This window comes from Aptenodytes patagonicus, chromosome 1, assembly GCF_965638725.1.
Source record: "Aptenodytes patagonicus chromosome 1, bAptPat1.pri.cur, whole genome shotgun sequence".
Classification (NCBI taxonomy): Eukaryota; Metazoa; Chordata; class Aves; order Sphenisciformes; family Spheniscidae; genus Aptenodytes; species Aptenodytes patagonicus.
In genome coordinates this window covers 49,162,991-49,235,079 of record NC_134949.1, presented here as the reverse complement: position 1 = coordinate 49,235,079, position 72,089 = coordinate 49,162,991, and the positions used below count along the sequence as shown (strand labels likewise).

General features: G+C 39.0%; 1 protein-coding gene across 2 annotated transcripts; it reads left to right on the top strand.

The window, feature by feature from the left end:
• Positions 1-11,866: 11,866 nt before the first annotated feature.
• Positions 11,867-69,851, top strand: KITLG (KIT ligand). 2 transcript variants are annotated; one of them, XM_076334157.1, is made up of 10 exons: positions 11,867-11,990; positions 39,430-39,543; positions 48,146-48,208; positions 52,858-53,037; positions 54,969-55,131; positions 56,029-56,124; positions 62,845-62,954; positions 63,451-63,527; positions 65,020-65,103; positions 66,324-69,851. In XM_076334157.1, exons 1-9 carry the CDS (start codon positions 11,976-11,978, stop codon positions 65,057-65,059), a joined length of 858 nt encoding a protein of 285 aa, XP_076190272.1. In that variant the 5' UTR covers positions 11,867-11,975; the 3' UTR covers positions 65,060-65,103; positions 66,324-69,851. The 2 variants fall into 2 exon arrangements, with proteins under 2 accessions (XP_076190272.1, XP_076190281.1); XM_076334166.1 differs by lacking the exon at positions 56,029-56,124.
• The last annotated feature ends 2,238 nt before the right edge of the window (positions 69,852-72,089 follow it).

Sequence of the window (72,089 nt, the reverse complement as noted above, 5' to 3'; positions counted from 1 at the left end):
TAAAGTTTTCCTGGGGAATAAAAGTCCCAGAAAAGAAACTGCATGTTTTGCAGTTTCTAATTCAGACAAACTCAAAGAGAGTTTCATGAGACAAAGGAAAACACGCTTTTCTAGGCTAAATTGTTGATTTGTAGCAGCCTTAGAGGAGATATTAGAACATTTAACACAGATACAAGAAAAATGTAAAATGAAAATGGAACATATTAGGCAACCAGGCTGTTTCCAGCTCCCTGTATAATTATTATAAACCTGTTTCCACTCATCCTGTAGATATTCTGTATGTCTGGAGACAGAGCGGAGCCTCCTTCCAGTACGCAAGTTCCCCTTGTATATAATTCCTTTTCTGCCAAGTAAGAAACCAAAAGACCTAAAGTGGTTACTGGACGCTTATGTGGGCCCAGAATTCCAGAAGTGAATGCTGCCATTTGTCTCTTCCTAATTACCATGAATTCTTCCTTTGTGCATTCAATGGAGATTGGATTAATGCAGCTAGTCTGTTTAAAAATCAAACCTCGGCATTGTCACTTGCAGTGCTCTAGTAGCTAAATTTATAGTATCTTATCTTGCTGAGGAATCTTTGCTGTGTTCCAGGACCATTTGTTAATGTCAGCACAGCCATTGAAATGGCACAAGTTCATTACATTGTTATTGTACATGCAGCATAACAAAAAACTAAACAGAAGGTCAAATTCTGATCATGTGACTATGTATATAAATCACGAATATTTCCACTGAGTAAAATGAAATTGTTGGAATAGCTGGCTAAAGACCTAATTTGTTATTGTGGCACCCACAGACATAGCAATTAGAAATAAATACACGGACACACATATAGTGAAGAATATATAATATTATATCTCTGTATATTTACATTTCTCTTAAAAAGCAAATGGGAAAAGATCAAGAATACAAAGGGATTTTCCATTAGTATACCAAACAACAAAATCCAATACGGAGCCTAAACTGCTTGAAATAAGAACTTCAGTTGGCTAAAGGAATTTTTCAATAGGCTGAATGTATTTTGTTTTAACCCATTTAGTTTTGCAGCCTTTTTTCACTACTCCACTTACCCCAGGAAAACTGGCAATTGTGAAAACAGATTTCTTAACATTGAGTGCAGTCCTTTTTAATCCCATGCTTTGGCCAACAGTTAGTGCAGGTTTTGTAAAACATTTCCCCCCTGGGTCAAAGATAGGATCAGTTTCCAAGACTGTTCTTAGTTCTTCTGTTTCTAGTACCCTTACACCCTCTCAGGCATTGAAATAGGCAGGCCTGCTTGAGGATATCTGAACATGTCTGAAACATCCAAAGCCTGACACGTCATATCTCCCCTAGACAAAAGGAAAGCACAGAGAGAAGGGTTTTAGACTGCTGAGGATCTAGCTTACGTCACAGCACCAGTAAAGGATCAGTCTCTCTTATTATAAATGTATGGACACATTCATACATGTTTTGAAAGATCACTTCTTGTCGGCATTATTGTCTTGTAAAAAGACAAGTTTAAGATATTCCCAACTCCTTCCAACATAATATATTCCATTTGTAGTTTACCTTTACTATGTAATGAGGTCTTTTTCCTGATTCACAGCATGGTAACATATGACTTATGAAGAACTTACAGCACCTACTGATCCTTAGAGTAATGAAGAGATGTGCCACTACCTTGTGCAGGCTAGGGAAAACTCTCTTTGTCCTTATCTCCTTTGTATCACCCAGTACATCCCACATAAAAATCACGTCAGGTGGTTCTATCACTGCAAGAACAAACAGGAGATTATAAAGGACATCAGTGACAATGCTCCACTGGAGTCCAAAGACTCCATGTAGGTATGATTTCTTCCCCCTGCTCCTTTCGGAAGGCCGATCCAGAATATCAGTCTTGCGTGGTTTGCTTGTTTCCAGGTTAAGCTGGCTATTGGCCAGTTTATATCTACACATCCTTGTGTGAATATTGCTACCTTATTGTTCCTGCTTTACCTCTTTATTTCCTTGACCTCCACAGAAAAGTATGTCTTAGCCTTTGGACTGCCAGACCAAGCAAACCAAGATCTTTTTATCCTTTTCCAAAAACAGACTCTCCATTCTCCAAAATAATCCTTCTTGACTGGTGTTCAAAATGAATAACCTTTTCTTAAGTCAGGGTTAACAGAACTCTTCATCCATTATTAAAGGTAAGAACTTAGGAGGGCCTCGTGCCTCGACACTTCTCTATTGCTGCAGGGTGCATGGTGGACCAACTACCATATCTACCTTTTCCACAGCTACAAGTGTCTCTGAAATATTAAAAAGCACAGCTGATCTTGCTTCATTTCATTTACAAAGCTTCTTTTCACTGAAAAGGTGTTATTTCAAACACTAAAGAAAACCACTGTTTTCCATGTTTGTGATTTCTGCCTTTTAGAACTGGATTTAATATTTCATTTTACAATGTTGAGAAAGTAAATGTGTGAGAGAAGATGAAACAGGCAGCTCAAAGCTGTCTATTTGTCACTAGCTGCAGCGTACAGCTGTAGAGCTCCAGGATCATGTGCTGCCAAGGGAACAGCAACCAATTTCAGGGCCAGGGCCAGGAGGCAAGAAGTTGGCAAGGATACACTCCTCCTCCTCCTCCTCCTCCTCCTCCTCCTCTACAGACAAACGGATGTACAGGGAAGAGGGGATGGCTAAGGCTCAGTCTAAGAGAGGAGGAAGAAGGGCCATTTGAGCACAGAGAACCAGAGCTCCTGGGCAAAGGCTGCCATTAGGGGCAGCAGAATTTGTTGATGGCAATTTTAGCAGCTGGCTCCTGTCAGATTTAACCACATAATTTCCAGTACCGGCCTGAAGTGTGCTGTCCGCATCACTACATAAGCTCGGCTCCTGTCCGTCAAACACGCCTTCTTTCAGACTCTTTTTAACAGGGCAAGCTATGATAAAAGATAGAGAATGGAATTTATGCAAGTCGTGATATAATTTTCCTATAAAAAGGCACTAAAAAGGTTAAATTATTAGTCTAGAGAAAAGATAAGCAGATATGTGTTACATATGTAGCAAATAATGAAGCACCAAAAATATACTAAGTGCTCTTCTGTAAATTCTACAATAATTAAAGAACACAAGGTAACTAAAGGATATTGAAAGGCAGTTTGTTTAAAATAAAAAAGTACTTATATTTTAGAAGATGCATAGTTAGCTTGTGAAATTGATAGTAATACAATAGTTGAGATATAACTTCAGAAAAAATAAATAAGACTAAAATTAAATGGATAACAAAAATATTTGCATTACATTTTCTCTCTCTCTCTCTCTCTCGTTTGCTTTCCTAATGCTTTCTGAAATAATCATTCACTAAATCTAGGACTAAGGGAGAAAATATCATCCTTCTGAAATAGCTGAGGATGATGACTGTTAGACAGTATTGCATGATGCAAAGAAAAAGAAAATGAAAGTCAATAAGCACAGTCCTCCAGAGCTGGAAACTGCGGAAAAAGTCGTCACATGAATCTGTCCTAAAAACAATACTTTGAATTCACATTACTTCATAAACAAAAGCAGACTGAACTACATTTCCTTTTTATAACTACTCTTTAAAATTAGTGAATGACTTAATAGATTGAATATATTAAATGAAAATTGCTACTGTTTACAAAATCTTAAGAAAAAAGAACAGGAAAATACATCATCCTTTCACCATACAGATGGCACTTTTTTCATGTCCACTAGAAGAGCAATGTAGTGGTTAACTCCACATGAAACCGGTCTGAGGAATGACTCAGGCTTATGCATGTGTCACAGCTCTCCATTTTGGATTATTTCCAAAACTGGGAAGTGGGGGGAAATCTCATATTCACATTTCTTGATTATCTATCCTGTCAGAGCTCAGGTCTTGTGCATGGATTAGTACTGCCATCTTAATGAAACTGAAAATCAAAGCAAAATAGTTTAATTCTGTATTTTCTTATGCAAGTAAACACAGAGTAAACTGAACAGTCGGTTTGGGGGATTTAAACTATCACACAAAACTAATTTCAAACAGTTATCAGCATTCTAACTGGGACTCCAGTTCTGAATAGGGCCTCTCTCTACAGCTGCACCAAAAACACCCTCATCACACCAAGTCCTTTTAAATGGGGAAAAATCATTAACTTTCTACCTTTCCTCTCTCTTTATCTTTAAAGGGATATCTAAAGCAAATCCATGGTCTCCTGCAAAAGGTCTGGACTCACTGCCTGGTCTCCCCATCTTCCCTTCTTTATCAGTTTACAAGCTTTAGCTGAGTGTTTCCTTGCAATAATACATAGGGATAACAAAAGCAGACATTTTCTCAGTGCCCCATAACCTCTTGTTGACACAGTGAGTTCTCACTCCCTCAGTGAGCTCCAACAGCAGAGGACCTTCTAGTCAAGGAGAGAATAGTTTAGCATGAGGTCATTTCTGCATTCTCGCTTTTTTTCATGTTAATAGAATGCTTTGATTGCATTTCCAAACCTCAAAAGGGAGGAAATTCCAGAATTAAGGTTGACTTTTACTGCACAGGTGCGCTGCAGTTGGACATTTCCTGAACACCTGTTTTATCAAACTTCTTTTTTCCCCAATATAAATTGCAAATATTATTTTTAGTGCATGTATTAAAAGAGGCAATCCAAACCACAGCTTTAGGCCTGGACCCATTCTCTGGCCCCAGGGTAAGTGGCAGAGGATGGCTTGCATCCATGCAGCTCAACTCTCTTCCTTCCCCAGAACAGGGGGGATCTGCCTGTTGGAAATGGATCCTGGCCTGTACTCTTCCTCTGGCTGAGCTCAGATCTGAAGAACACCAACTGGCTGGACCAAAACTGTGCCAAACCTAGTCCTAAAAATTAAACTCCAGAGACCACTGCATGCCAGTACCTGAGCCCATGCTTCATCTCTGTTTTGTTTATTAGTGTACGTATTGCCAGTAGGTTGGGCAGGAGGATCAAAAAGCAGTAGGGAAAGGAAAGAGCTATTTAAGGTAAAGGATAACTTTGCCCAAGAACAAACATGTACAAATTAACAATGAATATATTAAGTCATTTTATGCTGGAAATGGATAAACCTTTAAAAGGACTGAATGATACAGTTTCTCTTGATGGCAGGGGGTTCAGCCTGGGAAGTCCTTTTACTCCTACCTATGTTTTAGTCCTTCCTACACTCCTAATGCAATCAGACTTCATCAAACAAAGAGAAAAGTGATGACATAATATGGCTCTGAAGTCACTGTACCTGATACTGTACCTCTCCCTTTCTTCAGACTAAATGCACTATAAAAAAAAAAAAATCACAGTTTTTCATTGAACAGGAATAGTCTCAGTTTTCCCTGTAAACAGTGAATATTTATACCAAATTCCACTTACACAGCATTTTGTTTTCAAATGAACCCATTTCATCATGAAACTCCCTAGGGTTGTAATTACTGTGAATAGGATGCCATAGACTAATGCAAATCGAGAGATGTAGGCAACAAATCTGGGAACAGAGATATTTATTTCTCATACATTTATCACCTCTACATTACTGGAATCAAAATATTAACATAACAAGGAGCTACTTAAGTATGGTAAAAATGATAAACTATGTTATGTTCTTTGGAAATAGAATTGTACAAGCAAAATAACATGGGGTTTTTTTGAGCTTGTATAACTATAATTAATGCATTAGGCTACACAAACTGATCTCATGACAGGCAAACAACTGAATTTTAGACATAATAAGCAGTGGTTGTCTTGTCCTGTAATAAACATCTAGTTGCACTGTAGATGTCCAAGATGATGTATCAGCCTGAGTCTGCCTACCTCCAACACTGCCTGGCTTGGTGACTGTGTTGTATAATTGTCCCCTTTTTCTCCCAAAGTGGAAAACAGGGCAAAATGTGAGGAAAGTTAAAAATCATATGAATGTTGGGGAAATAATGATTATTTAATACAGTAACTATAATTCCTTGTAACGCTGTCGGCATTGTGTTTTACGCTGTCCGCGAATATGCTCCTTGGAAGCTCCAGTACTTTTGAATAGTCATGCCAGTGCCTCTGGTATTCCTGTTTAAGAAGTAATGACAAATCTCCCTGTTCCTTCATGACTGGAAGCCTATGGATACAGAAATATCCCCTAGTATAAACGTGGGGATAGAATTTCATCCCTAGAAGTCATATCAACTACAGCATCTTGAAGAAATTAGTATCAGTAGGATAAACGACTGCTCTTTTTTCATCCAACATGTCAGGGGGCACTCCACAGTAGATGGCTGGTGGGCTTCAGGAAGAAAGTATTCTTCAGAGTAAGGACTACTAACTGCATCTGCTGAACAGAGAGTTGAGCACTGCTCTCCAATCCTCCAACCAAACCCAGTACAGAAACCTCTGCAAATAAGAGCAAATTGTCCTCGTGGGCTGGGTATTCCATCATTTCAGAAACGGGACAAAGGTGTTGTTTGGACTGCAGTAAATTGAGCCACGCTGAACACTGTTGAACATGACCGCCAGCAACTACCACAGCACAGTGTACTATGGTTACATGCAAACTCGAGGCTTGGAAAACAGTCCCAATATATACTTTGGTCTCTTTCTGATCGAATGACAAGACCAGAGTTGGATGGGCACCATTCATCCCTGCAACCTCCCTCACCATAAAAGGAAACAGAGGCATGCCATCAGAGTAATCACAGTGCACTCCAGCAAGTCTCCCTGATCTGGACAACTGAATAACTTTCAAGATCACACATGTAACTAATTCCTTAAAAGCAGACGTAGTGTTTTTGAGTGTAATCCCAGATGAATCAGACCACTTTTAGCGCACATGTGAAAAAAAAAACGTGAGTTAAGACCAAAAAATATCTTTGAACTGCTGCTGTCCTCTGATCTTCTTGGAACCTTAGTGGCTGCAAAACTTTACAAGAGTTTCAAGGAGCCTCACATTTCTATTAACGTCTATTAACATCTGGAGGGTCATCAGAAGCCAAAGGGGGATTGCCAAGGATCACAGAACTCCAGCAACTTCAGTTTTTCCCAAGTTATGTTCTTCATCTACTAGTTTTTTCTAGCTGAGAATTCCCTCATGCCAGTGAGATCTTCAGATGCTCATTTTAGACTGCTTTAAAACTGTAGTGTATTGAAAGAATAGCAGAAAGAAGCTTTCATGTAAGTCAAGAAAAGGACATTTACTTTTTAGCAGCTATAACTATATTTTTACAGGCTCTGGTCGAGTTTTAACAGCATCAGTGCAACTTCCTATTTTGGGCTTGTCTTCCTTGCCAAAAACTTTTCTTAGTAAAACAGAGTATCTTTTGCATGGCAATTATCCTGCTGTAAAATCCTAATGGAAATAAAACTGCCATTTTACTGCAAAGTAAACCAGCAAAGACACTAATAGACAGAAGCAGTTTTAGGCTTTCAGTAAAAATCTGTCATTCCTTCTCTCCATCAGTATTTCAGACCAGGATGGTAGTCAGATGAACAAAGCCCACTTTCCTTTCAGTGAAAACAAAGACTACAGTCTAGCTTTGCCTACCTGTGTGTCTCCATAGCTCCTGGGCAAACAAATCTCACACACAACCATGTAACTCCAGCCTCCTTCGCTGGCACTTCTTGAACAGATTTCCAATAGTCTGAAGCCACCTGGCTCCACTCCTATGCTGCACTGCTTGCTGCTTCTTTCTCCTGTATCTAGATGGCTTTCGGAGTGCACAGTTTTTTTAAAGAAGCATCATAATGAGGTACTGAACTACTCATGCTGTCATTTCAATAAATAATTGAATTTCAATTCAATAATTCTTTTTTTTTTTTTTTCATTTGGAGATATCTCTATTTATCCAGAATATTGCATTTACCCCCAGCTGGTCTGCCAATCAGTCTGCCAAATGAACTGGCCAGTTAGTGATTTTACCATATAACATCATCATTATCCCTAAAATCCCAGTCTGTACTAATATATTATGCAGAATCAAAGAGTTACACGGAAGCTGCTTTTCGCAAATTAATATTTGGAGCCAGATCATGTGAATGAAAAAAATGCACCTGAATCCTGTGCTCTTATGGTGCTCAATGAAATAAAAGTGGCTCCATAGTGGTGTAGGTGTCCTCGTGGACCTAAGTCTTGATTGAGTCATTCACTTACTTGCTGATTAATAATATTGAATAACCACAAAAGTTCTCCCTGTCATTTGTATAAAGCACATGTAGAGGATGTATGGTGCTTAAAAGAAACCAACAGTCACTTTGGTAACTTAAGCATAAGAAGGCTCAATTAGAAATTCAAAATATGTACTTTGATCCAATGTTAAAGTATTACTACTCAGTTGTTGTTGTGCTCCAAGATTAGAATATGAGAGTTCTCAATCACAGAGTAACACCTAGTTCATTTTGTGGTATCGAAGATCGGGAAGGTCTCTTAAAGAGATAGTTATCTCAGTGTCAAAGTAATTCATATAATTTTCTGTAGATTTTGCAAGTTTGCAAGGCTTTTCTTTTTTGTAGAGAAGTGATTCCTCTATGATCAAGTACTTCTGTAAATAAAACCCAAAGAAGCTTGAGGGCACTTTTTGAGTTTCTTGGCTCTATATACCTCAATTTTAACTCTTATTTTTTATTTCTGTGTGCCTGAAGTAGGTTAAGAAAGCTTGTACCTATTACTCTATGTCCTTAAAAAAGATCGGGGGAGAGGAGTTGGCTGACCTAACGCTACAGACTGGGCCTCTGTGCCAGCAAAGGCCTCCACACACTCAGAGTCTGTAACAGCTTAGACGGGATTAGTGTATTATCTTTCTAATACGTACACACTGGTGTTTGCCTTCACAGCTTAGATGGATTCATAGGAGAAATTTTTCAATTTTCCAAGCTGGTACAGAGCACTTTTTAACCCGGCAGCCTCAGCGGCTGAGGCTGGATCTGATTCTGCATATTCCCGAATTCTGGCTGATCCAGCCAGCAGCCAAGCTATCGACACGCTGAGTGGGGTCATTCTTCTCAGGGCTGGAGCTATAGAAAGCACAGCAGGTATTCCATAAAATACCAGAATAAACAGCACTTAACAGCCATTTCTCACCTGCAGAAGATGGTGAGGCTCTTCCATTCACACTAGACTGGAAAGGCATCATTTATGCTTCAGTTGTTGCTATTTCCATATACACAGAACAGTATTCCTGGTGAAGGACAATCCTGCTGAGTGGGTGGAACCAAATCCTGTGAAGAGCTGGGATGACCAACACTATTTTCCACAGCTTCCCTGTGAAGAAACAGGTTTTCACAGAAGTATAACAGGAGCCTGTGTTCACCCTCAAGCATTTAGAAATGCAAATGAGGTAGGCCATAAAAGACTGAATGTGGTTTGCAGTTGTGCTTTGGAAACCTACCACTCAATGTACTAGCGGTCCATGGCTAACCAGTTCTCACGTGGTAAATCAAAAGTTGGTACTACGCTGGAAATGGGAAAGACTAATAAAAACATGCTTTCTTATGGGTTATGGACATAAGTTATTAATGAGTTTAAACTACTAAACTCTGAATTTCATAGAAAAGACTTCTCAAACCATACTGAGGTCAATGTCAGCAGCAATACACTTGCAAATTGCCAGTCTAAAGGAAGAGATGAAAAGGGCATTATTCCACTATAGCTGGGCTTGGTTAACCACAAGGGCAGGTTCAAGAACTCAGATCAGGGTGGAGAGAAAAGGTGCATGATGCCAGGGTGGTAAAGAAAATTAATTAGGCCCAAGGGTCTTATCCTCTCTGCACAACTATCAGTAAGGTAACTGGATGCAGGGCATCCACTAAAGCTTTCCTGTCGTGACTAACGGTGGACTGTGACGGAGCTCAAGGCGGAGAAAGACCAGAAGTGTTTTCCATAAGGTAGGTAACTGCTATGACAGACTGCTCTTTCACACTTTCCAGGGCTTCTCCCCAGGAGATTAAACCTGTCATCTGTTCTAAGGAGGAAATATGCCATAACATTTTAATTTCCCGGCCCTATTTGCTAAATGCATAGACTGTGGAAGCAGTATTGGTTGATCACCGCTAGGTGATACACAAAATATCCTTTCAGTGAGAGTGGTCCTTGATTTTTCTCTTGTCCCTTTCACTGCTTCTCTATTGCTTGAATCATAACCTTTTAGAGGAAGAGACTATTACAATATGCATATAAAACAGTCTGACAAAGCTCAGAGGGTAACACAAGAACTCCAAGGTAATTCAGCATGGCAATAATCAAGAAATGCAAAAAACTGTAATGAATTCATCAGCAGCGTCACGCTGTGAAAGAAAATTATCAGCCCATTTTTATGGATTGGATGCAGAGGCACAAAGAGATTAGATGTTTATCTGCCTTATACTGAAGCCCAAATACATAGTGGAGTTGGGGATGGGTTCAAAATCTTTCTGTACCTGAACAGCTCATCTTTACTTTGGCAGAAACCTAGTCTTTCAAAAACTTACCAATAATTCTAGGTTAAAACTAGACAAAGTTTTCTAATGAAATATCTTACTGTGTCCTCTGAGCATATCTAATCTCCCTTAGGAAATGACCATTGACTTGGGCAGACTATTCTTTCTTCATTCTGTGTTAACGTGCTTTTTAATCATCACCAAAGATTGCTGTCTCAGGAAATGCTAGTTCCATAAACCGCTCTTCTTTCCATTTAATGCACGCTCAATATTTAGTCTGTGTTAACCTGACAGCTGTATTCTCTGAAGAGGACTCAAATTCTGTCGCTACTGCTGGGATGGATTTGCCAGCAAGACTCCACGCAGTAAAAATCAAGTGTTGTTCTTCCACACCCAACACTAATACATTATTTACACAGTATGTGAATTGTAATAGCATGTTAAAAGACCTGCAGGATCACCTTTACACAAGCATTAGGAGGCACTGCTCAACAACTTTTCTGTGGCTGGAGCAGGTAAAAGGAGTGTTCAAGCTCTAGTTGAAATGCTTATTCCAGTGCCTAACTTGTATTTGCCGATTATGGAAAGGCAGCGCTGAAACAGAAATCGCAAATCCGGAGTTGCCTCCCGGCTGTGCACGCCGCTGCCGCAGCTAGGTGCTGCTCTGAAAATACCGGGCACTTGCTGGGAGCTCTGCCAGCCCTCCGAGCCCGCTGCCTTCCCCGCCGCGGGCCGAAGCGGCGCGCCGGCGGCGGGCACCGGTGGGAGGGACCCCCGCTTCTCACCGGCGTGGGTGGGGGGGACCCAACGCAAGGGCTTGGCTCAGCGCCGGCAGCCTAATTAACCTCGAGTGCCGCGGCGGCAGGAGGCTTCCCTGCCAGTTGCCAGAGCCCACCGCGGCGGAGGCCGGAGACCCCCGCCCCGCTCCGCCCCGCTCGGCTGGGGTCGCCTCTCTCGGTCACCGCCGAGCCCCCGGGCATCGGGCGGGAGAAGCCCTCTGCCACCCTCCCAACCCCGGGGGCCCGTACCGAGCGTCCCGTGACCCGCATCCCCCCCGCATCCCCCCGCATCGCCGCCTGCCGCTCTCCCGCGACGGCCAGCCCGCGGCCCCGTCGGCCCCGCGGCGGGCGCGCTTCCCTTCCGCGCTGGGAAGGGTCAGGCTCTGCTTGTTCCTGCCTCCAACTTCCCCTAAGTTTACTCGGGTTTCCCCCTCCCCGCGGGGTCTGCCTGGGCTCCCGGTCCTCCAGGAGGGAGGGAGGGAGGGAGGGAGGGAGAGAAGGCGGGAGGGAGGGAGGGGAAAGGCGTGTCTTGTCTGGGCTGCCGCCGCCGCCGCTGCTGGAGGCAGATCGGAGATATAAAAGACCTGGCCGGGTGCCGGCTGTGGCTCCAGTCAGTGCGGGCGCTCACGCCGTGTGGAGGGGGGCGCAGCGGGGCGCGCAGGGCGGCGGCGGCGGGGGAAGCGGGGCAGGCAGAGGCAGCGCGGGGCTCGCCGTGGGCAACCCCAATGCGTGGACTATCCGCTTCTGCATTATGCTGGAGCTACAGTTCCGCTGAAGGGAGTTTGCATGCGGCCGGCTGGGCTGGACTGCAGCGCTGCCGTTCCTTATGAAGAAGACACAAGTGAGTGAGGCCGGGCGGCGGGGGCGAGGGGCGGCCGGACCTACCTGCCGGGCAGGGCTGGGCCGCGGCTCCCCGGCGGAGAAGGTCCGCTGCGGACCGGGGGGTGCTGCTGGAGCGGAGGGGGGTGCGCGGGTCGGGGCAGCCGCAGGGCGGGGAGCGCGCACCCGCGTCCGTGGGGGTGTCCGCGGGGGGCGGCGGCTCCTAGGCGACCCGAGAGGTGAGGGGCGCCGGGGATGGGAACTGCTGCCGTTGATGAGCGATTTGGGGGAGCGGGGTGGGGGGAGAAAAAAATTACCGCCCGGTCTTGCCCTCGGCGCCCGGAGCCCGTGGAAAAGTTGCAGCAAGCGGCCGGATCGGCGGCTGAGAGGTGGGAGATCTCAGAAGGCGTTTGGAAAAATTGCCTTCATAAATCAATTGCCTGTGTTGCACTGACGAGCTGAGTGCGAAAACATTAAATAATCGGAGGCAGCAGTGCCGTGGCTGCCGTGCTCAGTGGCCCCATTCAAGCCGCTCCAGCGTCCGGCGCCGGGTCGGTGTTGCGGGTAGCCCCGGCATTCCGCCCCTCACCCTCCCTCACCCCGCCGTGAAGAGCCGCTCTGTACCGTTGTGGGGGTCCCTGCCTTTATTTCTCCAAGTTCTGTGGAGATTGCAGTCGCTGTGCTGTGCATTTTTTAAAAGGAAGGATGGGGACAGACACGAGTGGAAAAATCATCTCGTAACAAGAAGCAGCCCAGGGAAACTCTAAAGAGAAAAAGTTTAAGGCTTGACTTTGCCAGGTGCCGGTACCCTCCGTCCTGGCTGACCTCAGTGAGAGCGAGGGCTACTCAGTGCCGAGACTCAGCTCTGAGGGAGAACAATGCATAGACACGCAGACCGCTGGTCCTGCACCGGGGGCTTTTGCCTTTCCCTCCACTTCTTGGTTAGAAGCAAGATACTTTTTGCCTTCCCCTATTTCTTGGTGTTTGCTGGGTCACCCACGCACCAGTGGCCTGAAGACACTTCAGCATACAGTCATTGGAAAAGACATAAAATATATTTTTTTAAAAAAGGGAAGGACCTTACTAAAGTCTTTTGGGCAGTTAAATAGCTTTTAAAGAGATGACAGGAATTAGAAATACTCGCTTTGTGAAATACTTAAATCTCAGCTGGCCAAAGCACTGGAAGATGTACCCATGCTTAAGGAGTTATAACTTGGAGACTTAATTATTGTGATGCTGAAGTACAGTGAGGTATTATCTTAAATGATCAGTTCTGAATTCTAACAGCGTATATCCATTGCTGTTATTCCCTTTAGATGACTAAAGATGCCTTGCACCTCAAAGCTGCTGTTTCAGACCTTGTATACAAACTTGGTCAAATATGCTGAATAGATTATTAGTTGGGAAGTGCCTCTTAAAGTGTAAGAGCCATATTTATGTGTGCTTCGTTATATGCATTAATTTAATATCTGAGTGGATAGCAACAAAGTCACAAGATGTTATCCTAGCCCACGGAAGCGTACATGTAGGGCTGTTTCTTCAGAGAAGAAAAAACTGTTCAGCAAACAAATGAGGATTTATGGGTGCAAGCAGTCAAGCATTTTATTTCCTATGAACTGTAAACTTCTAAAACCAACAGAGTACTTTTGCAAATTCAGAGCAAAGCAGAAATAATCCCTCTCTCCCAATAAACTGTGAAAGACAGGCGGTCTTGGCATTCAGGACCATATGGCTTGACTCAGGGGCTCACGAGCTGTAGCCTGTGGAACAGCTTCTTGTCGTGGTGGTGAAGCATCTGTCAGCCTTCAAGCAGTTATGCTTCCTGCTTTTTGGAGACAGTGACAGACTCCTAGCTCTCCATAGGATTGTTTCCTTCATCTTAAGGATTAGCAAGCAAATATGATACCAAACCATTAATCATTCCCAGGGGATCAGAGCAGGAGATACTTTGAGAAAGACTTTCCACTAAAACCGTGAAGACCCTTGTGCAAAGAGAGAGCAAGTGACGTGCATACAAGAAGGAGGACTTAAGCACATTAAATTAAATTTTAATCTTTGTGCTCTCCTGTGGGTACTTTTGCCATTGTCTAGACTGGTAACTGGCATAGTGAAAAGAACAGGATTGGGAAGCCAGGAAAGAAGTTAACATTCCTTAAAATATTCTGCAATAGACATAGTACAGAAAGTGAGAACCACTACATCATGGAGCCTCGAAGGCCTTGAGGGATTTTGATGTTTGAGGTAATATTACACAGGGATAATACAGAACCAGTGCATCTGAAGGAGTAGCTGAGTCACACATCAGTGCAACGAAAGTGCTGAAAGAGAAGAGTCGTGCTGAACGCTAGACTAGAAGTGAGCGGGTTGGTCAGTTTATTTAAACTGATCTCAACCTGAGAAACCACAGGAACTGCAGAAGCATGTTCCCCAACAGCGTCAGTCCTAGAAGGATTGTTTCTGAAACTATACAGTTTGATAAATACATAACCCCCTGTTTTAAACTTACCAACATCTCCTGGATATTTTTTTTAAAGTAATAGTGCCTTTAAAAATGTGATTAAACATTTAGGATCCAGTCATACAAATCCTTTCTCAATGAGACTATTTCCATGAATTAATCTTACTGAAGGATTACTTTTATGAGAGGATTTGAAGACTTATATACTTAGTAATTACAACTATTATTAGAATTGAGTTTATGTCATTTTGCATGCTGATATTACAACAAATAAAATACCACTGATGTCTGGACAGCCTTTTACATTTTGAATAAAACAGGATGAGTTGTGCTAGTGTGATACAATCTTGCAAAAACATGTAGCAGACTTCTGATTTGCTTGTTCTTTGTTTGATTTGAAGACAATCTAAATAGGATTAAGTTACCAAGAAATATGCTGCAAGGAGCGGTCACCCACGGGGCTAGCTCAGAAGGCTGCTGCTGATAAGGTACCACAGGTACTTGGTTCAGGCACTTGATCTTCAGCAGTGGGTTAGATGCACAACCTCTTAGAAACCTCAGTATTAGAAGGGTCTTGGGCCTGAGCTCGGCTTTTTACCGCTGAGTGTGTGCGGTATTGCTGGTAGTTAAATGACCTTCTTAGGTTGTCCTATCCGTAGTATGTTTGTGTCACTGAAGTGGGAGCCTCTGTAGAAATTATTATGGAATGGTACCTGGAAAACGAATTAGTACACAAATTGCCCGCTCCAGTCTTGTATCGGCAGGCTAAATCAGAAACGCAAAGCAGATATATGATACCTTGGTGCGAACTTGCAGAGTCATTATTTTAGGGGAAATAGTGAGCTCCGATCTCCAATCTTTCTTGCTCATTCTGCAAAAAAATGAACACTAGACACTGGAAGACATTTGGAGCTCACAGTAGGTATAGATCTGCTGTTCATCAGATAGAAAAAGAGAACCTGCTGGAGCCAGAAAGATGTGCTATTCACAGTGAGTAATGGACTAAGGTCTCTTTCCCTTTTCCCCTGATTTTGACTCTGCTTAGGGGAGGCCAGTTTGCGAGTACTGCAGCTGGAAAGAACATCCTGGAATAAAGTGTCGTATGGAGAATAAACAGCAGATGACCTGGAAGACTCTAGGGTGGGGGAGCATTTTGTAAGGCATGTTTAGTGATCTTTTTATTTTTTTTTTTTCTTTGCCTGCTTGTGTTGTGCGCCTGTAAGTTTTTATCTCCATGAACTATGTGGCACTTGGCTTTGTAGTTTAAACTGAGGCTGCTAACCCAGTCTGCTTCTGACCCAGTTCTGCCCTCGCACTGAAATCTAGTTTCTCCTTTTGTGCACTGCACGTCAGTCGTTCAGGTACAGTTCTGCAACCTGACAGTGCCATTCTCCAAGTTTTGTTATGTGACTTAATGGTATGCTGGCTCATGTAATCACCATATTGTACGAAAGTTAAGAGTTGGCAAGATGCAGCCCTTGGCTTCGGGTGGGCAATGCTCAGTATGCAGTATATAAACACAACACCCATTTGTTTGAAGCAAGGCAGGAAAAATCTCCCTACGCAATTCCATTTGAGTGGTGTGGGAGCTGACAGATGAAAATGAAAGCGTTTGTTCTCACCCTCATCTTTGGTATGCCAAACCTGAGGTTAGTCAGCCTTTTAAACACACTGCAAATCCGCTTGTTTTTTGTTTGTTTGTTTTTTTTTTTCCCTGTGCACTTGTGGAGAAAGAGATGGACGAATGTAAGGTGAGTGGAGAGGGGTAGCGCTCCTCTTTATTTTTGTTGATTGGCCCATGTTTGCGTTGGGTACTGAGTCATATGTAAACCTGCAAAACTGACGTTTGTAAATATTACCGATGCTGAAATAACTGACTGCAGGGAGCACGTAAAATATAGATTTCTTTGCTGGACGGTTTTAGTTATTGACAAATGTAAATAGTATCAGACATTTATTAGTATGAGAATGAAAATTGGAAATACGTTACAGTTACAAACAGAGAAAATAAAAATAGTGTTAAGTATTTTATTTGATTAAAGCTGGTAGCATGCATAATATCTAAGGTCAATGAAAGTAGATACACTAATGAAGACATTATTTCTACTGTATGTCTAAATAAAAGCCAGTTTAAGAGTTCAGATTAATGAACACTTTGGATCACAATAACATAGGAGATAAAGTATGCTCTAATTTCCTATTGTTATCTAATAACCACTGGGTGAATGATTGGTTGTTTCTGTTTAAACAATATTTAAATTATACAAGGTAGGTGGATGCAATAATAATTTTAAATATGATTAGGAATTTTCTGCTTTATACATATTTTTGCGTTATCGTTGCTGTGGGGAGCAGACTTAAGTTCAGGTGCAAAGGCGAAAATAGCATCAGGTCTAAGATGTCACTGCAGGTATTGCCTGAAGGAGGCCCTTGTGGTACTCACTGCTTTGGAGCCACGCTTTGGAGAACACTGTTTTGCAAAGTGGCTAAGTCCTGAGCCTCCAGCTATTCCATCACCACTTGAACCAATGCTAGAAGTGAGACCAGGTGGTGCAGGCTGGGGGGGCCGAGTGCAGGCTCCCCCCTGCAGGGCCAACAGTGCTCACTGACAGTGGTCAGGGCTCCTGGAAGGCGCTCTCAAGCAGGTCTGCTGTAGGCCACCTTTCAGATACCTGCTAGCCCCAAACCTTCACTGCTGTTAAAGAATACTTGTAAGCATGCAGGGACTGCAGCATTTGGTTATTTTTTCTTTTTCCTCATTTTTGCTGCAAAACCTACTGGATGGAGAAGATCAGGTTCAGGAATGACCCTCAAGGTCATATTTAGCCCAAGCCTCGAGAGCTCTCTCTTCTCCCATCTGTGATTTGGAGCCTGTTTATAACAGCCATTCGCATGGTATTTATTAATGTTCCAGTGAAGAGTTTCTAGGAATCAGGCTGGGTATCTTGGTACTCTTCCACCTTCACTAGCTTCTCACTGATTTTGGACAGCAGAGCTGGGAAGTCAGAGTGGAGTGTGTGCTGGCAGCCTTGGGGCTGGGGCAGAAGTGGGTTGCACATTTCAACTCAGACTGATGTTCTGCAAAGCCTGCAGGTTTAGGCTGGGCTGTCACAAGAGGATGAGTGTATGGTCCACAGAGATTACCTCTAGGTTTGCTAACAAGCTTGATCCAATCCAGACAGAAAAAGGCTAATCTAAAAGAATTTACCTGAGCATACTCACTGGAGTGAGAGAGATACAGGTTCACATCTTTTCTTGGGTAGGAACTTAGGTCTCCAAGAAGGGTCTAACCATCCAGTCTGTCTTGTTGAAGCTGTTCTACTTTGTAATTATGCATTGTGCCAGAGGGAAGAAAAGAAAAAAAAAAATCAAGTCCAGACTGTGAATCTGATGTGTAACTTCAGGGTTGCTCCAAATCTGAACTGGATCTACGCAGATTAAGACTTTAACGCCCCTGAGTTAAGTCATACTTTAAGACCAAATTAACTGAGCTGCTAGGTTTATTTGTTCAATCTTGAGGGTGGCTGACACGTGAACTAGGAATGTAGTGGGGACTGTATTTTAGGCCACAAGTCCAAATTCACAGATTGTGAATCATGTCAACCTCTGAACCTCCATTCAGAAAGATTTAGGCATCTGCAAATCAGAGTCTGAAAACATTAGTCTGCCAATCCTATCTGTTCATGTAGATTGGTATTTCCAAGCATCGCCATCCCATGTGACTGAACCGGGCTTTAATGCAATCACATTAACTGTCTCAGTGACAATAAACCCTCATCCAGTGTCTTATTCAGCTGGTCTTCTGCCTTTCGTTTGTTCTGCTGCCATGAGCTCCAGGGACATCAGTTATCATAGAATAGAATAGAATCATAGAATCATTAGGGTTGGAAAAGACCTTTAAGATCATCGAGTCCAACCGTCAACCCAACACCACCATGCCCACTAAACCATGTCCCTAAGCGCCTCATCTAGACATCTTTTAAATACTTCCAGGGATGGGGACTCAACCACTTTCCTGGGCAGCCTGTTCCAATGTTTAACCACTCCTTCAGTAAAGAAATTTTTCCTCACGTCCAATCTAAACCTCCCCTGGCACAACTTGAGGCCTTTTCTTCTCGTCCTATCGCTAGTTCCTTGGGAGAAGAGACTGACACCCACCTCACTACAACCTCCTTTCAGGTCGTTGTAGAGAGCAATGAGGTCTCCCCTCAGCCTCCTTTTCTCCAGGCTAAACAACCCCAGTTCCCTCAGCCGCTCCTCATAAGACTTGCTCTCCAGACCCCTCACCAGCCTTGTTGCCCTTCTCTGGACACGCTCCAGCACCTCAACGTCCTTCTTGTAGTGAGGGGCCCAAAACTGAACACAGGATTCGAGCCTGTGCGGCCTCACCAGTGCCGAGTACAGGGGCACGATCACTTCCCTACTCCTGCTGGCCACACTATTTCTGATCCAGGCCAGGATGCCATTGGCCTTGTTGGCCACCTGGGCACACTGCCGGCTCATGTTCAGCTGGCTGTTGACCAACACCCCCAGGTCCTTCTCTGCCGGGCAGCTTCCCAGCCACTCTTCCCCAAGCCTGTAGCGCTGCATGGGGTTGTTGTGGCCCAAGTGCAGGACCCAGCACTTGGCCTTGTTGAATCTCATACAGTTGGCCTGGGCCCATCGATCCAGCCTGTCCAGGTCCCTCTGCAGAGCTTTCCTACCCTCGAGCAGATTAACACTCCTGCCCAACTTGGTGTCGTCTGCAAACTTACTGAGGGTGCACTCGATCCCCTCATCCAGATCATTGATAAAGGTATTGAACAAGACTGGCCCCAAAACTGAGCCCTGGGGAACACCACTCGTGACCGGCTGCCAACTGGATGTAACTCCATTCACCACAACTCTCTGGGCCCGGCCGTCCAGCCAGTTTTTTACCCAGTGAAGAATACGAAGAGTTCACTGACAGTTAAGGACAAGGATAAGTGTAGTCCAGTTTGCTCTACCATCTCTTCTTTAGAAGTACCTTAAGAAGTTTTTAGAAGCTCCCTAAACATAGCTTTAGGAATACATTATGTATATGCAGCTTATGCAGTATGATAGCACCTACATTCTGTATTTGCTTTGGCTGGAATCTCTCAGCTCAATGTAGGCAGGATCACTGGCACCGATAGCCTTTCAATGTCTTTCCTCTTGAATTAACACTTTTTTTTTTTTTTTTTCCTTGCAAGTAATGAAAGTTGGGAAGAAATCCAAATATCTCACCCATTGAACCAGTGTCCACATACATACAGAGGAACACACACGATGCAAACCCAGCTGTTCATATCCAGTATTCTTTATTTGGATGCCAGCCTCTGTGCAGAAACTTGGGTGCAGGGAAGGTCCTAAGCGTGGTGTGCAAGCCTTCTGCTCGAGAGATTTGAAAATCTGTATGTAATGTTGGCACAGCTGAGCCCTGGGAATGTCCAGTTTCAGCCTAGAATAACACGCGTGCAGAAGTACCTGCCAATGGTGTGTATTTCCCTTACACTAGAGACATAATCTGTGTGTGAATTCACGCCATGCTTTATCATGAAAGAAGTAAGGCAAAGGATAGCACAATAGAACCTCCTCAGAATACATGTTTATCTGAGTCCTGTACAGGATGATCTTAAACCCTTCTTGACAACTGGGTCTATAGCTTTTTCTTTGTGCATATTTGTTCTTTATTGTGAAACTCAGAATTCAGTGGCAGGTAAAGTTAATTCCTCATTTTTTGAGGAAGAACTTAATAATGTTCAATTATTTTTTGAAAGGAGTTTTATGATGACATGTGATAGGGATATACATTTTATTTCAATTTGAAAGTATAAGGGGGGAAAAAAAAAATTCCTTGCTACCTTGTGCTTGCTTGGTAGCAGCAGACCAATGTATGTCTTCCATTTATGTTTGCAGTATGATACATCATCGCTGGATGGGTTCTTCAGTCTGTTTAGTAACACATGACCTCTAATTACTTTTGGAAAAAAAGTTATTCTGGCAATATAAGTCAGACTGTAAAACGAAGTTGTGCATGTCCTGACAATCTATTTTCATTTAGAACAGAAAATGAACTCTGCAAATCATACAGCAACTCTTCTTGTAAGAGCTGCTCCTGGACAAAAGAATGAACTTAACGATGTCTACAGCACATACTGAAAACTCAGAGTAATACACTGATGTACGAGGTTCATTATTTTAAAGTGTGATTTTGGACAGTGCCTGTAAATGTGGAGGTTTTAATGTGTGTAGGGAAGTTTGTTCCTCCATTTTGTGTTGATCCAGAAAATTCCTCTCTGTTTATGGAGATTTCATAATTGTTTAAAATGGGAGTAGGATATCAAGGTGCTGACTTTTGTGGTCTAACTGAAGTAATGGACTGAAGTAAGGCAGTAAGTCAGGCATGATACATTTAAATTAATAATATGCTGCATATATGCAAAATAATTCACTAAATGAAAAGAAGTGCTTAGAAATTTAGGGTGGTTGAAATTTAAACATGCTAATGGTTTATTGTAAAGAAGTCCTAAGTTCCAGCCCTCTAATTTCCAGCCTCCATTTGCTCGTTATTAAGTGAACCCAGCAAAATTTGTCTTTTGCATTAAATGGCAAGCAGACATTATTACGCATTATGTCTTTAAACTGATATAGATCTGAATGTCAGTTCTTCTTGAGATTTGTTTTTCTTTTACTACTTTGAAGCATGTAGGAATAGGAACATTAGTCAGCCAAATGAATTTAGGAAGCTTGTATAACACTGCTTGGCACCCTCTTTCGTTTGGATTAAAAAATATGTTCCTGAATAAACAGAGCTTTTTGGTGGTTATTTTAAAAAGGAGGAAAAAAATATACCTCAAATACTTGTAATTGCTGTCTTTTTCAAATTACTGTGGTTCTGTAATGCATGGATTGCATTTCTATTCTAATAGCAAAAACTATCAGCGCTGTATTTGACACCAGTTTAAATGGTTCTGATGAGTATTGTGTTCTTTATTTTCAAGGAAATATGAACCTTATTTATAAAGCATAAGTTTAAGTACTGTCACTGAAGCTGCTTTGATCTTCTGTATTATGATCCCTGGCAAAGAATGTGTCCTAGATTTGCCATGCATTCTGTAAATCCATGTCCTTTAAAAATTCTGGCTATAATCATAGTCTGTTCCAAACTGTTCTGATAAATTTCTTCAGTATTTGTTCCTTTAATAGTGTAAAGCTGGGCAGTGAAAGCCCTCTTTTCAGGCTACTAAATCCAGTGAAAATCTTGCTATTTTTTAAAATTATACGCCATTCCCAAGCAGGGTGATGTTCATAATCCCCCATCAATTTTCTTCTGCCACGGATGCAGGAAGATTTTGTTCCCCCCCATGTCTGTGACCAAAATTTCTGTATTTTTTTTTCTATCATCACATCTCAAGCCCACATCTAAAAATGATTGTTCATCCTTCAAGTTTCTCTCTCCTCTCCCTATTCAGACAGAAAACTAACAGTGCTACCCTCATTTTTTTGTGCACCTTTCCTGGCCTCTGCTGTTTTTAAGTCAGCATCCTCACCTCTGACGATAAAACTTCAGCACTTTTGGCATCCAAAATACTGAAGGTGTCTCTGTCGCCATCCTGTTTCCTTCCACACAATCTAAGCTTCATCTCTGTTGAATGTTTTCTGCAATTTTTATAGTAGTCTGTCCAGTGGCCATTTTTATTTCCCACAATCTTTTTGAGGCCCACTTCAAATATTAATCCTCTGAATAACCTGTTTTTACTGTATTTTGTCTTGTCTATAAAAAGTAAGCATCTCAGAATTAGAATGAATCCACTGTTCTGTGGAATATATTGTTTATTTATATGATGACACTTGTAAGCTATTAATACAGTTATGAAGAGCCCTCTGAAATATTGGTCTGCCATTTCTAGAAGTGACAATACCTTTTCCTCTGGAACTTCAGTAATTTTCTTAATATATTAAGAAAATCCTTGCTTTTTTTTGTTGTTTTTTTGAAGAGTCAGATACTTATTGAGACCAAAGGAAATCCTTTTAGAAGTAATTGTTATTGCTTTCTCCTGTATCTCTCAGCTTTGTTACCTAACCATGTTAGAAATATCTAATTCGGTGTTTTCATTTGGCCTTTAAAAAATTTTGGCCTACAATCTTCTTTAAATCAACTGGAGTGAATTTCCTGTCTTTCTTGTCCTTCTCCTCAGCACATGTTAAAAAACCTCTTCTCACACACAGGTTTTAGGGATCAACTAGACATTTGCCAGTAGTAGGTTGTCTACACTACTTTTGGTCATTTCGCACTGTAACAGAATGTTGTTGACATTTACAAATGGTCTGAGACATATGTGAAGTTAATCTGATTTTAGCCTACGGGTTTACTTCTGTTGAAACAAGTCCCTCTTGCTTTGTGTCCAAGAACATTATTTCGGTTAGTGTTGAATTTGTACCTGTTTAAAGTGCTAATTGTCAAACTATGATGTGCTTTTTGGCCTTATTCACTATGATAGAGTCTTCTTCTTAACATACACACTCCATTACTTATTTCAGAGCAAATGGCACAATTCCTACGAAACTGGGAAGAATTCTTTTCCTGTACAAGTTGACAAGTATCACTTAAATAAACTTGCTAAGAAACTGCATCACTTATGAAAATACCTAACGTCTTACTGGAATTCTAGAGTGTAGACATTGAAAAGTATATACTCTGAGGAGATTTGCACTAATCTTCTCAATGATGGGATATATTTTCTGTGAGATTAATTATGGAAGCCAAAGAAATTTCATGTTAGGCCAGGCAACTTAATGTGTCCTCTTTAAGAAGAACAATCCTAGGAAACTTGTGAGAACTAGGTGTATAAATCATCTAAGAAATCATACTATATTGTGTCAGTTTTTGCATTAGTTTCTCTATCAGCACATCTGTAACAAGGATGCTGTTGGACATGTATCAGAAGAATAGTTTCCCTACTGACAACTGTAGTTCTTTCTAATTTACATGAATACTTTTGACCACACGTAAAGCTCTATAGAAAGTGAATGCACTGCACACGATTTACAGCTGCATTTTTTATAAGTAACCCTTGTGAAAGTCATCAGTAAAATTAAGGTAAAATAGATGTTTTTCCAAAGGGTTGCATTCTGTCGCATTGTTGCAAATGTTGTGAGGATACCTAACATTTCTTATCAGTTATTTACTGAATTCAAAGCACTGTATTACTGGTGTCTTTAGAATTATGTTTTATAAGCATCTGTATTTAATAGGCATTTATACTTCTCCAAAATTGTACAGAATTAGGGAGCTTTTTTCTCAGATTATTTTTCTTCCCGTTGTATCTGCACCTCCATAGCCATACCGAACCACAAACTGACTGACTCAGCTTCTTCTTTTGGTATGTTTACCTCACAATTTCTGCAGTTTTTAAGGAAAGCCGCACGTGGAGCTTCAGGTTTAAGTTTAGATATTTACAGTTCTCTCTAGTTAGCATAACTCAAGCAAAAACATAGAGGCAGCATTTGAATGACATTCGTATCAATTCTGCGGTCACAATTCTGTGACAATGAAGTTAGCTGGGATATATCCTGTGTCTCTTTGCTCTAAGCTGAGAGCACTTACATGTTGATATATATCATGGGAATGTGCCTCTTCTTCCTGGAAATGTAGGGGAATTGTGGGGAAACACTGAAGTACTAGAAACACTTCGATGGAGTTTGTAATTGTTAGCCTATACAAATCCCAATCAAAACCAAAAACAAACAAAAAATCAAAACAAAAAAACTAAACCCACCCACAAACCACCAGGATATTAGAATTCCAGTTTGTGTGGACAGGTCTAAAGTTCAGGGCAGGATATAAATTATAACTCAGGTTAATTTTACAGTAAAGTCAAGATGTCATAACTTGGTAAAAATAGGTGATCATGGTGTTCCCTTCATTTTCTTAAATATATAGTAACTCTTAACACATTAACTCTTAATTCTTGTCTTTAGAGTTAATGAATATGTCCAGAGTTTAAAAAATAATTTTTCTTAACAGCTTGCCTCTATTGTTGTGTTGTCAACAGATCTTGCTGTATTTAAATCAGTCAGTAGAAGGTGGGAACTCTATTAATATAGAGTTCAATGAAAGGAATAGAAAAGCCCAGCTCCTGTAAAAGAAATGTTTTCAATATACTAAAATTCTTTGTGTTTCAAAATGGGTGAATAAAGAGAAAGCACTGAAATGACTTATTTAGATTTAAAAAAAAAAAAGTCTAAGAAGAAAACTAAGTAGCCCCATATTGTATCTCCCTTATCATAACAGTTTGAGGAAAAAATTATTTAGGGACGGAAAGCGAAGTGTAGGAATAAGTCATTAATTCATAACATGGCAAAAAACTAAGAGGTAACGTTCTCTAATTGTCAGCAACCTCATATAGTTCAATCTGGTAAGAGGGTTCACAGATTGATGACAACATGTGCAAGCTACATAAATTACTCAGGTTAATTGAAATTAAAAGAGATTCTGAGGAACTTTGTAAAGGTTTAGAGAAGATAAGAGAACAGATGGCATGATGGCAAGTGGAGTTTGTGGTGTTGAAGAGCAAGGGGGATGCATTTTGGAACAAATGTTTTGAACTAATTGTAACTACATTAATAACAGCAGTTTTCATTAGTTATAAAAACTACTTACAAGCTCTTTTTAAATGTTCTTGTAGCAATACTTGGTCAGGAAAAATGGATGAAAAATCCCTGTATTGTACCTGTGGCAGAACAAGTCAAACAACATACTGGGATGCAGTAGGAGCAGAAAGAGAAATGTAAAAACTATAATGCTTTTATGATGGTGATAGTCAGTCATCTTGAAAAAAGTCCTGGTTGCCCCATCAGAAAAAAGAATATAACAGAAATAGTGGTCCTAAAATAGGCAAAAGCATTATATGGAAACAATGTGCGTATGAAGGGGGACTGAAAGCTGAGGGCAAGAAACTACCAAGTGATACGCGGTAGTAGAATGATTACTGGACATTACTGATCTTTTCTTGGTACAACAGCAAAGAAATATTTAACACAATTGAAAGTCAGAAGACACTAAAACAGGCAATGCTACCTTCACACACAATTACCAGTCTGGAAAGCTTTTTGACACTAGATATAATATGGCTTGAAATGCAGCTTGATAAATGTCAGAGTGAGCCCAAGAGGTCACTTCCACTGAAAGGGGTAGTCCTAGTCTTCTCACCCTTGCACATCTCTTCTCCTCCACTCATTCCTCAGGGATTAGTTTTCTGTCTCTGAGCTGAATTGGCTAGTCACTGTCTGTGAATTTACTGACTTGCGGAGGGGTCGGGTGAATGTCAAGAGGGAGGGAAGCCGCAGAGAAGGAGACACTGAGAGCCTTCTCTCAGCAGCAGGGAGCTGTTAGATGGCTTCAGACCATCTCATTAACCTCGACTGAAGAAAAAAGGATTATACACTTAAGTAGGTAAAAAGCCATGGTTACTTTAGTTTACACTCTGAGCATGAAAGAAAGGTTGCTTATCTTCTAATTCAGGCAATTAAGAAGAAATTTTCAAATAGGCAATATATTCTGTAAGTGTGAATGATCAGGTTTCTTCAGTTTTCTGTGGCTACCAGACTGATCATGTACCAATCTGACACTTCTTATTTTCCAAATCTTCATTGCCTTAATTGTGTAAGTCAGATTTGGCCTAATTATAAACTCTGTTTCATATACAACCATCTGCCAAAATTACCATCTGTAACAATTCAGCCTTTAGTTTTGAGAAAAGGAAAACCCTTTGAAATATATTGTAGCTGAACTCCAATTACATGTGAAAGTCATGACAGCTGAGACATTTATACTGAAAGATTTCTTTTAGCACGTGAGTATGAATGGTTAGAACTCATAAAATTTTATTCAATGCTGACATGTCGCATGGCTCTAGCCATTGAAAGACAGTGGAGTTTCCATGGACCATCCCTGAAAGATACTCTTGTCCAGTACTTCAGTATCAACAGGAAAAGGCACTTAAAAGTATGTCCTCCCCTTTTAGGGGTCGTAGGCATTCAAAATATACTTGAGTTTCTGACGCAGTAATGCAGTCACTGGCTTTTTATGTTACAGGAAGCATTTTGATCAGTCCCATCCCATTTTTGCTATCTTCAACTTACATTGTCCTGGAATAACCTTATACATTGCTTCAAATTCCTAAAATGGCCGTTCTGGCAATTTGCTTTCTTAAAAAAAAATAAATGCATATGTCTCATGAAAATAATTTCAGAAAGAACTTTTAAAATTAACAATGGCATGATGCATTTTAGTAAATCGTGAAAAAGGAATTTATGTTAATTTTCTGCGGTAAAAAGATGTGCAGTTGGTGTAATAATCACTTAGGTATTTTTGACATACGGAAATGTTTTCAATTTAGATCGAAAACTTAAAAAAAAAAAGTTGATTTGTTCTTACTAATATACCAACTTAATTGCTTTAAGACAAGGCATAATGTATTTGCAATTCCAGCTTGCTGAGGTAAATGGCTTATTGCCTGCTCAGTGCTTACATTGTCTTGCAAGCATACTTAAATGTTTTGAATATTAGTTTCTAATCTGTCAGTTACCTGATTTGTCTGCAGTCCCACAAGCTGTAACTTCAAGGCATTTGAGATTAATCTCATCCATCAGTCTATCACTTCAGATAAATATTATTTTCACAAAAAAATATAGATTCGTTCTTAATGTCCTTATATTCTAATAACAGTGTAAATGTAAGATTGTGTTATTCTTTCACAGATCATTACCTTAAAGCTAAATTGTTCACTTGGGTTTTGAGTATGTATAGGAAAGCATCCAATTCAAATTACGTAGGAAATAAAATGCTGTGTAATAGAGCATTTTTTGGAAGTAAAATTATTTACTGGTTAGCTTTTATAAATAAATATGAGAAAATTGAGTTGAAATCAGGATCTGGAAAAAGTTGGGGTTTTTCTCCAGTAAGAAAACAATTTAAATCTGGTTTGGTTTTACTCTGTGTTATTTGGAAACAGCTGAGATAAACTTGCATGATTCTCACAAACATCTCTTGGTGCACCACTAATACGTACAGCTCAGCTTGTCAAGTACAGTGATAAGAAGTAGTACAAAATCAAGATCTACTGAAACCTTGAAAATGAATACGTTTAAATAGGTCTAGGAAGAACATAAGCCTAGCAATGTTGCTTCTGAGGGGCTCATTGAAACTTCATTTGATTATTGACAAATGTGCAGTCCTATGCTCCAAGTTTGTGAATGGTAAGGTTTAAACTTACGCATTTCCCAGGGTAATATTGTGACAGAACTTCTGGTTAGCTAACCACTGTATCAAGAAATGCTATGTAAATGAACAAAGAACAATAGGATTTTTATTGTGACAAATAAGTTCAACATGCTCAAAGTCCTCAGGGTTTTTCCTGCATCTGCTGATAAAGGAACATGAAAACTTAGCACTAAAGCCAGGAGATGCAAGTTTCATTTTTCACTTTTGTTGTATTTTTAGTATGCTGGCTTCTAAATGGTTTGCCTGTAGGTGCTTTTAATCTTTTCCCCTGAAAAAATTCTCGTCCAGAAACCTCCTGCAGTTTTTGTAAAAATTTACTGTAGATTATTGTTAAATTGTCTGCAGTAGCTGTTTATGGGGCCAGAAGCTGACTTCATTGCCTAACAACATGTTTTGTTGGAAACAGAACATGGTGTGGAAAGGGTTATGTATTTGTTTTAAGACTCAAACTGTTTCTAACAAACTAGGCACTGTTACGTTAAACTTTCCTCTGAATATTCACTTATAGCAAATACTAGGTCTTCTATTGACTTAGCATAGGGTTTTGTATGCAAGATGCTTGTAAAACACAGCATTAAATCTGTAAAGCCACATTTCTAAATCATGAACAGTATACATCACAGGCACATCATTAACAGACATTATGTACAATATAGTAAATTTCCTGATGAAATGAAAAATAGTGAGAAGGAGCAGAAACTCAAGCTTCACTGTGGAAGACCATGACCTGGCCCTGTTTCTGCAGCTGAGTTGTGTATGGCACTCTTGCATCCTGCAGTAGAGCAGTGTGAAGAATACTTTTCATCCCTGTTACATGCTCCAAGGTAATCATGTAGGTTTAGAATAATGCCTGTAAAAGTATCTTTTGAATTCCGAAAGAATGAGTAATAGCTTTTATTACTTATGTTCAAAATTTTAGGTGTTACTACTGATGATGGAAGGAAACCTAAAATATCCGCTTAAGTATTTCCCAAAAGATCCAAGATTTAAAGCAGCTGAAAAGCAGAATGACCTTCTTTCATCAATGTTGTAGTTGGCATTGAAAACTTTGACCACAGGGTTGGCTAAATATCTGGTTGGTTTGTTTCTTTTTAATCTCTTCAAAATACAAAATCACTTTCCTCACCAACATTTTTCAAGAGAAAAATACATGTTACATCATAATTAGAAAAGTTATCAACTGAGATTTTGGGGAATCAAAGTGAAAACTTCTCAGTTCTGGTGCATTGAGATTTCCTGTTGCAAGCCTTTTTATGTTGATGCAGGTACTACTGTCTGGAATATATCCAGAGAAGCCAGCTTTTGTGTGCGTAAATTGGGATTACCTTTTATGTCGGCTGTTATTTATCAATGGGAGAAACTGCTCTGACTAATGAGGAGCTATCCCTTTTAAAAGTTGCATGACTTAAAGTGTTGACTTCAAGTTGTTCGCTCCTCTTCACTTCAGAAGCAACCACCTGGCTGGATACTGCATCCGTTGTAATGGCTGCAACAACGCTCGGTGAGAGGTAGGGTAATCCTCTATTTACATTTGCTGAAGAGGAGAGCATGTGAAACTAAGGTACTATAGAGAGTAAACAAATACAATTTGTAATCTGAGAGGGGGTAAGAGAAAGGGAATGCTTTGTTTATTTTCCATGAGCTTTTGGGTTTTTATGTTGCTTCTGTGTCATGGAGCACTGGAAGTCAGATGGGCTTTTTAATTCAGCATAACTAAGACTCGGATAGTAGGGTTGATCTCCATAAATACATCAAGAGAACAAACTAGAAAGATGGGAGTATAACTACATAACAAAGAGGCAATGTTGCCATGAGAACACATTGATATAAACTGCTATCAGTACACTTAAACTGGACAGTACAAGAAGGCTTTTAACCATCGGAACAGTGAAGATCTGGAACAATTTCCCAAGATTCACCTTGAATACTGTGTTCAGTTTTGGGCCCCTCACTACAAGAAGGACATTGAGGTGCTGGAGCATGTCCAAAGAAGGGCAACGAAGCTGGTGAAGAGTCTAGAGACAAGTCCTATGAGGAGTGGCTGAGGGAACGGGGCTTGTTTAGCCTGGAGAAAAGGAGGCTGAGGGGAGACCTCACTGCTCTCTACAACTACCTGAAAGGAGGTTGTAGTGAGGTGGGTGTCAGTCTCTTCTCCCAAGTAACAAGTGATAGGACAAGAGGAAATGGCCTCAAGTTGCACCAGGGGAGGTTTAGATGGGATATTAGGAAAAACTTCTTCACCGCAAGGGTTGTCAAGCACTGGAACAGGCTGCCCAGGGAAGTGGTTGAGTCACCATCCCTGGAGGTATTTAAGACATGTAGATGTGGCGCTTAGGGACACAGTTTGGACTTGGCAGTGTTAGATTTACGGTTGGACTCAATGATCTTAAGGGTCTTTCCCAACCTAAATGAGTCTATGACTCTATGATTCTTCCCTCCACTCCCACTTTATTCCACCACTCTTTCTATTTGGTTTTATCCAGTCCTATTACAAATGTAAGCTGCTGTGGCATCAAAGGAGTGGGATGTAACAGAACTGTTATCTGGAGACTACCTCTCCCAGGAGTTACCTGAAGCCCCCAGTGACTTTGAAAACTGATACCTGCTGTTGAATGGGGCAAATAAAGTCAGTCAACAGATTTACACTCCAGGAATACCAGTTTTTTGATTGCCTGTTGAGGAGGACTGCCTAGACCTATCCTTGTATGTTGGAATTCAGGTTACTTATGTCATTTGCCTTAGCAGCAGATGATGCTAGAGCTTGTCTGGATGGACTGCAGAATACCACATTTGCCTGATGTTGGACATGAGATCTCCACAATGGTAGAGGGACTGAGGAAAGCTGCTGGAGCTTAATTGCATGATCTTTATCATGATGCAAACCATATCATTTTTGCAACCTCTGTTTCTCACCTTATCCTGACTGCTCTTGCAGACCACCAATGTAGACAGCAGCTGTAAAAAGTCAGGAGATGAATAGTCTCACAATATATAGTACAATACTGATGTGAAAAAATATCATCCTTCAGCGCTGTCAAAGCTTATACTGGTGTTGGCATATCCAAGAGATCCAAACAGTGTTCTTTAATCACATCTAAGCTTGTAATTGTAAGGATGTAATACAATTAAGGTAGGTGGATAAAACACACTTAATCTTGACTGTACTGGCATCTAGTTTTAGTCTGTGTTCAGCAATTATCCTTTTGTAATGAGGTCTCTCATATCGAGCAATTCAGAGAAATTAGTTCTGAATTTATATCCCTATAAAGACACAGGGCCTATCAGGGATATTATCAAAGAAATTCAGAGTTCAGAAACAGAACAGTGTCTTTCTGAAGACATGTCTTTGGTTTAAGACCAAGTTGACCAGTCTGTGATTTATATTTCAAAAATCATCCTCTGCTTATACAAGAAAGTATAAAAGGATTGAAAAGAATAAAAGAAAAAATAAAAAGAAAAAAAAGCCTAAAAGCCTTTTAATTTTGTATAAGAATATATTTTTCCTGATGTTCTCTTTCCACAGGCTCAAGCATGAACTGAAGACTCTTCAGATTTATAGTACAGTTTACTTTCTAGCAAAGTTTATGTGCCTGAAAGAGTAAGAATACGCTTAACCTGTTTTGCTTCAAACTACGAATGAAATACTAGGGAGGACAGAGACATTTTCATCATGTACACAAGTTTCATTGTATGCCAAATATCAAAATAGCTGATGTTTTTGCTGTTCTTGATTTTTCTTTTTTTTTTTTTATTTTGTCAGTGTAATAGTTCTCCCAACCCAAATTCCATGTACTTTGTAGCAGATGGTAAGAATTGAAGATCCAGTACAGAATTTCTGTAACAACTCTCATTCCATTTCCTTTACTGGTGCTTGAAGGTCTAAGATTAAAAAGAGTGGCTCCGTATACATTTTCATTATAGATCAAAAGAATATTCAAGATAGTGGATTTTTTTGCACAAACTTGACAAAGAAGCAAGACATCTGAAATAGACCTTTAAAAAACAGTCTTTAAGTATTTTACTTAAGAGAATGTCTTTTCACTCTCTGAGGAAGTCAGATTATCCACCTCCATACAGTGAGAGTCTTGTCCTCCCTGCCAAGATAATCTTGTATCTTACTTTGCCTTCCCCTTTCAATTACTTAAAAATGCCTTTGGATTTATGCTAGAAAACTCTTTTGTAAGTTCCTGGGGCGGGGGGGGGGGGGGGGAAGGCAACTTCCTCTTTGGAGTTTGTGGGAGGTTTTGTTGAGTCAAGTGAAGTCTGGTCTTCTGTCTATTTCTATTTTGATTGTGTAGGTATTTTGGATCTCAGTGTCTCCGTTAACAGAACAAGTAAATATTGGTCTTTATGACTCTAAAGTGGGATAGAAAAATGTAAAATGTCAGTACCAATCCTAGATTATTGTGAGGGGGAAAAAAAATGCCTCTTGCCAGTACCTATGTCCTAAAAAGACTGTACTAAGTGCAGGACCTCTGAAGGCCCTCAAAATCTCTGATTATGACTTAACAGGAAGATTTCTTTCAAAATATGTTTTTCTATTTTTAACCTTTCTTCCAATTGAAATGTTTTTGTCCATAAAACTCCTAGTTCTTTGCAGAACTAGAATGCCACCTGATGGATGATTATCAGTAAATATTTATTTGGATGCTGTTAACACAAGCTCCAGAGGCAGCATCCATATATAATTACCTGTCTCTTGGTAACTTCACTCCCCAGTGTTTGGGAACTAAACAAACTGGCTGTCACCCAGGACAGATTTAGGATGCATGGAAACTGCCTGAATCCCTGATTGTCAAGTGAGATTAAAGAGTGGACAAAATTTGTTATGGAACAGATAAAATTTTTAAAGAGCCAAAGCCAACATTTTTAGGACAGCCAAATATTTCACGTTGGTATACTTACAGGGATGGAAAATAAATACATTAATTTACACATTAAAAACACTGCTTTGTAGTTATAATTACAAAATACCTGGATTACATTGATTTGGAAGGCAAACTCTATATCAGTTTACACTTCCCCTTGCTTATCATGTTCGTGTTGGTTCCAGCTGAAACACACAAACCAAACACAGCAGGAGTTTGGTTGCACCTTACTAAGTGCAACAGTAGCACATTGGCTGGAGCAGCCTGCTGCTTCTGCATCTGTCAAGGAAGGGGTAGAGTATGATAGCAATTGGCCTGAGGTTGCCTGAAATGAAGTTGGCATATAGTCTAAGCAGCTTCCTAGTTTTCTCAGGATCTGGATGGTGGGAAAGAATAGTGTGATTCATCATTTTCTCAGCACAGTAAGACCATGTATCTTAAATTTGTCTGTTTTAGGAAAAAGACGTGCGTAACTTGGCAGAACTAGAGAATGGTTTCTCCTTCCAGCTGAACAAAAAGTAGTGAAGAAAAAGTAATTCTGCATTAGCATTTAACAGATTTGGAACTATTTTTATCCATTGACCTGAATAAAGTTATTTTTGATTCATTAACAGTGTACCTTAGAAGGGAACAAGGTCTGTAAGCATCTGGATACAGCAGTTGGCTTTTCCTTTGCACATGTGGCTGGTGGAGTCCAGCAACTGCCACTTTAGCATTCTGCTAAAGGACAGCCAAATGGACATCTAGCTGAAAAATCCTGCTCTTGTCAGTTGTCATCAGGCATTCCAGAAGTCCCTCATGGGAAAGCAAGTGAGTGTGCAGAGGTTAGGAGGAAGAGGTTTTATGGTTGGGAACATCATGGAAAGGCAAATACAGAATGTCACAAGAAGATTAAACAGCTGTGAAAGCAGGTTGCCCATTGAACTCATTTGAATGTAGGGAGCAATGGCACTTTTCCCTGCTTATGTTTGTAACAATAACTCATTAATTTCCTTCCCCTTTACCCCATGAAGTACCATCGTATTATGTATTTTAGATATTATATGCAGAACTGGGTAGAAGAGTATTCTGCATTTTGTAAATAACTGAATATGTGTTCAAATGTTTCATGTCTAAAGGACTCCAGAATTTACTCTGAAAAAGAGTGACCAGCATTGCTGTAGTCTGTGTTTAAATCAGAGTCCAAATAAATCACTCTGATACTCCCTGATGAATTTTGTTTACTTTTATCATCATTCTCCCTACTACACATCATTGTTAAAAAAAAAAAAGAATAGTATCAGTCACTAGAAAAGTATGCATCTGCTTTTTGTAATCATAATAAAGCACGCAGGGTGTGATCCGGAGATTTTTAGGTGTCTCACCACAGCAGGGTGACTCACTGAGCTGTAGTTAGCCTCTGCTTTGTTCAATGGGCTGCCAAAAGGTTGTTCAAGAAAACTTGCATGTTGACTGGGGAGCTTCCCAGAAGTTAGGGTGCCCAGATGGAGGAGCATGTGCAAGACGAGGATACACATAAACGTTCTGATGCCTGTGCAGTGAACATGTCTTTTTTTTTCCTACATAATGGCTTGCCAGTGTAAAATGCATAAATGTTCTGAAAAGTAAGGGTCAGGAATACCAGTGTACCCTTATTTTGCCCCTTCTGGCTAGGAAGCCATCATAGGTGGGAAAGTGCCTCTGGTAGTAATCACGAGGTAGATATCACAGGAATATAGATATCTGTGAGTTGGAATTACCTCGGTTAGAGGAAATTTAACCCAGCTCTGTCACTCGTTAATGAGCACCCTAGTCGGTAGGCTATTCTATTCGGTTAGACTAGTGCCAGTCTTTTGAAGGACAATGATGGGTGTACAGTGGCCTTAATGCCTCAGCTATGTGTTATTCAGGGATCACGCAGTGTTTCCTCCAACTACACTGAAGTCATCTCCAGGGTACCTGAGAGCGTTCCAGTTCCAAATGTGCTTGTCAGAATACTTCACTGCTTCCAGAGCTAGGTGGTCATGGGTGGGTGACTTTTTTTCCACACCTAACTCACTCTTTTGGGGCTTGAGCAATATTTAGCATTTAAGCAGTATTTAGGTACAGCCATTTAAAGTACTAAAGTTAGCGCTGTGATTTGCACAGGTGAAGGTATCACTGAATACCATGAAAATGGATTACGTTCTGTATAAATGCTCTTCTTTCACTTTAAGATTTTTCTACACTGACAGTAAATTTCTTAATTGGTTAAAGACAGTTCTTCCATTACTTTAATTATCTCTATCACAGCTAAATAACTAAATAGATTAGTAGACATATGAAATAATTATTGTGTTTTTATGCTTCTGGATGCTTTGTGGTTAAAAAAAAATAAAGGCAAGAAAGATCTTTTTTGCTGTTTTCATTTTCTCTGAATCTTCTTACAAAAGGCTTTTTAAGGCATAAGTATGAACATCAAGTTAGCTATCCACGACTGACCAACCAATGTTGTCTATGGCAGAAGTTCACAAGCTGTGCCTCTGCAAAGCAGCATGCAAACACTGCCTGAGGAGCCAATACAGAGAGATGTTCCTATCCCAGCATTAGCAGAAGTGAAAAATAAATTTGGGAAGCCTGGCCCGGGCTGAATATTGCTCCTCATTGTCACCTAACCCTACTGCAGCCGTGGCTTGGTTGTGGTTAATTGGATGATTTGCTCAAGAAACTGGGCTGAAAAATTCCGTGGCTAACATGATTTGAATGCAAGAAATTTTATAATGAAGAACCCATTCATCTGTGTAGTTACTACTTCTCCCTGTGCTTAATGTTTTTTTGCATTTTATTACTTGCCTTTTTTATTATTATTATTATTATTATTATTTCTCCCTACTTATGATTAGAATTGTTATCAGTACAAACTAGATATTTGGAAATGTCCAGTCTTTCCAATGTTTGGCTTATTTAGCAGTGTGGTATTCCCCTTGCTGCTTTCCACTTAAGGAATTAGCTGAACATTAACCAGCGTGTTTGAGTATCTTTGATAGCATACTGTGAAAAAGATGCTAAAGGACTCATTCAGCAGCCTTTGTCAACACTCCAGATCGTAAGTGAAGAACATAAATGAAAAAGTTGTTGATTTACAACTGAAAGGATGGCCTTCAACACATTGGATCACTAGCTAAGCCTCTAAAATGCTGTTAACTGAAATTATAGATTGTGGCTTATAGGCAATAATAAAAATAATTTGCAGAATGATCGAAAGTGTCTACTTGAAATCTTTAATTTGAATTATCCTTTCCAGTCTAATCATTATTTTTTTTCCTTTCACAAAAGCAACTTAAATATTCAGTATTTAAGAGATTTCAGAATATAAAAACAATTGAATAATTTTTGAGTCAAAAATAGGAAGAGGCCCTTTGGTATACAGGTATGCCTCCTGTCTGCCATATATCTTCAATTTAATGCTGGTAGATGATATGTGATTAAATCCTGTGGCCAGCTTTGAAAATCCCATTTTAGCTTAGAAGTAATTATATATGGAAATCTATTATAAGTACTGGGTGGGTAACTTTCATTTTGCTTATTAAAGTGTAAAACTGGAATTTCTATTTATAAAGCTGTTGTTTAAGCTTCCCTTTTGTTCTGTCCTTGATTTAATTCAGTCTATTCAAGTTTTGCTCAAACAGCAGGTTTGGTCATTAGTAAATAACACAAAAATAGCTTAGCTCTTTAATCTATACAGTCCTTACATACAATGTGCCTATAGGCATGTGTAATATAAATATTTTGTAAGTGCAAATAATTAAAAGATTTTGGATAATAGGCATGTTGAAACTAGCAGTATTTCGCAGATTTTCAGTTCCTGTTGGATGACACAGGGAACAAACAAGCAAGAAAAACCTCAAATCATCTCAAAATTTACAAAGCATTTGTTTTTAACAGCAGTTAGTATGCTTTTAAATCCCATTATTTACATAGGAAAAAAGTGTATTCTTATTGATTTGCATAATTATAAAATGTGTAGTCATTTTAAGGTTCATGTATGGGTTGTCTTTAGATCCAGAAGTATGAAAAATGACAGGATGCATCAGAGTTCTGGTTTTATATTTATATATTTTATTTGGAGTGTGGTGCTGCTTTTATTAATATTACTCAGTTGATACAGCAAAAATGTATTTCCAGTTAAAGAGTTTTTTTACTTTTTTGATTATTAGATGGTTAGGTTAAACATCGTCCTATGACAGCGACACAAGTCAATGAACAAATCCCATCTTCCTTTACATACTACTCAGTACTGAGGAACCCAATAAACAAATCGGCGATTTCTGGCATGGACTCCATCTCCAAAGAATACATCAGGGAAACGTCCCTGAACTCCAGCGAGTGTAACCACTAGTGTACTGTTTAACTCTGAAGGTAGAACTACTTTTTTTTAATTCTTGAAAGCAATATAGTTAGTCCATTTTGGAGCTGGTTGTCATTAATTTCTTGCCTATATAAAATAATATAATTGTTTTATAACAATTTTGTTGCAAAAATTGTAGTGGCGCAGTAGTCTGTTAACTTGTCCCCTTTGGTTTCCTCTGTGATTATGGAGCTTATGTGAGGAGAGGGAGATGTTTCTCTGACCACTTAAAGCTAGCTCTTAAACAACTTTGAGCTCTTATACACTTCAAGGAGCTCTCAAAGGTCCTTTCAGAGACTAGCAGCATCACTGTCACTGCTGTATGCAAAAGACAGAAGCAGAGGTACAAACACACCAAGGTTGGCCAAATTACTCAAGAGGAGGAACATCAGCAGAACCAGGTTCCCACGTTCCAGGTCTAACTACCCTTTCAATGGAAAGCAGGGAATAGACACAGGGTTGTTGTCTCTTGTGTCTTGAGTGTGGCTCTGAGCCTGACAGCTTCATTGCATCTCCCGAGAGCTTGGCTTGTTCATATATGTATAACTGCAAAGCTTTGTATAGCATAAGATACAGAAGTTTTGTAAGACTGTTAAGTACCTAACTTCAAGTTAGGTACTTATTCTCAATTCTTCACACAGGAAGTTATTCTCAATAATTATTGTACAAATATTAAATTAAAAGTATTTCTAAATGCTAGTTATGTTGAAGCAAGAGGCATTCTCAAAAGACATGCTTAAAATATTTTTTATTTCTTTGTGTGTAAGTCTACCCATCGTCATGATCCTGTGGTGTCTGAAGGTACAGTTTAGGGAAAGCCAAGTGCAGGCTCCATCAAAACGGACAGTCCTGGCTTGTTCCATCTGTAACAGAGCATTTCTGCCGTCACAGTTACCTGGATCAGAAAGCTGGTCTGCCTGAGAAATAGCACAGGAAAACAAAAATGGAAGTTGTCTGCCTAGTACAGCTGGCTAAACCATCTCATCAGTACCACTGCAAGAGGCAGGGGGAGGAGGCTAGATTTTCTTTTCCAGCAGCAGCCCACACTGGTTTTGCCTAAATGAGTCAGGAAGCCATATTCTAAGAAAGCAAATGACCAGTTTTACTTGAGATGTAAGATACATATAAGATTTAAAAGATATAAGATACAAGAGAGATTTACTTGTCATTTAACAGCTCTAGGGAAAGTGCCTGGCACTGTTCCGTCATGTTTATGTAACTCCCAAGCGATCTTTATCATCATGCTTTCTTAGCCCCTCTAGGTTACTATAATGATACTTAATCTTTTAAATCTGTGATTTTCTCTTTCTGCTTTCCTAGAGAGCTTCATCTATGTTGTTTGATTTGCTTTGGTTTTAAATTGAAAGGTTGGATAGCATTTGAAGGCGAGGCTGAAGATGAGCTCTCTACCTATCACAGGGAACAGACAGCCCTGAGATGCATCTTAGTTTGTGCAAAAGCAAATTCTGGTCTCAGTCCTGCCCTCGTGGAGGCTTGGGAGCCTGCACAGGCAAATTCCATACTTGCAGTAAATGTACACCATCATCGGCTCTTGCTGACAGCTTCAGTCAGCTGGCACAAGAAGCTTCACAACCCGAGGCAACTTTTGATTATCCATAACTTAAATGCTTTAACATTCTGGAAGTAAAGATCTGCAGCTTAAACTTGGCACGGGGCTCTGTGGGAAACCAGTGAAGCACAAGGAACAACAGAAGGCGAGGAAGTTCAGGCAGTGTAGCCAAGGAGACACCCAGGTGCATCGCAGCTAGTTATCTGGTGCTTTTCTGGCTGAGTCTCACAAGCCTGTGTGAGTACATTGCATTGCTGTTCCTAATAGGATTTAGGAGGGGAATGTAGTGCCAAAGCCAAGCTGCCGCTCCTGAGAGGCCAGGGCATGTCACTTAGAGAAAATGTATTGTATTGCTGCTTGAGATCTCAGTATTTGGGCAGAGTCCAGTTGTAGTTTTGCTTGCAGTTTAAGTACTCAAATGTAATGGCTGTGATTATGAACTTTCTCCTTTTATCTTGCTGTGGTCTGGTATCACTTGGTTCCTTATCAACCATTATCACAGATGCACAGGTTTATCAAATAACTTACCAGGTGAATGACAAGTATTAATTAGCTTTGTGTTGATGATGAGGAATGTTGCAAAGTTTGTCTCTTTCTCTTCTTTGGTATCTGTAAACTTTGCAGAAACTCACCTAAGCAGCATCCTGCGCAAGTAATCTGATGGCTCAATACCAGGTTTTCCATTATTACTCTAAAGGTACTTGCTTCCAGAAAAGATCAATTAAGTGCTTTTCTGTGGATCCCTGCCATGAAGATTATACTATAGTGGTACGAGTATGTCCTCATGAAAGATGAAGAGTGTTGTTGCATCTAGACTTCGTATATGAAAAATATTACTACAATTTCTTGTTACTTCACATTTGGAGATTGCTTACTTGCGGTTTCTTGTTTCTGTTTTTTTTTTTACTGAATAGACTTGGATTATCACTTGCTTTTGTCTTCAACTACTCCTACTTAATCCTCTTGTCAAAGCCCAGAGTTCCTGCGGGAATCCAGTGACAGATGATGTGAATGACATTGCAAAATTGGTAAGTAGCTTTTATTTTAAATTATTCTTTATGTTAAACAATAATCAGTGGCTAATGGCACTTATATTTTAAGCAAAGTTAGCAAATCTATATTAGAACCAGGGGAATATATATAAAAAAAATCCATCAACATCTGTCTCTTGATCAAAACCCAAACCTTTATTGCAGAGACTGGAGAATAGTTTCAGAGTTCATTGAAGAGATGACCTTCTTGACCAAGCTGGAGTGTATGTACATATGTGTTTTCCTCCCTCCAAACTTCCATTAAAATTGTCAAAAGTCTTGCTTTCCTCAAACATTGTCAAACATGGTTGCTTCCTCAAACATGATTGCTTCCCATGCAGATGAAAGATTATTGTCTTTGTGTTACTGATTTGTGTGGAGCAGACTGGCAGCAAACACAACTGAAATGAACCAGAAGTCTTTACATTAGGTATATGGGAAACTTGTGCCATATATAAAAATAGTATGATATTGGGCATCATTGTAGCAATCAAGGCAATAACGATTGAACAGCTCTTACAGTCTTTAGGTGTGAATGGGCTACACTCATTACGTGTTTCTCTCTCTACTTGCTGTACCTAGAAGTTTAAGTCTGAAGGACTCAGGGCTTCATATAAGAACTGAATTCATTTAAGTACATTTTAACTGTTACTTAATTGAACACTGCATTAACCTGAAAAACTGCATCTCCTTGTGTGAAGGCAGTTGGTATTTAACTCCACTGAAGTCAGTGATTATGCTAACTTGCAGTAATGCAGGATCTAACACCAAAGTTTTTAAGAAATAATATATACTGAACACCTAACAAGCATACCTTCATCTACATATTGACTTCAGCTGAAAATTATGGCTTCATTATGGAAAAACGGTTGCAATACCAGCGTTAATATTATCAAACACTTAATTTGGAGTCCCTTGCATTTCCTGCCAGTGCAGTGTTCTTAACTTGTTTTCTTTGTGCATTGTTATATACATTGGCACAAACTGTAAATCTCTGGGGGTGTTCTATAGTCCTACTCAAATGCTTAGTGCTTCACATGAGTCCCTTTAGGCAGAATTCTGAAGTATTGGCATGTTTATTCAAGATAATATTTCATCTCTTGAAAGAGTATTAAGCTTTGATTTAAACCTGTTGAAAGCATGACAGAACAACAGAACTCCTGTGAGGGCTGGTGAAATTGTCTAGTACAGGGTTAGCAATAACTTTTTGTCAATTATGTATGCTCAGAACAAATGCTTTAACTTTTCCTTTAGTACAATTTAAACTTCAAGAATGTATAAATACAGGTTACAAAAATTTGCATGCAGCTTAAGCAATCACACTTTTCTTTTGAGATAAATTATGAAAGAAACCTAATATCATAAAAATTAGGTTAGTCTTTAATTGGACTGTGACTTTCTGTATTGTGTTCCTACATCTTCCTCCAGACCAGTCCAGCAACTGCAGTTCTTGCACATATCCCTGCAGCACCATGTTTCCATACCCCCACCCTCCTCCACATCCCCTCTTAGTTCTCCACATGCAGCGTGGTTGCTAGTTCCCTCCCATGCCCCCTAGGCATGATATGATGCCTACCTAAGCAACGTTTTGAGCACTTGCTGGATTTATATCCCCTTTTGCTTGGACTGCTGGCTGGGCAGGAAGGACTTCGTGTGGCGACTGTTCTGGTGTATGTGCTGCTTTGTCCTGGAAGAAAACCTCTGCCAACAGTCCAGGTACGCACTGTGTTTCTGCTGCTGCCAAGCCTGAGCAGAGTGGGGTAGGGCTGAGCTCCTCCGGCCACTCCTCAGTGAGGATGCTGTATGATCCTTCTCCTGACTTACACCCATACCTTTAAGATCTCTCTACCAAATGCAAAATTTGGGTGAAGTTAACTAGCAAGTTCAAAGATATTTTGGGTTGGAGAAATAACAGAGAGATGCAGAAAATACAAAGCCCAGACAGCTGGATTCTCTCTGTTTTGAGCTGTGCGTCTGAGAATGTTTTGAGGAAAGTCTGTATCCCTGTTTTGTCTGCCTGTGTTAATATTTGCATAGATTTTTCATGAGGAAATAATTTCTATAAAGCCACTTGAGAATTGAAAGGATAATACGGAAATAAGTTTAGTATCTTAAATTTAGTTAAGAACTCTTGGTTTCGATTAAACTGACTATATTGCAAGTTGGTCATTCACTTCTGAAATGCTACACCATGACAACTTGACATTGAGAACAAAATGAAAAAAAAATATAATAAGGTTTAAAGTACTTTTAAAACAAAATATCATTAGCTGACAGTGTGAATATGAGAAGGGAGAAAATCACAGAGAACACTGATCACATTACTTTGCTAAAAAGTACAACTTTTTTTATGCCATATGGGGTATATCCTTAGTACCTATAGTATGGACTTTAACATGATATTGCTTAAAAATCTAGTTTGGGAGACCCTATAACTCTTGTAAATTACTATAAATATTTTTGTACCATTTCTGCTTTTTGAAACAAAATATACTCATTGAATTAAGGAATGATATTCTGACTATTTCCATCTTCAAAATTAGACATAGCACCCATAGGTGGTTGGGTTCTTTATTGATCCTATTGGCCTTTAGAAGTTTTATTTCTCCGCTGATCCAAAGAGTTTGTGCCAGTAGAACATAGTGTCTTTAATAAATGTCCTCCCCTTTCACGCTGAGAACAAATTGTAGTGCTGAGAATTTCACAGAAGCTAATGCTATTTGTACAGTTATTGCCTATAGTTATCGTGACGTTATCCACAAGCTCTATCACACTTGCTGAGAGTGGTATGACAGATGTTTCTAAATGCTTTATTCTCGGCCACACTGTCAAGTTCTTTAAACCCTTTTGTCCACAGTCATGAGTATAGTCCTGTATCTGTGTGCAATAAACTAGCCGTTCAGCGGTAGTACACAAGTCCCATCATTTAGCTTAGGATATTGGCCTCTCTTCCTCCTGTCTCATCACAAATGCTCAGACATCAGCTTAGATTCAGTACGGCCTGAATCCTCCACTGAGGTGGATTATGATCTCTTCATCTCCCCAAAATGTTAATCTTCCCTGGGCCTTTTCTCCTCACTGTAAAGGTATATCACCATCTCTCCCCAGCCATTCAGGTCTATAACAAAGGTGTCCATTTTGACTCTTGACACTTCACAGACCCTTGTAAGTTCACTTTTAAAACCTCCATTGTTTTTCCTGTCATAACAGGAAAATGTTTTTGTAGGTCTCTGTCCATACAAATTCACTTTTCTTCCAAATTCTTGGTGGATAAAAATCCAGTCTACTGAAAAGTCTTTTTCTGGCTTTGACTTCTATAATTTTGCTCTTCTGTCTATTAATTTGCTGCTCTGACCCTGTATTTTCTACTTATTTCCTTCAAGCTGGTCCTCCTTTTTTTCATTATCAATGGCAAGCTTCTTGGTTTTGTCTTCAAAGACACTAACTAGTAACACTGCCTGTGATATCTTAACACATGCTGAGCTTGCCCTCTTGTCCTAGCTTCTCCTCATTATTTCCATGGTATCTGTTACGCTGTTTGTGGCTGCAAGAAAGATGCTCCTTGATGAACTCCAGGCAGATTCTTATCCTCTTCCTACCTCATGCTAAAATTTTTTGCAGCATGAATCCATGTCCCTCTTTTTTCTTTTTCCTACTCTGTTCTTCCATACCTCTACTGCAGTTCACCTACAGCTTGCAAAACAGTGCCATGATTCCTAACCAAACTCTTTTGCCTGTAGCTTGATACAACCTAGTCTTCATTTATTTGGTTCTGGGCTTCTTGTTCCAAGTACTGTAACCCCCCTGTATCACAGGTGGAAAACCCCTGAGCATGGCTGCAGCTGTGTTCTGCTCAACTGTATTGTATTCTAGGAATATGAGAAGGACATGCCTCAGTCAAGACTTTCTGTGAATATAGACCAGGGATGTCTACCAAGCCTAAGCTACTGGAGAATAAATAAGCCACACTGTGCAGCGCCTGAAAATGTGGGTCATTTGCCTAATCAACTTTGTGTTGAGTAATAAATTGAGGACAGATGTACGGTGTAACTTGTTTTCAGTGGCATTAATCTGGATTTTCACTAGCATCATACTAGACTCATACCAGAAGTTAGAATCAGAAAGAAAGAGCAGATTCAATAGCAATAAGGTTTCTGAGCATTAATCAACCTAAGACCAAACCAGACTGGTATCTGTTCATACAAAAATGACTTGTATTTTCTGTAAGATTAAATTTATTCAAATCTTTATAATACAATTTTGTCATATGAAGAATGTGTCCTAAGTAAAATGATTTTAAGAAGCAAAGAACAATTGAACAATCATTTTTTGTTTGTTTTTTAATAGTGAGAACTTTAAAAGAGCATAATTTCATACCTATAGAGAACAAAAGTATTTAGAGAGTATTCATTCTGCATTACTAATCACTTGAACTCCTCCTTCTTTTTTAATGAAGATGTCTGGAGGGAAACACATTACTTGATGAACAAATGTTCCGTATTATGAAACTGTAATTGCAGCACCTGTCAATAAAGCCTGTCCCCATTGTTCTTTTAAGCACAGTAAGTCAGCAGAAAGCTGCATTGCTGTAATTTTGACTCTGATTTTGCATAAGAATTAGGACTCTGTTGTATATATGTTTGTTAAATATGAACATCAAACCTACATATAAGTAGAATTTTCACTGAGCTGTGCAGTATGTATAGAAGGTACTTACGTATTTTGGTTTCATCTATTAATAAAATCTAAGATATTCACCTCTTCTTCCATGAACTACTTCTCTAAAGCAATTTTTTTCTTTTGAATGTTGGAAGCCCAAACAATAGTCAGCATTTACTGACCAAGTTGCTTGTTTGACACATGCTGTTTCAAACACTTTGCCTTCACATTGTATCTTTGCTGTAAATGTGTGCTTTACACTCTCTGCAACATTTGATATTTATTTTTAAATGGATCTAACTCTCCTGAGTGAAGGGGTTATAAAAAATGATCCAGTGTTGTTATCTTGCAAATAATCTGCCACTATGGCTGTAAGAAGTGTGAACGGAAATTGTTAGCATGTTGTCTTAAGCCAAATGATGAGGACTTTATTAACTGCTTCATTAGCAGATGAGATAGAGTAGATTGCAGAGATGATGGACAGAAAGTGGAAGCTCCTGCAGGAAAAGAAAAGCCAAGGATGCAAAGAAGGGCAATGCAGAGGTATTAAAGAGTAGGAAAAAGGTAATGACGAAGAGAGAAATGGGAGGTAGAAATGGTAGCCAAAAGGGAAGTATGGTTTTCCCATCATATGCCTCAGAGTAAAAAAGAAATCACTGACAATGGTAAATGGTAATTTTTACTTTATGAACTTTATCTTTGATCTGTGTATAAAAAATAATATCTATGCTTGTCTCCTTAAAATTTTCAGAACAGTCACAATAAAGAGAATTTCCAAGAGCAGTAGCCCTCATTGCAAAGCACTTGACTGCAGAGATAGATCATCTCCCTTATGTTCTGCTGTTGCGATGAAAGAGTAGTTTATGGAACCCAAATCGCTTTTACAATATCCCTTTTTCATCTCCCTGTCTATGTGACCATAAGCATATTTTAAAAGTATATTTGGGTTATGCAGTGTTAACAGTGCTGTATTAAATATTCAGACCTCTGTATGTCAAAAGGAATCTTACATTCCCCAGTTTGAGATTTTGTTACAACTGGGAATATAGCACTTAATGTTGGTTTTATATGGATTTAAAGCCATAAGTCTAGATTCCCTGTTCTTCACCTCTTCCCAGAGCCTGATAGCACTTCTACAGCCACACACACCCACTAAATCAGAGAAACTTTCTGTGGTGTTTTAATTTCAATGCAGGGTTCTTTTAGTTCTATACATTACTTTCCAAGATTATCAGTTGACGTTCTCTATAATCATCAAAACTGTTGCATTTGTCTAAACCAAGGTAAGTCATGCAGGCAGGTGTTTTGTTGCCCCCAAATTTGTCGCTGTACTTAAGGAGTTGAGTACAGGAACCAAAAAAGCCATTCCAGGACTCAGGGAATTTCAAAGGACAGTCCCTTTCGATCCCCCTTTGCTCAGGCAGCTCAGAGCCCTCTTGTCCTCTGCTCCTTGTTGGGAGCCACAGCAGTCAGGCACCCCGCACAGACAGGGTATGCAGAGTCCTTTCATTCCTTTCAGGATCATTTCAGCAGCTGAAAATCAAGTGGTTGGTTTGAGATCATAGTCTTGGTGGTTAGTCTTCAACAAAATTTCAAGATTCATTTCAGGAAAGCAAGAGAGTACAAAATGCACAGATTTAGTACAAACATATCCTTCAGTCTTACATCAGGGGCTCTACCCTATCTTCTGTGTGTGAGTTGGGAAGTCCAGCTGGGACACAAATATAACTCCCTTGCTTTGACTGAGCTCCATCATTTACCATCAGCAGAGCATCTGGCATGTGGAGTTCAATCAATAAAACTTTAACAAGTTGTTTCGTCTTGAGGCAGGGCATATATTTTGTGTTTGACACCCTCCCCCCCAGTGATCTTCATTTTTAGTAGTAAATTCAAAAATATCTTTTCTGATTCACAGTCTGTCAAGGAGAAAAATATCTGAGGCTGAGCTGTATCCTCCAGCTTTGTTTGAGAAGCTGTAAGAGCTCTTGGGCAGTTACATTTTTTTAACTGTGCATGTAAAGTGCTTGACAGGTTCTGCTGCCAGGAAAGTAGATTGTATACATAATGCATATAAATTTTTGTAGTGTTCATTGATTTGGAACAAATTTAATCTTCCAGTGACCTTTCTTAAAGAACGGTGCTTTTGCTGACATTGCTAAGTATTGAATCCCTCTAGAGTGGGTATGGGAAACTTTGCACATGTAGTAACATTTTCACTACCTTTGCTGCTTGAAGTGCTGCTAATCCTACCTCTCTAGGCACGCGAAGGAAGCTGGAAAAGGAACTGGATTACCTATTAATGTGTCATGATGTCAGGATATTTCTAAAAGAAGGAAAAATATACAAAAAATTGTGGATGAGGATTTAGAATAAATCAGATGCTCTAAAGAAAGAACAAATGTATTGCAATATTTTTCAGTATTTATAGCGTCTTGAATCAACTCCCCAAAATGCCAGGTAAATAGAAATTGATACAGAGAATTTTAGTGGCACTTCTGCAACTGCTGCTTTGGGAACATGTAGGTATAAAAATAAGAACTAAAAAATAAAATTGATCTACGGAAAGGAATTTACCAGGATCATTTGTATAAAACTTGTTTTTTAAAGCTGTAGGAGAAAGATAGATGTCATTGAACTGAAAGATTGTGGCTCAGCCCACGTTGTAAATAAAAAAATATTTGGAATTCACTAGTGACTGACTGTGCCTAAGTATTGTCCTTGATCATTTCTAGAACCATAACATTTTGAAATTGCTGTTTAAATTTTTAATTGAAACTAAATTTTAATTAACAAATAAAACATTCTCTTGTGTCAAACAAAATACTACCTAAAAACTGCACAGGAAAAAAAATAATCCCCGTGCTGGTTGCTATAGCAGCAGAATCAAAAGCAGCCATAACAGAATGGTCTTTAACCCAAAGAAGTAGGAATGCTTTGCTGAACAAAGTATAGATTCTGGTTCACCAAAGGAATTATGTATGTTCTTATTGTCTTTTGACTAAATGGACTTTAAACCAGGATGAGAAATATCAATTGAATCTTTCACTGATACAAAAGAAAATATATTTGCTGTATCACTAAGCATCATAGTATTGGTAAACCTTTGGAAAAAAGTACTTCAAGAGATTGTGGATCGTGGCAGCGTCTCCGTCTCCATCTCCCCACTCAGCACTTTCCCCAGATGATAAACCATGTCTCACGGGTGTTGGATCCCATCTCTGGCAGATTGCATTGTATAATTCAGTGAGAACCCTTCTTCCACTCCTTGTCCTTGCTTCAGCACACCCCATGCTCACCCACATCTGCAAAGCCATGCTCAGCTTACATGTGCGGATGCTCTCCTTTGTCCCAGGACATTGCTATGATATAATTATATTGCTCATCATTAGTAAGAGGCACAGCTTCAAAGTTAAAGTTGTGCTCAAGTGTTTTTCTGACCTGGTACATAACTAAGCACAAGGCAAGCAAGTATTTCTTTAGGTTCAGATGCTTGCTGAAGTTGGAAATTATTTGAAGGAAAAAGGCTTAGAGACTACTGGGTCCTCTACTGTTTGGAGTGGTTGGGGTTACATAGAAATTGTCACATAACACTTCAAGATATGCCATTAAAAGATGAAAATGCATGGAGTTTCTGAAGTAATGAATAACCTCAGATCTCTTCTAACCACATTACTGACTTCAATTCTGCTGGAAAGTGGTAGCATTGAACATGATCAGATCAGATCTGGAAATGTTACAAAGATGTGGAAAGATGCTTCACTTGTGAGCAAATAAGAGTCAGTAGCAGTTCCACAGGAAACTGAGTATGTAAGCTTTTGCACCTGATAGGTTACTGAAAATTTGTGTTGAATATTTGATACATTTTGTTGCATACAGTGATGGAAATTAGGTCTTACTTTGTGTACTCAGTAATAACATTTTTATTATCTGTTTATTGTAGGTTGGAAATCTCCCAAATGATTATATGATAACCCTTAAATATGTTCCGAAGATGGATAGTCTGGTATGTACAACCATTTCAAGTTAATCCCAATAAAATAGCCACTGGAACCAGTGATGGCCATAACGTTTTGTACCTAGTCTTATGGCTTAGTAAGTTACAGTTAAATAATGGTTATTTCACTTTTCATATGCTTCGCAAGTATTCATTTAAAAGAAACGTAGAGAGATTCCTGCAGTCACTTAAAACCTTTTTAATTACAGGAATCTTAGAAAAATATTTCTTCATATTAAATTTTTTAACATTTTCTCTGGAAAAAGTCAAACTACGGTATTATTTCATCATGTCAATTGAAAATTGTTGCTTTCTTAAAGAAATAGTTTCTTTCTAATTGTACTTTGGAATATAATGTAGAATGTCCTTCTCATTTCAGCCAGTGGAAATGCCATTAAAGCACAACAAATACTGAGTAGCCAATAAAGAGAACTCTAAGTTCAGCAAATGGTAGCATCAGTAACTAAACAAACCGGTAGAAAGTGAGGACACTATTTCATTCAAACATACTTTGTTTTATTCTTTCTATATAATCCCATAGTTAATACATAGTGATACTTTCAAATAAGCATCATCTACCTTCTTTAAAATTTTATAATATTTTGTATTATAGACTTTTTCATATTATCTTATTGCTTTTCTGCTAAATATTGTTGATGTTTTTCCTTAATTTTAAAAAAATATTTTTAGAATGGTGCACTGAAAATGCTCTCTTGGTTGTTGCATACACTGCAAGAAAAAGGAGAGAAGGAAACAAGGTGAAAGTAGAAATTATGCTGAATGCTATACTGTACTATATTTTTTTAAGGAAAGAAAAAAGTAAGAAAAGGACTAGTTTGTCTGTTAAACTGAACAGTATTGTGCCTGTCTTAAGAATGAATCATTGTACACATACAGCAGTAGTTGGAAATCGTCTGGTAGATGTAAGAAGATGTTTTTGTGTCTGTACAAAGTTTTCATTATGAAAATCCAATTTGTGTGCGATACACATATAAAAATGCATCCTATCCTACAACATTGTAGCAAATCTAGCAATATTCCCTGTTGATATTGGAGAACAATGCCAGAAGCAACATTCCCTCAGTCCTGAATAGCAAGAAGATGGTTGGTGGAAAAGGAGGCTGTAGGATAGTGAAGGGCCCTGAGCTGTGAGGTTACAAGGTATTACAGCAGATCTGGCAGTGTTCTTATGAGTTTTGTTGGAAGCTCGAGGCTTTTACTAAAACTTAGAGTACTATTGAATAACCAGTTTAAACTTGATTCCTTAGACAGAAAAACTCTGCAGAACAAATGCTATGGAAGTCAGCTACTAGACCCTATATAATATAATTAAAATTAATGGAAAAATTTCCATTTCTGAAAATAGCCAATATCCAGAGAAAAAGGAAGTAAAACTTGCTGCCACCATCCCCTGGCTGTGGTGCTTTTTGAAATTCAATTATTTTGGTGCCTGATGTGTTGAGATTCACATCTGTGGAGGACAGCCGTAGCCCGAGCGCTGCTCCCCAGCCTCCGGGATGAGCGCAGCAGCTGATGGGCAAGAGCCGGGCTGGATCGGGGCTGTTCCCACCGCTGCGCTCCTGGGGAGGTTGGCACTGCGGATGAAGAAGGCCAGGGAGCCTACTTGAGCAAGAGTCCTGGTTGTTCTCACTGCTTAACTCTTGCCTCGCTCAGTGGTTCAGTTTTGGCTGCCAGTACACAGATTCTTTTCTATAGTTTAAATGCCGTGTCATCTTGCTGCATCATATCCAGTAACAGATCCAATTTATGTTTATGACAAGTGGCCAAGAAATAAATAGGAAGAAGAGAAGTTCAGAGCTGGGATTTCCATATTCCCTTTGCTCGTATGCCACTTTCAGTCATGATGATGGAAGGTGCAGCTCTTGCCCACATGCCTTCACAGGAGGAAGTATTCAGCGGTATTCACATCCCACTTTGCCAAATTACTCTCTGGGGATTTCATGTTGTGTTACACATACCACAGCAAAGGCTGGCTGAATGAGTAGATTTTGCTCTGGGTTCTGCAAGGTTCCTGCAAGCTGGGAAACCCAGAACTTTACATAAGGTGTATGCCCTTTGTTCAGCTCTGAAAGGATTGAAATGGTGCTCTGCAATTTTTTTCAATAGATTTCAATCTTCAGTGCGTGCATAAAGTGGGAAATGTACCCAAGGTAGCAAGTCTCAAATGTAGATGACTAAAGGTAGGAAGGCAGGGTGAATGCAAAGCAGATGGGAAGCCAGTGTAGTGCATGTAACAGGAACAGACTGACCCAATCCATTAAACAGAAGGGTTGTTGCATTATGCACTAGCTCAAGGCATCTGAGTGGCTTTAAAAGTAGTCTCGCATCGAGTGAACTGTGTAGTCTAACCTGAAGGTTAAAAGGAAAAGATGACAGCAGCAGAGGCTGAACTCAGAAGAGGAGACAAACTTCAAACTTTTAGATAGGTGTAGAAAGAAAAAGCTAAATGAGGACTACCTGGAAGTACAAGGGAAGTCAGGTTTGCAGTTGCCCTAAAATGTAAATCTTGGTCAAAGTTTACACAAAAAAGCAGAGTTAAACCTCCATTTCTCCTTGCAAACAATGTCAATTTCAGCAGTTTCATCTCTGTGTTTGGTAGGTATTGAGACAGTGAGTGATTGCACAGCTTGATATTACTGACAAGAAAACTTAAAGCTCTCGTGAAATACAGCTTTGTAGGTCAGAACGGTTCAGTCAGAGGAGACTCCCACGCACATGCTAAACCGTGGGAGCAACAGAATAGATTCCCTGCTGGAATCACCAAATGCTCACTAGGAGAAGCAGCAAGATTTTGCTAGTCCCTGCCAGAGGAGAATGCATACCCACAAAACCTCAGAGGAAAAGGGATTCCAGGTTTGCAGTTCAGGGAAGCACAGAAGTTCTGTGTCCATGTTCCTACACCAAAGCAGAGGAAAATGCATGGTCTGTCTCGTGAGGGCAATGGGACACGGCACAACGCATGCTGCTTGAACGGACTATGTTTCAACAAGCTTTCTCTGATTTATTTGCTTCTGCCTCTCCCCTCCCTTTGTTGTGTTTGAAGGAAAAAAGGGAAGCAGAATCAAGCCATCCATTTCACATTTTGTTTCATTCTTTTTTAAGTCATTGAGATAATTACAGAAGGTGATAATAAAGACTTGTCACTTGTTATCTGTGTGTGAGAGAGTTGTACACAAAAGTGAAAAGTCAGGTGGAGCTGAACAATGTATTTACATTTGGTTCTCTAAGCCTGGAAGCCTAATAGTCTGGTTAGTCTTCGAAAGCGTGAAGCATGTTTTTCCTCATCAGAAACATTTACATATCAAGGCAGAACAACACCCATGTCCCCAAGAAAGTGATTTGTTGCCAAGTGATGATATTGATAGTAGTGGATGATTTTTTTTTTAATAAAGAATCTGTATGCAGGTTTGTTGCAGAAATTGAGTAAAATGACATTAAGTCTAGAAGCGGATACATCGCCAAACATTTACTGTGCGTTGCAGAAGGTGGAGTGAATGGATTCAGTGGATGCTGCCCATCCACTGGGCAGCAATTGGAAACTGGTTTAGTGATACTGAGAGTACTTAGGGGTTGCTGGGCCAAGATCTTCATACCTGGCAGGCTTTAATGATCCTGAGACATTTTCAACCATTGAAAAAATAGCTTCACATATGGAACAAATTCCCATAACATTTACCATTAAAAATTCAGCATTTATTGGGAAGGGATTTCCAGGTACATGTTGCAGAGTGACTAATGCAATAACCTGTATTTTTGCTGACCATATTGAGTTAGGGTTTTTCCTGGGCTGGGTTGCTTTTTTATTTACTTGACTACTGTTATGTAAATCTAAGTAAAATAAGTTAATGACTCCCTCTAAGGCAGCAAGATGAATGACCAGGTTTCAATCGCATGAACAGCTGTACAAACTTTGTCTGCAAACTAATTGCATAGCTGTCAGTGAAAGGATTTGAACTCTATTCCAGTGGCACAGATGTGGCAGATACCGCAAGGGGCTGTGCAGAACCCTTTTGTTGGCAAAAACTCAGGAAAAGAAAGACTTTTAGATCTAGAAACTGTTCTCAGGAATGGCATTTAGTGAAAAAGCTGAAGAGAAGGAGTTAACTAAGCTAACTAGTTTAAAGGTGGGTAAAAGTACACGTGGATTTCATGCAAAACGTTTACAGAAACCTTCCTCAGAAGAGATTTAAATCAAGGATCTTTGGGGTTAACTGAGTCACATAGGGTAACAATAATAAAATGAAAACTGAGATTGGTTTAAAGAAAGTCTGGAGAAAATTGTTAAAGCAGTAGTTATTTTAAAAAAATAAATAGGTTAATGAAAGCATGGAAGAAGGTTCATAGTAGTATGTCCCAAGACTCAAATTCTCAACAGACTGATGCTTAGCATTCATTAAGAATTCAATGAAGGGATGGCATTTAACAGACAACCATAAATATGTCAGTATCAGTGAGAACAGAAATTTTACCAAAAGGACTGAAGAGGAAGTTGGCCACACTAAAGATTAATTTTAATTTTGACTTTCAAAATAATTTAAATTGGAAAGAACAGTCTAATCTACTTTTGCACTTAACCAGTTTTTGCAAAAGTCTGATATTTAATCTACCTCTCTGTTTCTCTTTTTATCTCCTGACAGCCTAATCACTGTTGGTTGCATTTGATGGTGCCTGAGTTTTCAAGAAGTCTACATAATCTTCTCCAGAAATTTTCAGATATTTCAGATATGTCTGATGTTTTAAGCAACTATTCAATCATCAATAATCTCACAAGGATAATTAATGATCTTATGGCATGCCTAGCTTTTGATAAAAATAAGGTAATCTTATACAGAGTTTCTACTTTTATGCTGGATATTTTTATTTGAACTTTCTGTTGCACAGTACTCACTAATAGTTTAAAAATGTCCAAACCTTCATTAGATTTGTTCTTATTTCTATTCCTGTACATCTGAAATCCTACTTTGTTTAGACATGCACTGAGCACACTGTGCTAACGTTGGCTAGTCATTATCTCCTGTTTCAAAGGAAAATGGCTTACAAGGAATTACAGTATATACAATGACCTGTATACAGTTATTTAACTAGTCAAAAATGTAACCATCATCTTTAAGATAATTAATTCATTCTGGTCTGTTTGAAACTGGCAGAAGTCTTCCTTGTGCATCCAGCTTAAATTATTCATTTTGCTAGTGATCCTAATGTAAATTTAAAGATGATGTGGTTGAAGCTATTAATATACTCTTAGTATGTATCACAGTGTCTGAAGCTCTGAAAGCTTCACCATGGTTTAATGAACATTTTTATACAAAGATACAGCAAAGACCAGAGGATATCGACCCATTTCCATGTGTTTCTGGATTCCAACAGCAGCTGGAAGGATTCCAGAAGTCTCACTCAAGAGGTGTCTGATTCTCTTGTGTGAAAATTATGGGGGGAAAAAAAACAACTTTCTAATCCCTTACCCAGCTTTAACCTGTCTATCAGTAATTAAAAATAAGTTCTGTAGTTGAAGGCTTTGTCCCACTGAACAAAATGGGCAAAATCCATCATGTTTCTTAGGGCAAGGATTTCATCTCTCACATATGTTTATTTTTGTCAAGTAAGTCCTTAGCTGTTGTAATTGCACCTTTTTAACATCCAGAATGAATCAAATGGACTAAAACACTCAGTCTCATTTAGAGTGGCATAACCTTGTAACCTTGTCATATATTGGCATTATATTACATTACATAAATATATATATTTAGACATTCCCTACCTTTCCATTTCAAACTGAATTCTGTCCAATATTCAATGTATTTCTTTTTTTTTTTTTTCCTAGTCCTGATGATTCAAAGCACTGAGCTGGGATGTGGTTGGGGAAGAGGAATTTTATTTTGTAGAATAAAGAAGTAAATATCCTGTAATTCAGAGAAACAACTAGCTATTGATTTCCTCAGAGGAGAATGATCTTAGGTCTAGTACTTTCAGCATTAAACATAAGAAAATTCTGGAGCCAAAACTAGGAAGTTTTCCTTAGTACATGTTTAACCCATGTTCTTACCACTGTCCTCCTTCTTGGGAGTACAGAGTAACCCCAGGCCAAATTTGACCTGCTGGCATAAGAAGTAGTTGTTATGAAAGCCAGAGTCAGGTAAAAAGAAAAAAAGAAGATAACCATCAATGATCTTAACATGGACCTCAATCTTGTTGTTCAGTCTGGCATAACACACTTGTCTGTTAGACCTCAGAGTGATTGGGCTTCCTTGTTTATAGTCCTGCTCTTATTTTTAGGTACATTATCAGGGATCTCAGCCTGCTTCTGTGCAGTAGTGTATCCCAGCTATTGTATTCTGTTCCCTGTACACTTATGACAATAGCTATGATTGTGTTGTGTTCCTGTGTTCAGATTAAAAGGATCATGTGGAACACTGCGAAGTAATGTGAAATCAAGGTAATTTTTTTAATGAGGGAAATAAAAAAAAAGTCTTGTTCATTTTCAGCATAGGATGGGAGACTGCCTTTTATTCCTTGGCAATTTTACAACTCTAGATTAATAATTTATTTCTATTTGCAAAGCTAATTTGAAATCCTCAAATCAGAGGGCTTGTCTGTTTCATGAATATTGTATACAGCAAATCTGGGCTTCTGCAGCTTAAAAATTTAAACTATTTTGTGTCATCTTTGGATATTTTTATCATCTGTTGAGGTGCTGAAATGAGCATCTCTCTTGACCTTCTTTCAAGCTGAGTTCTATGTTTTACCCTAGGATTTTGTAAAAGAAAATGGTCACCTTTATGAAGAAGGTCGCTTCATTCCTGAGGATTTTTTTAGGCACTTTAATAGTACCATTGAGGTCTACAAGGAGTTTGCAGACACGTTGGATAAGAATGACTGTATTCTGCCTTCAACAGTAGAAACACCAGAGAATGGTAAAATGGCTCTCAATTTGGGGAACAGAATCTATGTAGATATAAATGGGTGATTTTCCTTTGATTTCAGAGATGCTAAAGATCTGATGCTGTACCTCCATGTCTCCTTTTTACTGCCAGTTAAATTGCTACCAACACCGAAGCTTGTACTTCTGTTCTAAGTTGAGTTCTATCTGGCAGTAAAACTAGTGCCATCGTTCCTAGTGACACCATTCCTTAATATAATCCAAATAACCTCACAATACTCTGCTCTGTTTCTTTTCATCCCAAATACATCCTGGATTGTCTTTTTACATTGTTCTTCTTATTTTCTATTAATGCTCTATTTAATTTTTGTAAGGCAGTAAAGGAGCCTACGATTGCACTACTGACAGGATAGGAAGCTAGGACAAGTAGTAAATTGCAGCACAGCCTCAAGTCACCTCCATATTCATCCCATCCCTCCTGAAAAGGGCCATGTTTACTTCATTTAAAAATTTTAACAAGCTCAAGTCAGGCTCCTGCAGTTCATTCTCATCCTTCCAGTAAATGGATGTTTTGTATTCTCTTTTCTTTTACTCTCTCTAGTGACAGCTATTAGCTTTTTAATTAGGGCAATGTATCCAGTTGCCCAGTTACACCAGTAGTAACTAGAAGTAGATCGGTTCCATAACCTAAGAACTTGTTTAAAGCAATTGCTTTTCCAGAATAGCTGTTCAGCAGCAGTTCAGTGTGTAGACACATCTGCCTCTTAATAAGACTGCCTTTTTTGGCTTAATCCACTTTATAAACAGCCCTATAGCCAGATTTTTAAAACAGCCCTATAGTCACATCAGAGTAGCCCTATAGCCCATCATCTTATATAGAGGGAACTGTATTTTAAGTTACATAATGCTGACACACTCATTTTCTATTTAGATTCCAGAGTCGCTGTCACAAAAACATTTTTGTTTCCTCCTGTTGCTGCCAGCTCCCTTAGGAATGACAGCATTGGCAGTAACGCTAGCAGTAACAGTAAGTACAAGTGATTGAATTAATATATGTGTCTCCATTTTGTTCTGGTAGCTGGTTGTTACAAGAGCTCAGAGGAAAAGAATGTCATTAATTGTGCAAATTAATGGAAAGTTACTTGTGCCTGATGGTGTACCATGTGTTTCTCGGCTGTCATACCAAAATGCAATGAATTTATCTAATCAGAATTTAGAGATGCTATTGAGTTACAATGATGTGACAGCTCTCTACAACTTGGAGAGGGCAGGTCTCTTCGTTTTGGCTGTCATGAGGTCTCACTAGTCATATGGCCTCAGCAAACTTGGCTGTCCCAGACACCGCATTTTAACTCTCAGAAAAGGAAGTTGCTCCAAACAAACAGAATAGCTGTCCTAAATCAGGCCCAGGATACTCACATGGACAAAGAGATTGCCTGTACATTGCATTTTGACAGTACTGTCAATCCCAAGCTTGACACCAAACCTGGAGACAGTCCCCGTGTTTGCTTGCTGTAGTCACAGTAGGGCCAGCTCCACAGGCAGCATGCTTTCGGTTGAGGTCAAGGATGAAGTCACTACACTTTTGACAGGCTGTAATCTTCCCTCTGGCATGTCCATCTCTATGTTTCTCATGTGTCTTGGTCAGTGTATTACATGACTGGTCACTGACAGATAAGAGAGTCTGGAATTGTTGCTGTAAGAGCCTCAACATTACCTGTCACGAGGTCAGAAGGGGTATAGGAGTCTGAGGTGAAGAGAAACAGCGAAGTTTCAGGGGCTTTTAGTGACATCATGTACAACAAAGTGAATACTCTCTGGAGCTTTCCATGTGAACAAAAGAAGGGGATTTTCTTTAGAGGTTCCCGAAAGCCATTAGAGCTTAACCATGTTGTTGTTTCCCTTGTTCCTGTTTCCTGGATGCATCAGGATGACGTGTCTCTCTTTTACAATTTCCCCCTTTCACTTCACAAGCATCCATGTTATCTAAATGTGTGATGATGAAGTGTGTGGCTGGTACTCCTTGTGCTTCAGAAAACATGGGCAAGGAGGCAGCCTGATGTAGCCTGGTGGACACGACAGTAGGTCCTGATGGTGGGACAGATACTAAGATTGAGTTTCTTCTCATGCTCCTTCTGTTGGGAATGCGTAATCTAGTTATTCTCTGTGTTTTTATCACCATGCATGCTATCTCTTAGTTGGCTTACAGCTGCTGTCAGATTTGAAGCCCTTCCTGATTGCTTTCTAATTAAGAGAAGGTCTTAAGTCATCATTCCCCAGAACCCTCTGAGTAGAAGGTTGGAACAAAAACCACCTTCGACTCCTGGCTGCCAGCCTGCCTCTCTGGAAAAGAGAAGTCTCGCTGCCATAAATTCCTCACCAAGATGTCACAGAGCTGGCTGCAAACAACCTGATGAGCCCAGGGCCAATTATGAGGCACCAGGAGGGGGCTAAAGAGCACATACCCGTCTCTCTCACGTCTGAACATGTGATAATTTTTGCTGTCATTGCTAGAGGAAGAATATTTATCTGCAGCCTGAAGCAATGGGAATGGATCAAGGAGCCAAAAGAAAGACAGATAGATTACAGGAGCAGTTCAGATGAAAGGAGTTTGACCAGTACAGTAACAGGAGGGATGCCGGGCAGCGCAGCGGAGTGTGGCACCTGTGTCTGTACTGTGGAGGGGAGTACAGAAGCAGGTTTATTAATCTTGTTTTGTAACTGGAACTGATAATCAAGTAGGAAAAAAGCCTAATTAAAATAATGCAGTAAGTCAAAGAAATTGCTTGGCTGGCCATATGCCGTACAGGTGTGTTTTAACTGATTATCATTCTCTTAAGCAATTTATTGGAAAATTGGATATCAGTTAACAGCCTTTTGTAGAAATGACATGAGGACTGCATGTCTGGGGCTGGGGATAGTTTGAACTCGTAATCAGATTAAATTACATTAACTTGGACATTGGATGCTGACTGGTTAGACTTTAGCTATTTGTTTGGAGTTTTTTGCAGGGAGGGACCTGTGGCATCTTTATTGGCATCTCTGTCTTATTCCCTGAAAATGGTCTTCAGTACTGATTTTAGTTTTGTCTTGGTTTTATTGCTGAGTAAGTTTTCTTTTTTACTTAATCCCTGCCTTCTTGGAAGGAAGAACAATGAATAAACCTTATTACTTCCCATGTGAAGACTCCCCAGCACAGGAGACCCTGTCTGCTGGCTTCAGTACTGTTCTCAGAACAGCACTACTAGATTCAAATTTCAATAAGGAAAACATTTGGAGAAGAGGGGAAACCTGAAAAAAGCATCTCCAGACACAAACTATAGCAATTTTTTTTTAAATGACCCTCTTTAATTTAAAACAGTTTTAAATTGAGCTTTTTTAAATTTATGGTTTCTAGACCATTTAGAAGCATTCACTGTTTGCAGAAGAACCCCTCCAGATTAATAATAAATTTTGAATCTATTAATAAAGTAGTCTGTGTAGTCAGATGACTTGAATTGCTCTTAATTCTAAATTCAACTTAGACAAACCTGAAGTGCATCATCTAATAAAATCATTTGTGAAATAATTATCGTAGAAATTCTATATAATATAAATTAAATTACTTTTTTTGTTTTTGCTACATTTGTTGAAAGAGTCATATTTCATTTCATTGTTATTACACAACAATAAAATTAAACTACTGTAATAGAGTAGAATCTTGACTAAATCTACACCAAAAGTCTTACCCCAACTAAGTGTAAAATGGAACAATTATCCCATTCTAATTTTTTTTGAATGGCAGTAGTGCTGTTTTCATCCTTGTGATACTGAATGTAGATCTGTGACATGTTCCCACTCCATCTTTTCCCCCATAAAATTCTCAAAACACTACCACCACCACCACCAATTTATTTAGGCCGATTTGTTTTCTTCTCTTTGTGTTACATGACTGTAGTCCAATTTAAATTCCAATTAACTGTTTAAGTCCCAGTCTCATTGATATTTTTCTGGACTAGTATACCATGCATAGTCTAGAAAATTCAGATGAGATGGTTCCTATATAAAGAACAAGTGTCAGCGTAAGAAGTCTTGAGTCCTGATCTCTTCTTTCAGCGTTTGAACCAAACAATAAATAGTTCCCATCAGATGAATCTCATGTTGCTCTGATTAAAGCTTGAACTTACTAGCTGTTACTAACACTTCTCACTCAATTTAGTGCCACGATATTATTTATATTTTCATGGAAAATTCAGTGGTGCTTTCTTCCATTTTTCCCTATAATTTCCTCACAATAAATTAGCTTTATTATTCAGTACTGAACAGCTCAAAGGATGTGTAAACACAGAGATTTCTATAACTGTTTTTAGGAAGAAGATCTACTTTTATAATTAAGCAAAGAATACCATAGTTTAATGCAGTAATTGCACAACAATTTGGAAATATTCACCCATGGTTTAATGCAATTGGTGTTGCCTTCTGTGCCTTTGTTCCTTTGTTCCAACTTTATAGTTAATGGGAAACCCTAATGAACAGGTGAGAGCTGCTGTGTATTTTCATAGATAAGATCTTGTGGTAATTGTGTTGGAGCTGAGCAGAGGTAAACTGAAAATTCCTTTGAGGTATATATGGCAAAAAAATTGAGCCAGTGCTTTGAATCATAATTGGTTGCTAAACCTACACACATGGCTCAAGGTGGAGAGCAGCTCAATAACTTCATTGTGTAGCTGAGTGGCTTTTAATGTAAACATATTTTGTTCTCAGATTAATACCCCAATGTCCATGAAGACTAGACATAAATCTACATCAGATGAGCTCACTTCCTAAGGGTTTCTTCCATAAGGTGCAGAGTAAGAGCTCTGAGAGGTGCTGGCCTGCTTCCACTCCCCTTTTGCAGCTTGCTGGATAGAGTCCATTTTAAGTGAATAATATACTAACTGCAAAGCCAGCAGTTCCTCTGGTGTTGCCCAAGGAGTTCACAAAGTTACTGATACACCTGATTCCTCCTATTCCTTTTTCTACTCTGTCTTTACAACTGCTGGGAGTGGGAATCTTTCTGTGTAGAGCTCTAAAGTTTCTAACAGAGGAAAAGGTTCCTATGGAAGGAATAAAAACCTATTGGCAGCCAGCTTGCTTTCCTTATCTCCCTTTTCTTCATTAGGACACAGGTCCCCAGGAGTTTCTCCAGACTGAAAATTCTCCAACCTGTTCTGTTTTAGATGTTACTATAAATAAAACACATGAAGAAACCTGCCATGACTCATTTCATTCTCTCCAGATCTTTCAAGAGACTTTTTTCTGGACTTGGAAGTGAAATTAAATAATCTGTTGTTATTTGCTTTTTAAGGTAGTTATGGGTTACTTATCCTTCAAATTGATTGATACACTATCAAGTTATGAAAAAAATCAGTTGTCATTTATAAAAGGTAGGCTGGTGTCACAATTTAAAAGGTGTCACAATTTGACTGTATTTAGGTTCTGTCCCTGGGTTGCAGGTCCCCACATGGAAAGCTAATTATGAATTCCTTTTAGTTTTCCCTAAAAAGCATCTTCTCAGAAACCAGATTTTTCCACTTTTAGATACCTCATTGTAAAGGGAGCTCTTCTGTTGTCTAAGACTCTCTAAAGTTTGTGAAAAATAATGGTAAAAATGAGGGTGCTAGACTATCACTGATGGCCCTGCATACAGAACATTTCTCTAGAAATTAATGTAAAAATCAGCATGCTTGCCATGACATGCTGCCCAGCATTGCAGAGTAGGCAGAGGATTTTTGAGGTTATGCACTCTACCATAACATGTTCTCAAATAAATTACGCTCTATATGACCTGAAGAGTTTTTCCTTTGATTCTTATTTCACTTTTCCATTTTTTCTGAAGTTTGCAGGGAAAAATCCAGAAAACATGACCATCCCCATAGGATCTACATAATTCATTTGTATAACTCACTGGTCTCTCACTGGGAAGAATGGCTAATGATATTAGACAAATCAGCATCACATTTTTCTTGACTAGAGCACAAGAGCAATATAGGAATTTTCTTCTGAGAATATGCTGAGAATACAATTCAGATAAAGTAATGACAGGAAATTTTTTTTGAGATGTTCAGGCTGGCTCTACCCTACTTGAGTTTGTCCAGATTTCTTGAAGGTCAGTTCTGCAAGCAAACCTCCTCTATGCCTAATCTGGGATGGACAGTTTGAGAAAAGATATGCCCCTCCAGTTAATTTCTGCTCTTGGTTTTAATGTCCAAGCAGACAGAGGCAGACTAATCGATAGCCTCTCTTTTTCAGCTGATGTTCACCTCCATAGAACTTTGTCTGCTATCTTTCCCTTCTCCTTTGTAGACAGATTTCTTTCACGGTACACTAGCATCAGTTCTGCTTGACCGATGTTTCCTTTTAGTGTGTCGAGTCTACCAGATGTAAGTAAAATTCAAGCCCCTATAGTAAGAACCTAGAGTTTGTAAACAGTGTATGAGATACAGAGATATATGTAGTATATAGGTATATAAGATAGAGACTTTTTGTTTTCTTACTTTTTAGTTCTGTCTACCACAAGTCTATAGAAAACAGCTGAATTTCAGAGATAAAAAGAATATTTGTATAACAACTTGCAAAATGTCAACCAGAAAATCTCAGAGAGTTGAAAATGAGTTGCTAGTTAATTATGGGAATGCTCCTTTCTAAACTAAAGTGTATTCTTACAGGCTGTTTAATAATGTACTAAATGCACATTGCTTGACCCAGTATATCATACTGTACGTGCTTAGACATTTGCTGTTTGCATGAGTGACACAATTTTCTAGTGCTATCAGTCCATTTTCATTTCTGTATCTAATCACCTACACTTTTCCAGTGCTTACAGTTTGGTTCTTTTCCTGTAATCTGACAGTACACCCACCATTAGAGCTGCAGACACCAAATCTTGCAATGAACCAAAACTGGGTGGATGGTGTCTAAACTAGCCATCTCCTGTGGCTCGCTTTGCATTTCAGAAGGTGGATCCCAGGGTCACTCCATAAGACTTTTCACATCCTGCTGTTGATTAAATAACTGGAGGGCCACATTTTAGTCTCAGCATGCATACAGCTCCCTGTGAGGGGAATGGAATTGCTTGTGTACATAAAAGACTAGGATTGGGGCTCTTCTGTATAAAATGTAAAAAGCTATCAAGAAATGGTAGCAACAAAATAACACAGAGCTAGACTTCAAGGTACAAGGGTTTGATCTTACTGAAGTCAGCGGGACCTTTCCAGACAGACATTAGAAGTGAAATCAGGCTTATTTTGTTAAATTAACCTACCTCGAGAGGCCTCATGTTGGTCGTTCATTAGTGGCAAGGCAAAGTGTCTATCTGCAGTCAGTGGGATGTGTCTTATGGAATTTAACCAAATGCACGAAGTGACAGATATATTCTCTTCTAATGAATTATGTTGTGTTACAAAATAAGACCTTTAAAAATTGATAAACCCAAAACTTTGAAGTGCGGGAAAGAGAAAATTCTCTATAAATGACAAAAAGAGAATTAGTGTTGGTACTATTCAACACAGCTGTTTCAGAAATGGGAAGAGCATCCTTGTGGTCAAAAATTTCCTGTGAGATTTTGCATGAAGTGCACCTCGTACACAACGCTGTGAAGTATCTGTTCTGCTATTTAAGATGCTGTCATGTAGGTGGTGCATAAAAGTGCTCTTGCTTATAGTGTTGCCCTGAAGATAGTTTTCTGCTATAAATCTGTCTTCACTAACGAGAACATCTGTAATTACAGAAGAGGCACTTGGCTTCATTAGCAGCTCCAGCCTGCAAGGGATCAGCATAGCACTGACATCATTGCTGTCTCTTCTTATTGGCTTTGTTTTGGGAGCCATATACTGGAAGGTAAGAAATATTACATTTAATTGTTTACATAGTGATACTACATTTCTTAGCTATGGGGAGGCAGGAAGAACCATTCTGCATTTGAAAGCAGGAGACATCTCTTTTGATCTCCACTGAACTGTGTGACATGCAAATGTAAATCTAGGTTGCCAAATTCTTGAATTCCACCATCAAAGTGCAAATCCTGTCTTATCAGCATGATAGCTGTCTAATTGGAAATTAAAAACATGGGATTCCCCCAATTTCCCAGTTCTTCTATTATATCTTGAGAAGAGGATTCTTTTGCTTTTGCCCCTTGTGCCCCTGCCTACAATGCAAAGGCTTTGATAGTAAAATTATACCAGTAGCAGATGTATGTTAGAGGACAAGATTTGGCCTACATTTTGCAAGATGACTTTGATATTGAAAATCTGAAGCAAACAAACATATAACAGTTGTTTAGGGGGTTGTTAAAGAAAGCTTTAGAATATTTATATTTAATGCATTTTCTTCCTAGAAAACACATCCCAAATCCAGACCAGAAAGTGATGAAACTATACAGTGTCATGACTGTCAAGAGGAAAATGAGATAAGGTATGTTGTTTTACTTTATGTACATATATAAAATGTAAGTTTATCTTTGAGAGATACTTCCTGAAGGTTTCTCTCTAGCTCTAAGACCCAAACACAGGGTCTTGATGTAGAGGCAAAATGTGTGCTTAGGGTGTGTCCTTTGAAGGAGATCCTAGTTTAAATATAAAAATTGATATGGAGGAGATTTCTGTATACAAAATTTTATTAACAGGATATTACCTTTACTTCATCTGTCCTTAATCCCACTGTGAGAACGGATTGCTGAGACCTACAGGGGAAGAAACAAAAAAAAGTGAATTTTGTAGTTTGCTGTGTGGGGTAAAGCTAGGTTGATATTATGTAAATAAATAGAAAACTGTGTCTTCCTGGCTGTGCTTCTAAATCCTTTAAAAATTTTTTTACATTAACATTTTTTATGTTCTTTCACCTTTTTACATTCCCCAGGATATGTATATATAAGCATCTATGTTTTCCAGGGGTTTTTTTGATGTTCATAGAAAGTTAATGAGAACTCATTCAAATCATAACAACTTCATAAGGTCATCCTGAAATGATTCACGGCTCTATTCATACTTAAACAATGCTTTATCTGATTTTTAAACAGAAAAAAAATCACTGTAACTCAGACAATCAAATATACCTTAGAAATAACAGTTGAAGACATTCAAAGTTGCTTGGACGTGACTTGGGCAAAGAAATCTGTGAAATTCAGAAAAGGACTTAGGGATATTTTAAGATAGAATAGTTCATGCTAAAGCATTTTGAGAGTATTATTTAACCTCATATTTCAGGGTGTTTGGTCAAATTTTAACTATGAGGGATTAAGGGAAAGATCTGATGCAGATGGCAGAAGGACAGATCTTATCCTTGTAGGCTTCTCACACTGTGTGAAATGCCTGGTGCTGCCCACTGTTGAAGGCAGGAGTAGGTGAGGTTCTGATCTAGCAGTTTTGGTCACAGGAGCTGAAATTTTCAGTGTTTAAACCTTCTAGAATAATACAGTCTTATAACAAATTTTCTTCATGTACAGTACATAGAATGGTAGACTGTGTATTCACCAAGTATAATATTAGCTGCTACAAATAACTCGTCCCGCACCTCATCCTCACAGGTATTAAACTTGTGAAATGAAATGTGCATCTTACTTTTAACTTCACAGGAAATACAAAATATTGCTTTATAGGAGGAAAAGAGGAAAGAGGAAACAGAACAATTAGTTAAATGCAAGAGGTGGCCTTAACAGGAAATTTAAACAGGTTACATTCTCCATCAGATGTCTTAAATATATGGCGTATGTTTTTTTCTCCCTCTTCCCTGAGAAATTTGTAATATTCCTCTATAACTAGGAAGACCTATTAGCAAACAAAAATTCTAATGCTTCAGGTTCCCTTTTATTACATGTAAATGTTTTTATTGTAACTAACTGATAGTACCTTCCATTCTATTTCCTTGAAACACTAGCACTCTAGTAATAAAGTACCTTTTTTTTCAGTATGTTGCAGCAAAAAGAAAAAGAACATCTACAAGTGTAGCTGTTGCTTTTTCTCCCTCAACACTGTTACTGTTTCGTGTACTGGTAAGTTGTTACTGTTGAGAGTCTTACCATTGGCTTCATAACTTTTGGCTGCTGAAATATAAAGTGATTCAGAATCCATTTTGGGAAAAATAAAATAAAACTTGTTATCAGTAGGCTTCACTTGTACCTAAGATCTTTAGCTGCTAATGTAAATAATTCTGTATCATTAATTTAGGCATCTGACTTTTAACCTGAATGTTACAAAATAAAATACGCCGGAATTCCAAAATGAAGGACAGCTACTGCTTCTCCTTTTTGGCGTGAGCGCCAATATGGAGAAGTCTTGAGCTGTTGTCCTACAGCTGTTTCAAAGCAGCATGACCTAAAAAACACAATCCTTAAACTAGCAGGTGAGTGTAGGAGAACGGGCCAAGTAGAGCTGAGCTTCTATTAATTGTTGTTTACTCAGCACAGTTTGCAGTCTCTGTAGCCTTATCAGATACATCATTCTTGCTTTAGTACGTAAGAGTGAGCAGCAAAGGTGAGTGAGCTTTCTCGGTCCCAGCTGTCCTCTGCAGAACGGTGCACATCTCTGGCAATGGGCTTCTTACCGCAGGAGTTCTGCTGTACTTAACCCACGGCATCTCTGGCATGGGTCTGGAAGATTCAGGCAGCACTGAATGCTTCATTTTATCACATGGGTGGAAAGAGCAGTGTAAGATCATAACAGGCAATCCAGGTTTTACAGTTTATCCTGTAGCAGTCACTCTCAGGTGTATTCCAGAGTGTTCGTTGTGATCTAGTTAGCTACAACTTGAGAGATTTCCAGTCTCCTCAACTGCTTTGTTCTAACATCTGCTCACTGAGAAGGGGAAATCATCACTGCATGGGACAAGTCATTTGATTTTTCAAAAGATGTAAACTCAGTTTGATATTGGCTTGTCCAGATGACTTCAAAGGGAAGTTTGCTGCCAGAGATTACCAGATACCAAAATGCACAAACATAACAGTTCTGTAAAACTGTGAGAGTTGTTTCATCACCATAGATGACATCAATGAGCTTTTGCAGGTACGTGTGTTCTTGGACCAGGAAAGTACATCTTATAACAGTAATTTTTGTTTCAGAATAAAGGAATGTCTATGCAAGTGTCATTGAATTTATCTATTTCCAAAATTATAAGAAAAAATGTCTATTTATATGTCTATGAAAAGCTCTACTGTTTAGTAATACAGAGAGGAAAACTAAACAGCAAAATTATAGTTTCTGTTTTTCTCTTCAGGCAGGTAACAGTTCCATGTTCGCTTCATAAATGAAGCAGTTTTAAGCACATTCATATTCCTTCTGGAGTGACAGACTGAGTCTGCATCTGTTGTTGCTGCCCATGACTCCATAGACATGATATAGAAATGAGGACAATTTGTGTTTGTTACTGTGAAACCAACACTGAATTGAACAACGACAAGAAGAGTGTGCACTTAGCAGGACTGTATCTCATGTGAATATCTACCTTGTGTGGCATTTGGGGATTTTTAATTGCATTAATATTTGCAGCTGACTGGCAAACAAAGTACCTGTACTGAACAAAATGCATCTTTCAAATGCCTCCAACTATGTGTATAATCATTGAAAGTCATAAATACCTTTGCATCCTTAATTTAAGTTCAAGTTCTGTGTCCTCTACCTTACCTTGGTGTCTTCAGATGGAGTCCTCTGAACTGACAGAAAACGCAGAAATGGATACAGATAACATACTCTTCAATATTGTATATAAAACTTGAAAGCCAAGTCATGCTATGGACCTGTGTTCTAGCCTTTTACTTATAAGGAGCTGTGTTTATGCCTGGCAAAGGTCGTGTGTACAGCAACATGTGGTCTCTGTCAGGTGCCAGGTGGCTGGTTGCCCACCCCAGAAAGTCTCAAGAATTCATCAGCATTGGTGGTCTCTCTTCAGGAGAAGCAAATACTGAATGAAGACAAAGTAAACAGGAGGTGAATGTACCTCATGGAGCTTCGAAGCATTAAGAGTAACTGCTGGGTATGTGAACACTGGTGAAATTTCCAGCCATGCCAAGGGAAAGGAAAGGAAAGAGTCTGAATTGCGTTCAAACATCAGAATAAAGACAAACCCATGAAATGCATTTTAAATGCTGAAGAATCATGCCATTGATACCTTGTCTTTAAATATATAGCATAGAAAATCTGAAAGATCTTGAGAGTGTATTTAGCTTTTACTTACATCAGCTGTAATTAATGTTTGCATTGTGTTTTAAATGATTAGTAAGCTTTAATATCCTGGCATTCTCCACTCTTAAAGTTAATTCTCTCGAAACAAAAGAGAAAGGCTTTATTTCCCACTTGTCTTCTGCATCTATTGCTGTTATAGCATCCATGGAATCTGTACAGGACTGATGTACAGACATGCATTTTCAAGTAAATCCTAAAAATACCATGATAAAAGTTACAAGTGTAGTTGTGCATCTTTTCATCCTGGCTCTTTCCAGATAATGGGTATGAATTATTTATCTGTATTAGGGGTTTGTACTTCAGAAGGTAAAGGTGGCTCACTTCAGATGACAAACTGTCATCTGTCATCAAACTGACCAGGTCAGCAAGAGTTTTAGTTTAAGTAACTTGAAAACTTAGAAAAAAAAAACCACACCAGCCTTTTAATGTTTTGCATAAAGTTGGAGTTCTCTTTAAAGTATATTGTTACTTAATTTTTTAAGAGTTCTTGTGGAAATTTAAATCATCTGCTGAATTTTCTGAGAACCATGCATAAAAGGAATATGATATAGATATAATATATACATGTGTGTGTGTGCATGTGTGTGTGTGTGTATTATTGGTAAAACTGATTCACCTTTCATACTTCCCAAAAAGAAAAAAACTCAAAACCTTACTATGTTTGATGACAGAGCTTATGTGTGCATGTAGCCACTCTGCATGGAATTTTGACCCTACTGAGATCAATGTCAAAACTTCTTGTTTTGAAATTGACATTTCACTGATACAAGGATTTGATCATGGGGAACTATTTTTTATTTATACTGAGGCCTTTTTGCACTTCCTGGGTGTCAGAAAAGGGTCCTCAAGTCCTTCTCAACTGGTATAAATTAGCATAGTTCCATTAACGTTAACAGAGCTTTGGGGTTTGCATCATCTGAGGAACTTCTCTTAGACTAGATCAAAAGAAGCTTAATGTGAGAATTAGGCCTTCATTTTTATTCAGAAGATGCTGGAGCACTCACCACTTAATACGAAATAATCAAGGTTGCTCATCACTTCTAAAAAGCAAGTGCATTGCAAATTTTAGCTCTGCAAAAATTAAACAACAGAATCCCCCATCTGCAGCTCAGTCTCATTTGACATTGTGTAGTTCTTTACTCACAAGGCCCTCAGACTTTGTGTTTCGAACTTATTTAAGAGTTACCCTGAAAGAAATGTCAGCATGACCTAATTGATGGGAAATTTGTACCTTTTTCGTAATGTGGGGAATAACTGCATACTGATTTTGACAGAGCGAAAAAGTATCCACAGTAAATGGAAGCAGTTATCCTTATGCATTTTACAAAAACCTAAAATACTTCATGTTGATATACAATACATTCTTAAAGCAAGCTTATGCATTTGAAGTTTTACAGTATTTTTCTTAGATTCAGTTAAACAAAAATGTGTGTGTTAATGTTCTTTGTTCATAAGAATGTTAGTTTTCCTGAATGCGTTTTTTCCAGAAAATCAAATACACAATAATGTTGCACATTGGTGTGCCCCAAATTATACTTTGATATTCAAAATGCATGAAGTTTTAGGCTCCTTAGTCTACTGGTCAATACTAAAGAAAATATGAGTTGTAAATTGAAACATACATTAAACCCAGATAGACTGCTGCAAAATGTTCAACTTCCAAGAGTAACATCTTAAAATAGTAGGTAAGTCACTTTCAAATAATGTCAGATACTTTAATCTCTTCTATGGAGCAAGGCAAATTTAAGGCTACATGAGAACAGAAAGAAAATTCATGTATAAACCTTCCAACCTCACATCACAAACATTGTTCTTTGAATATGCACCAAAGTAGTATGACACATGGAGTAGCAGAACTGTTGTTGGAGCTCATAGTTTTCCTGTTCTTCCCACCCCCTCTTGAGAGATCTGAACAAAACATTGTGTGTTCTCAATCATTTTGCAAAGCAGAAGGACACTTCTAGACATTCGTGGATACAGTGGATGGCACGGCACTTGGAAATGTGACCATGAAATTATTTGAAAATTTCTGTGCTCAGTTTGTCTACCCATTGAGGAGGCCCTTGCTTCAGATGTAGTGAAATTTTGAAAGACTACTGACTTGTGAGACATCTTTGAAATAAATGGAAATAGAGTAAGTTACTGTTCAGTGGTAGTAGGGATGACAGAAATAATCCTTTAATTGCTTCTTTATCCAGTTGTAAGCTGTTTAACTTCTGAAGAATGATAAGTTTTCCAGTCTTCTTTTTGGGTAGACACAGCCCATGCATTAACACAGTTAGAAAATTAACGCCCTTCTCTTAAAATGAAATTTGGGAAGAGTGAGTGTTGTATTTTTTATACAAATGTTAACCAAATTTAGTTTTCAGATATCTGTGGTTTTGTGAGAAACTAACATTTTTAGGTTTCCTTTGGAGCAGTTGAACTTTGCATGCAATTAATAGTGGCCTTGTGAGAATAAAAAGCAGATAGTGATATACTGAGTAACTCAATGTGTTACTTTAGATGTGTTTACTTGAATAAATTAATGGTACTTATTTCATCACAAGGTCATTTTATAAGTAAGCTTATAAAGTAAGCTTATAAAGTCATTTTATAAGTAAGCTTATAAAATGTGCTATACTATGGAGTATGTGTACAACCTGCACATTTTTTAAGTTCTGATCTTCACCAGCTGTTTTCTCTGTTGCTCTCTCTTTGTAATACACAGAAACTGTTCAGTACACACGACACAACTATTGAATTGAAAAGCTAACTGTATGTATAAAACACAGATATTTTGAGTTAGAGTTACATTTAAGAATTATCCAGCATTCTTCAATTCAGGAATCTGATTCAACTGTCTATTAAATGCAGATCTACAGTAATGGTGGCATGTTGCTATTATGTTATCAAATTGATGGAACGCGGAAACTTCAGGCTCTTTAGTGATAGAGACACAGACATTTGCTGGTTGTATCATGGGCAAATTCATTTATTTCAATGTAAATGTCAGCACAGTCTTGCATAGTTACATTCTGACTGAAGGTAATCAACAAAGTTTATAAAATGTGATGTGTATGTATATATGTGTCCTCTTAAAGATAGATGTTTTCCCTGATCCTTTTTTATACCAGTTCAAATTTGGAATTTACATTATATACATATACTTTATTGTTCTAAATAAAGATATTATGCACTGCCAAATAATTAGTATATTGCTTTGCGTCAGTCCTGTTTAAGACCTTTTTTTAAGTCCTGTCATCTCCTGGAAGAATTTTCTGCCAGAATGTATGCTACTAGATGCAGACTCCTTCATAATACACTTCATTTCTTAATCATGCATTTTGATGTGTCCTCATTATCAGCCTCTGGTGCTGATCCATAGTGTATCTGTGATTATGAAAATTACTCCAACTTCAGAATTAAAAGTTTCTTGTAGCTCCTTAATGAGCTTAAATTTTTTTGTGTGCCCTGCTTTAGGCAGTTTTTCACATCCCGTTCTTGCTATTAGACACATATTGGGATTTTAATTTAATCTACCACTAAAAAGTCTGAATGTTGTTGATGCACTTCTTTTGCAGTAAGTGGCATCTACCAATTCAAAAATTTATTACAAATAACAGGGTTTTCCAGCTGAGACCAGAGCTTATCCTGTCAGGATGGCATCCTGCCTTTTAGGTTTCAGCAGTTTATTGTGGCTTTTCAGTAAGAAGCCCAGGACAGGGGATGAGGTTGGGAGGAAACACTGAGCTGCTCAGGGAGCTCTGGCAACTCTCCCCTCCTGAAAGCCAACGAAAGGACTCCAGCCTAAGAGGAAGAGATAAACCTGCTGAGGCTTTCAGCCTACCTTGGAGAGAGGTAAGGAGCCTTGAAAGAAAGAGAGGTGAAGCTGCAGTAGGCAGATATAGGGGGTTTACAAATAGGAGCGAGGTACAGACAGGACTGATGAGAAGCAGCAGAGAGCAGGGTTAATGGACTGAGGCACAGGGGAACAGGATTTGGGGATGACAGAATTTAGGGCACAGACAAGAATGAGAGCTGTGGCTGTTGGTCTGGATACAGCAAGAAGTGCAGAGCTGATGGGCTTGAAGAAGGCCATGGAGCAGCGGGGCTCTGCACTGATGGGGTAGCAGAAGTCATGGCCTGAGGAGCAGCACTCGTGGCTCAGGTGGGTCTGAGGTATGATGGGCACTTGGTCCTGGTAGGTCTAGGGGAGCACCACGCAGCTGCAGAAGCTGGAGATGAGCACACTTCATGTGGAAAGCAGCATTAATGTAACAAAAAGGAGGCAGACGACCTGGAAGTTCAGGAAGGCAGAATTAACAGCAGAGTACCTGGGAAAGAGATGTGAGAGCTCTCAGCTAACAAAACAGCTCTCACTGAAGTCAGGAGCTGGAATAAATGGTAAGAGTGAAAGTCTGGGAAAACAGATGTAACTCTTCAGCCAAAGAGACACCAACATAATGTTTTTGGTAATCTGACTTACGATTTTTGGTGCCTTATGCAATGCTGACTAACTACTCCCCACTACCACCATGCTTAATCTGAAACCTGGAGACTTAAATGTGCTAAAGGATCAAGAGAAATATTACCTTCAGTTTTCCAATTTCAGTGTCTCCAAAACAATGAATATAACATAGAACATCTTGTTCAGTGGACAAAAACAAAGGCAGTATTTGTCCAAGGCATGGAGAACATTAATAATGGCATTTTCCTACTTCTGATAAGCAGAAAAACAATGCTTATTATAATAGCTTACTGTTTCTTGATAGCAATACATTTGAACAGCCTAACACTTCTGTGACGTGACAGTATTTTA

Excerpts from the sequence above, each read along its gene's own strand:
- KITLG (XM_076334157.1), top strand. Across the intron at positions 39,544-48,145 it reads TGAATGACATTGCAAAATTG|GTTGGAAATCTCCCAAATGA; the intron begins GTAAGTAGCTTT and ends TGTTTATTGTAG. Across the intron at positions 63,528-65,019 it reads CAAGAGGAAAATGAGATAAG|TATGTTGCAGCAAAAAGAAA; the intron begins GTATGTTGTTTT and ends CTTTTTTTTCAG.